The sequence below is a fragment of the Haliotis rufescens genome, unplaced genomic scaffold (assembly GCF_023055435.1).
Source record: "Haliotis rufescens isolate VD_foot unplaced genomic scaffold, xgHalRufe1.0.p SCAF_10, whole genome shotgun sequence".
Taxonomy (NCBI): Eukaryota; Metazoa; Mollusca; class Gastropoda; order Lepetellida; family Haliotidae; genus Haliotis; species Haliotis rufescens.
The window spans coordinates 20895244-20967332 of NW_025963780.1; the positions used below are offsets into that span (position 1 = coordinate 20895244).

The 72089-nt window shown below is 39.6% G+C and overlaps 1 protein-coding gene and 2 long non-coding RNA genes across 5 annotated transcripts in view; 1 reads left to right on the forward strand and 2 right to left on the reverse strand.

The window, feature by feature from the left end:
• Positions 1-301, reverse strand: part of LOC124143127 — a 24103-nt gene extending 23802 nt beyond the window's left edge. The window contains exon 1 of the mRNA XM_048385528.1: positions 280-301. Coding sequence (XP_048241485.1) covers positions 280-301 — 22 coding nt within the window. The remainder of the gene's footprint in view (positions 1-279) is intronic.
• A 26728-nt stretch (positions 302-27029) lies between these two features.
• Positions 27030-32067, reverse strand: LOC124122684. Of its 3 annotated transcripts, none has more exons than XR_006859191.2 (3): positions 31969-32067; positions 31224-31594; positions 27030-27223 (listed from the first exon to the last, which is right to left on the reverse strand). It is a non-coding gene; the product is annotated as an uncharacterized LOC124122684 (long non-coding RNA). The 3 variants fall into 3 exon arrangements; XR_006859189.2 differs by having other exon boundaries at positions 31224-31597; positions 31969-32064; XR_006859190.2 differs by having other exon boundaries at positions 31224-31597; positions 31984-32025.
• A 3270-nt stretch (positions 32068-35337) lies between these two features.
• LOC125376169 lies at positions 35338-56573 on the forward strand. The gene is made up of 9 exons (XR_007219080.1): positions 35338-35671; positions 36704-36895; positions 44983-45184; positions 45940-46818; positions 48386-48646; positions 50020-50204; positions 50938-51611; positions 52118-53051; positions 55810-56573. It is a non-coding gene; the product is annotated as an uncharacterized LOC125376169 (long non-coding RNA).
• The last annotated feature ends 15516 nt before the right edge of the window (positions 56574-72089 follow it).

The following is a 72089-nucleotide window of genomic DNA, read 5'->3' on the forward strand; positions in this document are numbered from 1 at the left end:
AGAAGTCCATCCAAGGACCCAGAATATGTAGAGGTAGTCATGGAAAATGATAAATACAAAATACTTTGAACTAAGCCAGTATACAGCCTCAGAATTATCTAGACTAACAAACCTGATCTTCTCCTTTTTCATAAATCCAATGAAATCCTTTATATCCTTGAATTCTCTTTCCTTTTCTACACTTATGTGATTGACAAGATTCAAGAAAAACATGGCAATATCACGCTTGCTTCCAAGTTGTCCGACTCCCCATTGTTCTCGGTGCCTTAGGTCTTGTACCTCCAGATCTGTTGACTGACATTTGGAGTGTACCCGGGTTTGATGCCAAGAATACAGCCCTTCTGACAATCTGGGTAATGCAGAAGGCTGCAGCGTTTGGGGGTGTTCACAGACTTTTGAAACGCGCCTATTATATAGTGATTATTCCTGGCGCTACACAATCACTGGGTTGTCAGGTCCAGACTCGATTACTTACAGACGACCGTCATGTAGCTGGAATATTACTGAGTGGGGCGTTAAACAACAAACAAAAAAAACAAAAAAATATACATGTCACATGGAACGAGAGGGATATGATATAGCTGCCGTGAGTTCTTGTGGGCCCTGAATACTAAACACTGTATACGTACCACTCACTACCTGAGTGGCATGTATAATACCAGTATTTCACTATAGATTATCTTTAACCACCAAGTGTCAGATGCTGAGGAAGTGTCAAGTGCCAATCGATGACAACCATGTTTGCGGCCCACTTAAAGCTCAACGGGTGGTTATTCCGATGATGTACAAGTTGCTGCTATAACGGTATCAGGATATGATTCAGATACGCTTTCACGAGATTCAGTATAACGTTCAGTGTTTGTAACAGAAAATATAATGTTGCGTATCTGACGGGTACAACCGGTGGTGCAGGGTCCACTCACCTTTTCGCGAACACCTGGTGTCATCACTATTTCAAAGTGATTCCTAAAAACATGCTCATGATATAATCGGAATCGTACAATGGACCCTATTTGGAAAGGGACGTCATATCATTATTGAAAAGGTTTTGTCTCTCTTATCAACAGCTAAAACTGTAAATCTGTATTTGTTGGACATTGAGTGTTTAATAAAATACGTGTGGACTTGATGGTTAGGTCATTGTTCTCAACAGCATGGACTGGGTGGTCAGGTCTTGTTCTCAACAGCGAGGACTGATACTCAGGTCATTGTTCTCAACAGCGTGGACTGGTATTCAGGTCATTGTTCTCAACAGTGTGGACTGGGTGGTCAGGTCATTGTTCTCAACAGAGTGGACTGATATTCAGGTCATTTTTCTCAACAGTGTGGACTGGTTTTCAGGTCATTGTTCTCAACAGTGTGGACTGGGTGGTCAGGTCATTGTTCTCAACAGAGTGGACTGATATTCAGGTCATTTTTCTCAACAGTGTGGACTGGTTTTCAGGTCATTGTTCTCAACAGCGTGGACTGGGTGGTCAGGTAATTGTTCTCAACAGTGTGGACTGGTATTCAGGTAATTGTTCTCAACAGTGTGGACTGGTATTCAGGTCATTGTACTCAACAGCGTGGACTGAGTGGTCAGGTCTTGTTCTCGACAGTGTGGACTTGGTAGTCAGGTCATTGTACCCAACAGAGTGGACCTGGTGGTCAGGTCATTGTTTCTGACAGTGTGGCCTGGTAGTCAGGTCATTGTATCAAAAAGTGTGGATCTGGTGATCAGGTCATTGCATCAAAAAGTGTGGATCTGGTGATCAGGTCATTGTCCTAAACAGTGTGCACCTGATGGTCAGGTCATTGTATCCAAGGGTGTGGACTGGTGATCAGGTCATTGTATCTGCCAGTTGGGGATCTGGTGGTCAGGTCATTCTTTAGAACAGCAGGGATCTGGTGGTCAGATCATTGTATCTGTCAGTGTGGATCTGGTGGTCAGGTTGGTTGGTTGGATTGGTTGGTTTGTTGTTTTACGCCGCACTCAGCAATAGTCCAGCTATATGACGGCGGTCCGTAAAATAATCTAGTCTGGACCAGACAATCCACTGATTGATATCATGAGCATCGATCCACGCAATTGGGATCGATGACATGCATCAACCAAGTCAGCGAGCCTGACCTTGTCAGTCGCCCCCCTACGACAAGCATAGTCGCCTTTTACGGCAAGCATAGTTGGCTTTTACGGCAAGCATGGGTTGCTGAAGATCTATTCTATCCCGGATCTTCACGGGTCTGGTGGTCAAGTAATTGTATCTAACAGTGTGATATGGTGGTGAAGTCATTTTAGTCAACAGAGCAGATTGTTGTCACAGGATTGTCTGGTCCAGGCTTGACTATTTACAGGTTTGTTACCTGTTTAACGTTGCACTCAGCAATACTCCAGCTACAGGGTGGTCTGTAAATAATCGAGTCTGGGCCAGACAATCCAGTGACTGCCATCATGCACATCGATCCACGCAATTGGGATCGATGACATGCATCAACTAAGTCAGCAAGCCTGACCTCCCAATCCCGTTAGTCGCCTCTATTAACAGGTCATGGTCATACAGCTGGATTATTGAAACACACCCCACCGAAACGCCCAGACAGGCCAAATAAATAAGAGATGAATATATTTGGTTAAAGGTCTAGGTGAGGCAGTATTTTTGGGTAGTTAAGCAAAGGTAGTTAAATGAGCAACATGAGTTGCCAGCAGCAACAGTGATAGGCGACCAATTTCGCCAGCAGCAAAAGCTGTAAGAAATAATACAATTGAATCAGCTAAATAGCTGGAATCCCAACCGCTGATGAGCAGAGGGATGGAAGGTTCCCACTGAAGAGTAGGAGCCTATAAATTTGGTGAGGTAAAAAAATTAATTGAGCTCACAAATACTGTGCTCGCCATAAACGTTTTATTCTGAAGTAAGAAACGTACATTATTATAATATAATCCACACATGTAAATGGGCAGTGACATTTGAGAATTGACAAGAGCCAAGTTAGGGGAGAGTGGGACGGAAATAAAGTTGAACTGTGATAACTGGAGATAGCGAAGCAACCAAGAGCAGCGAAAGGCAAGAAAAAAGTAAGTGACGACGTCACCAGTTACGGGGTTCGACGTTGTGACGTCACCTGAAAGGGGATGGCGGGACAACGAGGTAGTAGTGTAAACAAGGGAAAAGAATAAACAGGAAATGATAAAGGAGATGGTTCAGCGGATTTCAGTAAACGCTTTTAGTGTTTACCAACTTAATGGGAATATTGCTGAGAGTGGTGTTAAACCACAATAAAAAAACTGTATAATGTTGTTGGTTTGATGTGAGAGGACAATGTAATATTCAAAGGAACTTTATAGAACAATGATTAAAAGACCAATGTTAAGCATCACCACATATCCTGAGATGTAAAACATGGTTCGAAATTAACCATGAGACTCAAGGGGGTATTTGTCATAGCCCTCATGTGAAAAGTTGAAAATTTAGGTTGTTGGTTGGTTGGTTTGTTGTTTAACGCCGCACTTCTCAATATTCCAGCTTTATGACGGAGGACTGTAAATAATCGAGTCTGGACCAGACATTCCAGTGATTGATATCATGAGCATTGATCCATGCCATTGGGGAGCATCCTTAATTCAAATGCTATGGCAACAAACTGGAGGACTCCAGGACCACCTTATTTTCCAACATATAAAAACACGGTTCATAACATTAAGAATTTCTGTTAATTTTAAACACTGCCAAACAGTTTTGCCATTTCTTATGAGAAAAGTAATTTATAAATTTTACTGGCATGAAAAACTTATTTGATTTAAGGTATGATCTTCCCATGCTGGGCCCTATCTCAGAAAAAGTTGGGTTTCTTTATTTTTCAATATGCCAACAAGACATCTTCAGCAATCCAAGAAGCCACTAATGGGATCGGGTGGTCAGGCTCGCTGTATAGCTTTGAGCACCATAATTCTGCAGCTTCCTCAGCACTGTAGACCGCCTCCGTGGTCTAGTGGTACAGCTTCCGTCGGGAGAGCGAAAGGTCCGGGGTTCGATCCCCGACCGAGTCATATCAAAAGACGTTAAAAAATGGTACTTGATGTCACACTGTCTGGCGCTCGGCATTAAGAGGCTAAAACAAGGACTGGTCGGCTCGGAGTCAGTATACTGTGTCTGAGTGGGGTATTCATGTTAAACTGCGGCATGGTATCTCAGTGGGCTAGCACTATAAATCGGCATCAGTCCGGAGTAGTACAAGCAGCCACACACACACGCATGCACGTCGCTGTATAAGTGCAATAGTCTTGGACGCGACGTTAAACCCAATTTCACCTCACCTCACCTACTAAGCACTGTAGGTTCTTGGAGGGTTTGAAAGAGTTAACTGTAATTTAGGTTAAAAATCAATTCATAAAAATGAGTTATATTATAAGTCCCATTGTATATTACACATCATAGCAAAGTCTTTCGGTCTGTGGTCTCAGAATTCAAGTCTGAAAGATTTTGTCCCCTTTTTCATTCTCCAAGCAGGAGCAGCTCTGAGTCAAAATGTGTTTCTATGTAGCATATGAAGGTTACAGCTTGATGCACCCCATGGATTTTGAGAAAAAGTTGTTAAAGGTTACACATAATTTTACTGGGGCAAAGTTACGGTCAAAACATGCTATTTACATACCATAGTCAGTGGCCACTTCAAATATATTCAGATTATTTTAACAAATAACACACTGGTTATGCCTAACAATTGCGTGCTTGGCATTAGAACCAAACGATACTTTCGAAAGAGAGTTTTTTTAACAAACTTAAACTGACAATATTAGAGAGATATCATGCGAGTTGGTGCAGGCGAGTGCAAGTCTTGCTAGATCAGTGTCTACAACTTTATCAAAACATGCAGAATATTTTTAAAAAGTATTAATAGTGAAGATACTACCTTATGTATCCACGGGCAAAGTTTGCTTATAAACAGCCATCATCGTCGTTATCATTTCTAAAATTCACTTCCTGGCCGCCATTTTGTTCAAGAAAGTTCAAGGTCGTGTTGGAAGGTGCTAGACTAACGCTCAGTCTCTGAAAATATATAATTTTGAAAGAAACAACTCCATGTACATTGAAAAGGAGCCCCAGTGAGATGGGAGATCACTGAACCTGAGGAAAATCTAGATTTGCTGTATTTAGGGCTTTTGCAGTGCAGAAAGGGCTGGGCGGAAGGTATGAAATATGTTTCAGGGACTGTGAGACATTCTAGAATCGCACTGTTACCCACACATACAAATAAAGCTTTTGTCAATATCTCTATTTTCATCTTTTTTATTTACAATTTATAGGATAGATCGAGGTAGGGATGCAGTCTATTATTATTCCACCACTATGCATTTATGCAATTTTTTATTAAACAGTGTCAATAGATTTCTGTGTGTGTATAAGAAGAATGTGTGACACACAATGAAAATGCAGTCATTTAAAGTTTATTCTAATTACTTTCTGTACCTGTCAGGTTTCCACAGAATATAAGATTTGGAGTCAGTCTCAATGTAATTATGCCAGTTGCAACACACGCAGAAGGAGACCAGTCTCGTTAAAATCTCCCATATAGTAACTAAAGATAGATCTTTTACAGAGGGCCTGAAACTGGTGACGTCAGAGCTCAAACACATGACGTCATTACCTTTGTCCTTGCATCTTGTAGACTTTGCAGTGACTCAACTATCAGTGGTATCTAGTCAAATCTCAGCTTGGCGTGAAAATCAGGAAGTTTTAAGAAATGTTTGCAAATAAAAGGCGTGTGCTTCATGACTTGCATTGCCCGATTTGCACTAATACCGCAACTTTGTGGGAAGAATGGACTAGTGTTACCAAAACTTTTATGGAAAAGGGTTCTGCATTATGTCGAGAAATTAAAGACAACGTCACGTGATGTGATGGCGGCTGTGGTCAGAAATTGAACAGGCTACAGAATGTGAACTAAACCTTACTGACGCTAAACAGAAAAAGAAACTTTTAGTTTTCACAGCCGCTTAAAGTACTTTCATGAAATGATGCCATACAGTGTTAGACACGAATACATTAATGACTATGTACAATGTGTGTTTCTTTGTTTGTTTGTTTAACCCGCTGGATGCCGAGTTATTTTTCTCACGCACATTTTCCTGAGATCGGAAAAGTGAAGGTTGCGCGAGAATTGCGCTAACGCGGCACTGGATCTACCTCCGGCCATAAAATTACCAGAGATGTAAAATATAAAATTTTCTATCTGATGGTGTTAATTTAACTGCAAATATTAAACCGGTTTGTAAAAAACACTGCTAAGTGTTGTCCGAGAATTTATTCTGTTGAAATACAGGAAATTTCTCTGCTTTTTGTGGTACACCCATTAAAGTGATGTGGGACAATTTGTTTTACTTAGCAGCTCAAATGGGGTTATATACGTATGCATAACGACATACATTGGCGACAAAGAGGTTACACACGTTCAAAGAAAATGGGGCATAACTCCGCTATGCTTAGCACTAGTTTATTGTAACTCAGGTTACTTGGTGAGAATAAGCTCTGGGTAAGGACAAAATATTGTCATGGTGTTTTGTTCACCAGCAACCAAACTATTACAACACAAATATCGATATTGAAACTGTATACGTTTAGATATTAAGAAATGATGAAATCGTACTTCATAAAAAAGAAGTAAAAGCAAATGGATGTCCCTATGTAGTCCTCTGATTGCAACATTCTCCTGAATGTGCAAGTGTAATTTGTTGCACCATTAATAATGGAGCACTAGTCTTATCATCAAATGTAATGAATTACTCAAAAAGATGACACCATTCTATTTGACGTCATGGTTGGTTTTCTATCTTTGACAACTTTGGGGAAAGACAACACTGGTATTTCGATTGATATATATATCCCCTAATTTTCGTTCATGGTATGGAAAATATATCGATGTATAAAACGGAATTTGAGCTTTTTCGACACAATATTAAATATATTCAATTTATCATTTAAAGAATGTCTTGAATAGATAAACAATTAGATAGTTTACTGTGTATCTTCATTGGACAAGACACGCACCTGTTTGGCATCAACTTTATGTAATCAAATACACAAAAGAATATTTCAAAACAAACAAAATTATATTCATAAGTGGACATGTATTTGTTCATTATTATATGATTATTTCTCTGCATCTTGTCTCAGAATTATACAATAAAAGATGCGAAGAAAGCTCTATTGGTATACAATTATCAGGATAATCGTATAAGGTTCATAGGTACGGGGTATCGTTGCTGCTGTCTGTGATTCTGTGACGCTTGCTGATGTCATTTATCATTGAAGCATTATCAGTGAGGCAATATTATGAAGCAGTATCATTGAGGCAGTATTGTGTTTGTTTGTTTGTTCAACGCCGCACTCAACAATAGTCCAGCTATATGACGGCGGTCTGTAAATAATCGAATCGGGACCAGACAATCCAGTGACATCATGAGCATCCATCTACACAACTGGGTTTTAAAGTGTAGCATAAATCTTCTCTATATCGTTCGTGGTATTATTGTTGAAACAAAATTTATAAAAAATTGGCATGGAGATTCAGTACACATTGAGAAACATCTATACAATCTCCAGTGGACTATATAGATGTGTATGTGACAACTCTGTCGACCAACTGCTTTACGTTTATACATCATGTGTTTTCTTCTGGCACTCGGGTGCCTTATTGTGTTTATTCATGGGGAGTACAGGGCTGAAGAAAAAGGTCAGGGTGGGTCATGTGAAGCTGTGATTTTCCAGTCATCCCTTCCAAACATGTGCAAGGACATGCCAAACAATACTTTTGTCATTCAATACCTTACTGTTTAGAACATTTAGCTAGTCCAGTGTACGATCTTTCTTAAACTTGAAAGATCGTCTGTCTGTCTGTCGTATGCACGCACGCACGCACGCACGCACGCACGGATGCATGTACATGTGTATTCAGTGGATTTCATATGAAACAGTGTGAGAGTTATGTTACATGATACAACTATATCAACATTTCAAAAGGACGAGGATTTGTATATGATTCTGAAGCATTGTTTTTAATATGCCACCATTCATTATCATAACAGACTGGTGGCTGTTCCCTCCCCTCGGTGTAGACTTGTATGTGGTATTGTTGCACCGAAGGTGGTGAGGCATTGGAGGAGGTGGTACACTTATACAGAGGGTTCCAAACAATGAAAACTCATTTTTATGGACACAAATATTATCAGTGGAGCATTCGAGGTACATTCGAGTTCTGTTTCCAGTATGACAAACTGATGGTGAAAGGCCATTGAACGAACATGCACAATTCGTCAGTCAGAACACTGGTCCTATTCCTAGCAATTATCACCAAAGGTAATACTCACACTGACAACAGCACAATATTGTCTGACTTTTATTTTAATTGGAACTAAATACCGGGTCATCAAATGATATCTTGTTTGACTTAATGTGAGTCCTACTTGATGAACATAATTCCGAAGACATAGATTATTTACATTAGGGATCGGTTCGTTCAGCACTCTTAGGTGCACAATTCCTTCGAATAAATATAAACGCCCCCCTTACCAACCATGCCAGAATCTGCTGATAGTGGGTTTCAACTTCTAGATTCTCTCCACTGATTATAATCCTTAGACCACTATTGACTATCAAACGTGTATGAAATCAATGTTCCTGTGCAAACGTGTTTCCATTAACCCACCATACTCGATCACTTACAGACCGCCATCATAATAACTAGGGTGCTGCGTTAAACAACAATCAACCAACTATTTGTAGTTGACGTTCCAAACTGTGCCCAGTATTTGTACAAAGAGTGTTGTGTGCCCGTCGGAATGTTATATACACTGTGTATATGTAGGATAAAATCCGGACGTAAATCCTCATCCGAAGATGTTTGACTCATTTATAAACACTTTCCGTGAATCTTAGGAAACGCACGTAAAATATCTTTGGTTGGTGTATAATAAAGTACTTGAAAATGAGATTCTTAAAAGCATTGTGATTTATTTAGTGTTTCACTCCCGAGCCGAAAGCCACTAAAGTTTGATCCATTTAAATGTAAAATCAACAGTATTTTGTGTGTGAAATCGGGGGAGAGGGTAAACTTGTACTACATTTGTCTGCAACATTCATGAAAATGAGTTGGTAGCATTAATGCAAGAAACGTTGGAAAGAACTTATGAATATGTTTGTTTGTTTGTTTTTAAACGCTGCACACAGCAATATTCCAGCTGTATGACAGTGGTCTGTAAATAATCGAGTCTTGACCAGGAAAACCAGTGTTTTCTTTAGGATATGAATGATGTGCACCTTATATGACATCAGGAACACTTTGTTTGGGACAGATTTAAATTAATACATAAACATATATATTCAAAATTGTTATGTATCAAAAATATATACTACGAAGTTCGAGAACATGATTATATGTTTTGAACTGATGCATTTGCTACTACAAACCATGTATGATGGAACAATATTTGTAAATAATCAAATTGCAGTAAGAATCCACAGTAATCCGCAGTAAGAATTGCTATTTAGTTTTGAAAGTCGAGAAGAGACTTGATATTAGTAATTAAAATTGTATAAGGCACCTAAGCAATAGTAGTATCTTTTTTCTTTCTCCCACGAGAATAAGCGTAAATTATTTATTCTTACCTAAATGAATACACAGTGGCTTCTTAGGATATATTCCAAGCATGAATATTTTGTGTCTATTATTATGCGCCCTTTGTAGTTCACCAAACGAGACAATTCTAGGCCATTTTAAGGCAAGCCGTACAGAACACCGACGCAATAGTATGCTTGAAAGTGTCTTTCTCCCATGAGAATAAGTGTAACATATTCATTCTTACCTAAATGAATATACAATGGCTTTTTAGGATATATTCCAAGCATGAATATTTTGGGTCTATTATTACGCGCCCTTCGTAGTTCACCAAACGAGACAATTCTAGGCCATTTTAAGGCAAACCGTACCTAGCACCTACGCAATAGTAGTATTGCTTGAAAGTGTCTTTCTCCCACGAGAATAAGCGTAAATTATTCATTCTTACCTAAATGAATATACAATGGCTTCTTAGGATACATTCCAAGCATGAATATTTTGTGTCTATTATTACGCGGCCTTCGTAGTTCACCAAACGAAACATTTCCAGGCAATTTTAAGGCAAGCCATACAGAACACCGACGCAATAGTAGTGTCGCTTGAAAGGGTCTTTCTCCCACGAGAATAAGTGTAAATTATTTATTCTTACCTAAATGAATACAGAGTGGCTTCTTAGGATATATTCCAAGCATGAATATTTTGTGTCTATTATTACGTGCCCTTTGTAGTTCACCAAACGAGACAATTCTAGGCCATTTTAAGGCAAGCCGTACAGAACACCGACGCAATAGTATCGCTTGAAAGTGTCTTTCTCCCATGAGAATAAGTGTAACATTTCATTCTTACCTAAATGAATATACAATGGCTTCTTAGGATTTATTCCAAGCATGAATATTTTGTGTCTATTATTACGTGCCCTTCGTAGTTCACCAAACGAGACAATTCCAGGCCATTTGAAGGCAAGCCGTACAGAACACCGACGCAATAGTATGCTTGAAAGTGTCTTTCTCCCATGAGAATAAGTGTAACATATTCATTCTTACCTAAATGAATATACAATGGCTTTTTAGGATATATTCCAAGCATGAATATTGTGTGTCTATTATTACGCGCCCTTCGTAGTTCACCAAACGAGACAATTCTAGGCCATTTTAAGGCAAGCCGTACAGAACACCGACGCAATAGTATCGCTTGAAAGTGTCTTTCTCCCATGAGAATAAGTGTAACATTTCATTCTTACCTAAATGAATATACAATGGCTTCTTAGGATTTATTCCAAGCATGAATATTTTGTGTCTATTATTACGTGCCCTTCGTAGTTCACCAAACGAGACAATTCCAGGCCATTTTAAGGCAAGCCGTACAGAACACCGACGCAATAGTATGCTTGAAAGTGTCTTTCTCCCATGAGAATAAGTGTAACATATTCATTCTTACCTAAATGAATATACAATGGCTTTTTAGGATATATTCCAAGCATGAATATTGTGTGTCTATTATTACGCGCCCTTCGTAGTTCACCAAACGAGACAATTCTAGGCCATTTTAAGGCAAACCGTACCTAGCACCTACGCAATAGTAGTATTGCTTGAAAGTGTCTTTCTCCCACGAGAATAAGCGTAAATTATTTATTCTTACCTAAATGAATATTCAATGGCTTCTTAGGATATATTCCAAGCATGAATATTTTGTGTCTATTATTACGCGGCCTTCGTAGTTCACCAAACGAGACAATTCTAGGCCAATTTTAAGGCAAACCGTACATAGCACCTACGCAATAGTAGTATTGCTTGAAAGTGTCTTTCTCCCACGAGAATAAGTGTAAGATATTCATTCTTACCGAAATGAATATACAATGGCTTCTTAGGATACATTCCAAGCATGAATATTTTGTGTCTATTATTACGCGGCCTTCATAGTTCACCAAACGAAACATTTCCAGGCAATTTTAAGGCAAGCTGTACAGAACACTGACGCAATAGTAGTATCGCTTGAAAGTGTCTTTCTCCCATGAGAATAAGCGTAAATTATTTATTCTTACCTAAATGAATACACAGTGGCTTCTTAGGATATATTCCAAGCATGAATATTTTGTGTCTATTATTACGCGGCCTTCGTAGTTCACCAAACGAGACAATTCTAGGCCATTTTAAGGCAAACCGTACATAGCACCTACGCAATAGTAGTATTGCTTGAAAGTGTCTCTCTCCCACGAGAATAAGTGTAACATATTCATTCTTACCTAAATGAATATACAATGGCTTCTTAGGATACATTCCAAGCATGAATATTTTGTGTCTATTATTACGCGGCCTTCGTAGTTCACCAAACGAAACATTTCCAGGCAATTTTAAGGCAAGCCGTACAGAACACCGACGCAATAGTATTGCTTGAAAGGGTCTTTCTCCCACGAGAATAAGCGTAAATTATTTATTCTTACCTAAATGAATACACAGTGGCTTCTTAGGATATATTCCAAGCATGAATATTTTGTGTCTATTATTACGCGCCCTTCGTAGTTCACCAAACGAGACAATTCCAGGCCATTTTAAGGCAAGCCGTACAGAACACCTACGCAATAGTATTGCTTGAAAGTGTCTTTCTCCCACAAGAATAAGTGTAACATATTGATTCTTACCTAAATGAATATACAATGGCTTCTTAGGATTTATTCCAAGCATGAATATTTTGTGTCTATTATTACGCGCACTTCGTAGTTCACCAAACGAGACAATTCCAGGCCATTTTAAGGCAAGCCGTACAGAACACCGACGCAATAGTATTGCTTGAAAGTGTCTTTCTCCCATGAGAATAAGTGTAACATATTCATTCTTACCTAAATGAATATACAATGGCTTTTTAGGATATATTCCAAGCATGAATATTTTGTGTCTATTATTACGCGCCCTTCGTAGTTCACCAAACGAGACAATTCTAGGCCATTTTAAGGCAAACCGTACATAGCACCTACGCAATAGTAGTATTGCTTGAAAGTGTCTTTCTCCCACGAGAATAAGCGTAAATTATTTATTCTTACCTAAATGAATATTCAATGGCTTCTTAGGATATATTCCAAGCATGAATATTTTGTGTCTATTATTACGCGGCCTTCGTAGTTCACCAAACGAGACAATTCTAGGCCATTTTAAGGCAAACCGTACATAGCACCTACGCAATAGTAGTATTGCTTGAAAGTGTCTTTCTCCCACGAGAATAAGTGTAAGATATTCATTCTTACCGAAATGAATATACAATGGCTTCTTAGGATACATTCCAAGCATGAATATTTTGTGTCTATTATTACGCGGCCTTCGTAGTTCACCAAACGAAACATTTCCAGGCAATTTTAAGGCAAGCCGTACAGAAGACTGACGCAATAGTAGTATCGCTTGAAAGTGTCTTTCTCCCATGAGAATAAGCGTAAATTATTTATTCTTACCTAAATGAATACACAGTGGCTTCTTAGGATATATTCCAAGCATGAATATTTTGTGTCTATTATTACGCGGCCTTCGTAGTTCACCAAACGAGACAATTCTAGGCCATTTTAAGGCAAACCGTACATAGCACCTACGCAATAGTAGTATTGCTTGAAAGTGTCTTTCTCCCACGAGAATAAGTGTAACATATTCATTCTTACCTAAATGAATATACAATGGCTTCTTAGGATACATTCCAAGCATGAATATTTTGTGTCTATTATTACGCGGCCTTCGTAGTTCACCAAACGAAACATTTCCAGGCCATTTTAAGGCAAGCCGTACAGAACACTGACGCAATAGTATTGCTTGAAAGTGTCTTTCTCCCACGAGAATAAGCGTAAATTATTTATTCTTACCTAAATGAATACACAGTGGCTTCTTAGGATATATTCCAAGCATGAATATTTTGTGTCTATTATTACGCGCCCTTCGTAGTTCACCAAACGAGACAATTCCAGGCCATTTTAAGGCAAGCCGTACAGAACACCGACGCAATAGTATAGTTTGAAAGTGTCTTTCTCCCACAAGAATAAGTGTAACATATTGATTCTTACCAAAATGAATATACAATGGCTTCTTAGGATATATTCCAAGCATGAATATTTTGTGTCTTTTATTACGCGCCCTTCGTAGTTCACCAAACGAGACATTTCTAGGCCATTTTAAGGCAAGCCGTACAGAACACCTACGCAATAGTAGTATCGTTTGATAGGGTCTTTCTCCCACGAGAAATAAGATATATATATAAGATATATTCGAAATAATGTCTAAAAATCTTCAACAGAATATGAATTTATTTGTTTAATGTTTCAGCGGAAATGTAATCTAAACCCACTGCCTTGCCCCATTTAACATGATTAACAGCCACCTCGACCTCCTCAGGCGATGAACATACTTCGAAAACACCAGTGTCAACAGGGTAACGGTACTCCTCCATAAGCAATATCTATAATTTTCTAGAAATAGGCCTCATGAAATAAATCACGGTGTTCCACATTATATAAGGACTAAAATTCACGCTTCACCTATTGACAACAATACTCTTTTTTGTAATACTACCATACTCCTGGATTACCTCCCCTCGTATAGAGCTGCATTTTTATCAGTTGGGTCAATTTAGTGTTCTGGTTTGAAAAAAATATTTTTGTTTACATTAATCCAAAGGTTGCTGCTGTTCCTGTGACAGACATTCCCTCTAACATATATGGAGTCACTTTGTCAAATTATTTTTGCTCATAACAATACCTATGCTTGTAGACCTGTGAAGATCCTGGTTAGAATTGGTCTTCAGCAACCCGTGCTTGTCATAAGAGGCAAGAAACGGGATGGGGTGATGCGACTCCTTAACTTGGTTGATGCATGTCATCATGTCCCATTTCGTGGATCGATGCTGATGATATCAGTCACTCGATTGTCTGGTCCAGACTCGATTTGTTACATTTGGCTGTCATATAGCTGGGATATTGCTGAGTGCGGCGCTAAACAACAAACAAAACATAATTGACGGTTGCAGTAACACACAATACAGTATTTCAGTCATATCACTGGGTATCAGACTGATGTGGGAGGAAAGCCCGAATTGGTGCAGGCCTTATGCCGAAAAAGGTGAGCGTATCGTGCCACACCAATGACATCCATCAACACAAGGAAATACATGTCAATGGTTCTCAGAAACAAACCGTGGAAACATTTTCCTACAAATATAGCGGTGGCAGTCCTCACTCTTGCCAAGCATGAAAGACATTTTGTGCATCATTAACATGGGCGTGTATCAATACGTTCCAATTCCTACACTTAGTCAATGCCATACATTTGGGTAAAATGCATCGACTCATTGAGTAAGTGTTAATCAGCACCTTTTGACTCTCCATCGACATATATGTGAACTTCACTAACATAATACACGAACTATCCTTCAAATGCATCCCCAAAACCAAAATATACACTGCCCACAACCCAGTACCTTGGCGGAACAAAGAAATTATAAATGCATAAAAACAAGGAAAAAAAGGCTCAACAACCAATTAAAGAGAGACTGTTCAAAATCAAAATTGGCAAAACAAGCAAGAAGCATAAAAAACAAATCATTAAGGCAGCAACAAAATAACCACCAGCGAACTTTCTGTAGTACCCCAAAATGTGGTACAAAATACTTGAACCCTTTAGAAAAACAATAAAAGCCATAAAGGGAATCTCAAAATCAACTATTACACCCAATATTCTGTACTTATCCACAAACAAAGGTCATAGCTGATGATTAATAACCAACGGGTAACTCTAGCGGATGTCGTTCTTTTTATTTTTAGAAAGAGAGAAAAAAATGGAGTAAAACAAACCGCGAGCTACTCAGAGTATGCATGTACCTGTTGAATACCTAGCTTCAAGATATCTATTTGCATATTTCAAAGCTAATTAATTTTCTGACCTTTTATTGTATTTGAACATTTATTGTCCATGTGTGAGCTTTAAGTTGGTTTCCACTTTCAATCCTATTTAAAATTTATTTAGCAAAAATGGTCCTATTTATTCTCGCATATCCACATTCTTCTGTGTGGAGATTCAGTTAAACACTTCAAGGGCCGAAACGCAAGAAGAATACCGCGGGTGTGTGTGTGTGTGTGTGTGTGTGTGTGTGTGTGTGTGTGTGTGAAGAGGAAACAGGGAAGGTCGGGATCGTTGATCTTATTAGGTAAAATAGCCGTAGCTTTTCAAATTTTAAGAATAATTATTTAAACACATTTGAGAACCATTAAATTTACTTCAAGTTGTAGCTAGTATTTTATCAAATTGTATGTGACAGGCATGCAGGAGATTTGGGATCCCCCGAAAGGGCGAGAGGTCTTAGATGGCTGGAATGACATCTGTTTATACACAGTGGGAGCAGGTTCCTGCTGCCCGTCTCCCAATAGCGAGTTTCTCAACACCACCTGTAGTTAGCCTTGCTCCAAGGCTGTACAGAAGGATCGGTCCAAGGGTGTATAGTAGTTCTACCCTCATAATAGGCAAGTCTAGATACGAAATACAACAAGTCAGTGTTGTCCACTTTTCTGTTTAGTCCTGCATGAATTTGTTTTTTTTGTGTGTGTCTATTATTCGTCAACGCCTTGGCTCCCTGCTTTGTCTGGACATCCCTACCGTGCTGTAGTGAATCCCATATGCTACATGTATATGTACGTTTATTCTTTCTACGTTTATGTGTACATTACGGTTGTACATGTATGTATACATTCGTGTGAAAAAAAACAAATACAAGGGAACATCTTCGCGTTCACGCATGTTGGAAATTACTCACGTTTTTAAGGGGGAAGAAAATACAGCTTAAAACAATGTGTACCGAGATAGACCGATGATCAATATGGAAATTTACAATGTCATGGATATCCATTGTCATAGTATTCATTGTCAGTTTGTCAATATGCATTGTGGTATATCGGCGATTAGGGTTAGGATTGGTCCAGGCAACTTAAGTTTGTTGTGTGAGGCAACTCATGATTGAATGGATCACGTTGTCGGCGTGTCGGCGTGCCCCGACGGCCTGAATCGTTGCTCTTTGTATCAACCACTGGATCAATTGATCCGGACTCGATTATGTACAGACTGCCATCAATAAACTGGAATATTCCTGAGAGGGCGTAGAACAGCGCGCGCATACACGCACACACAAGCGCTTTAATCAAACTGGAGCGCTGTTGCCATTTAAGCCAAATAAAGGCCATGTGCATATGTCTGTTTTTAAATATTCAGCAGGAAATATATATTAACCAGTTGTGAGTTAAGTTTTTTTCAGAGTTTTGCAAGTAGTGACACAGAGGATAAGGGACCCCTCACTGATTAGGGCCTTGTTTACTATTAGAAATTCATTAGCCAAGTAAGATGACATAACCAAAAGCCAGCTGCAATAACAGGCGATAATGTTGCTGATTAAACCAGTTAAATTCAGTTACAGTTTGCAGATGTGTTGAAGTTTAACTTATCCATCAATTGAGGCCGTAACTCACTATTTAAAATATAGAACAGTTACAATAAATCTTATGAACATATTCTGACAGAACTAGCGACTTCTATCTATACACTGTTAAAACGCCATAGTCAGATTAATATTTGCGTACTATTCAGGGTGTGAGCTAGACTAACACCGAGTCTCCAAAAATATTAAATTTTGATATAAACAAACAACTGCTTGAAAATTGAAAAGGTGCCCCAGTGAGATGGGAGATTCAGACTTTGGGAAAATCCTGCTTCATTGATGACAAGTCATTACAGCAAGGGCTGGTCGGAAGTTGTGAGCATGTATCTTCAGAACTTCATGATTGACCCTTCCTTCTGGAAAACCAACAAATAGGGTTGTATATAAGTCGTTATCGCATCTGTCTCGACTTTACTGGTTTGCGGGCTAAACGTTCCGTACCAACATTGGTGAAACTAATATACGTGGTGATTATTAGCACTCATTATGATATTGCCATTCGGAAGAATAAAGACGAAAATATTTTCGGTGCTATTTTGCATGAGAAATGTTTTTATTTATTTTTTATTTTTTTATAAATACATAGTAGTTCTTTGTTATGCCATTAAAACAATTTACACATTATCGACTGGCATAGCAGCAAATACCTTGTTAAATGAGAGTTTGACTTTAGAACGGTAAAAGGCGTTAATATTAATCCAAGATGACATAAATAGATGTGTTTACATTCAGTAGTTAATATGTTAGAAAACATATTAAATAATGAAATAATACAATTCACCAGTTCTAATGTTTAAATGTTCTAGTCACCATCTACAAAGATAATTTACTTGTTCAGTTTCTGGGAGCTCCATTGTCCTCTTAGGAAAAGTGCATTTTTTCACATTTTGACCTGGTCAATAAGAGTAAACGCTTTATAAACATTTCATGGAGCAGAAATTCTGTGAAGAGTGGGAGATCGATTCTTTACATGGATTTTAATGTATCAAAGTTATTCCTTTATCAAACTTTTTCATAATGTATTTACACATAGGTTTGAAAAGGGTACCGGGTACTGTACGATTCGGGTCGACCCTTTACTCGAGTAGTAAGCTGGTGCTCGAGTACTGGCGCGTGTGAGTTTTCGCTTTTGAGGGACCACGTGACGTACGGACATATGTGAAAGACTGTCAGGACAAATTTAAAGGTGCATGTTCACTTTGTGGCATAAGGTCGTCGTTTAAAGGCGACACCATTACAACGATGAAAAACAATCAACTCTCCTCAACTTCAGGAAGACTGTAACTACAGGCCTGTTTCAAAATACACAGGCTTGACGAAAATAGAGGTACGTGATTTTTTATCCAACTAAACACCTTTAATGAGGACCTTATTTTACCAGACCTTATTAACTTCTATGGTTAAAATGTGTTTGAAATTACGGGAAATATGAAATTGATTTTAAAAAAAAGTAAATTCGATATATTATGTTTGTTTGTTTGTTTGTTGTTTAACACCGCACTCAGCAGTATTCCAGACGGCGGTCTGTAAATAATCGAGTCTGGACCAGACAATCCAGTGATTGACATCATGAGCATCGATCCACGCAATTGGGATCGATGACATGCATCAACCAAGTCAGCGAGCCTGACCACCCGATCCTGTTAGTCGCCTTTTACGACAAGCATAGTTTTACGTCAAGTATGGGTTGCTGAAGACCTATTCTACCCTGGAATCTTCACGGGTCTTTTAAACTATGGTCAATCTAAAACTGTCAGCCCTGTACCGTATTTCCTCTACTAGACGCCTCGAGTCTATTAGTTTCATGCAAGCAATTCACTACCTCACCAAATACCAAATTCCACACTCATACAACCCCTACATTTGTAGGAAACGGTCATTATAAAACACCAACATATTGCAGTATTAGAGACCAGGGCCCACTTCCACAGAACATTCTTAGTAACAACCGATCTTAGGCGCTACAATCAAGTTTACAAACACCCTACAACTGTCCTATCCCGCTTGCACAAACCGATCTTAGCGCGATTGTAAGATGGCTTGGATTTAAGGGCTCGCGATTTTAGCTAAGATTGAAATCTTCAATGGCGGTGGTACAAATATCTTAAACTCGACTCCTTTCTACAGTTGTCTGCAAACGCGCTGTTTCTGAAGAACATACACTGTATAGAGTATAGACACATCGTAATGTGATCACTTTTCAAAATGTCTTGTTTGATAGGCATTACTTAGAAGTTGGCGGATGACAAGATAGACACAATTTTATGGATAACAACTTCTTTAATACTGTAAAAAGCGACGTTTCGGTATAGATCCTTATACCGTTGTAAAGCAAGACTGAATGAGGGACATAGTGCAGAATATATATAGCAAGTGGAGGATTAACAGTAGAGGATTAACAATAGAGGATTGACAGTAACAACAAGGGCATACATGAGTGGGATAATGTCGCCATTAATATTTCAGGAAAGTAGATATTACTTCATATACTTTTACCAAGTTTTGAGGTGAAATTGTTTACAAGGTTTTGTCTCACATTGCGGAAAATTGCGTTTTTGGAAGTTCATCCATCTATTTCATTATTTCCACCGTCATGGCCAGTCAGTCTTCTTCCGATATTCAGTGGGCCACTGACTTCTAAGACATGCATTTATTTATACAGTTACCAGTCACATAGAGAAAGTAAAACCTTTATATGATACGTTTCCCCAAAGTGTTCTGGGTTTATATAAATATTCAATAATTAAATGATTCATGTTCGTGATTCAGTCATTCCTCCAATCAAATTCAGAGACTACAGTTTCTCTCAGTTATTAATAGTGACATTGTTTCACTGTTTAAAGTGAAAATGCATTTACCAAAGTAACAAACTTCCTGATTCAAAACAAAACTTAAACACGTGTCATATTAAGTGAAATAACAACTGTTTATCTCCGACTTCTGTCCTAATAGGGAGGACCCCAGTATAAGATATGCGACGTATAGAACTGCCAGACATTACTTTTAAACAGTGTTGCCTGGTCAACTCTACGGCTGCGTTTGGGGCTCTGCCTGTGTGTTTATGTGTTTGCGTTCCGATTTTGCCCCAACAAGCACAATGCACATGGTAACAATGCCATGTGCAGTAATGTGAGATTTATACACCAGTTGCATAATTAATTCCTGGTAGTTGATTAAACTGACAGAATTGTTCTCCATGCACAACCCTGTCTGACATACAGATCTTTATGTAATCTTTATTTCAGGTTTAAAAGTGCCCATGTCTTTACTCACAGCTTATGAAAAGGTCCGGCCGTCATATAGCTGGATTATAGCTGAGTGTGTCCTTAGACAACAAATAAACAAACTCCGATCTCCATATGGTGCATATGTTTTTTTAGTTTGGAGACTGTACGCCTACAACATTGTATATATCGGAAAGGAAAGATGCTGTTCGCAAACCATAAACACTGTCGCCCAAATACGCCTGTCGCTTTGGACGGACAGTTTTAACTCACAGCAAATTCATGATCCTGTGAAAAATGTAAATATTGTCAGCAGCTTGATAAGGCCTTAAGCAAAGCATTTTTATTTCTTGGGTCTGTCTTGTTTCCTTACTTTCATTCCGGACATTTTAATAAGAAATTTAAAAGATTGAGTCACTGGGTTATTGATTTATATAACAAAACAAATATTTATATCTAACTGCTATACAAGGGACCCACTATTTAATATTTAGTATGAGATGAATTCAGTATTCAAATAAATATAAATATTAGAGAATTATTTTAACTGCTCGGGGAAGTATATTTACACTTCTACAATAAAAAGATAAAATTAAAAAAGGTACAATTCATGTTGAATAAAAAACTAAAATTATATATAACAAAGGTTATATTTGGGATAACACTCTCTGTTTAAAGTACAGATTCTCGTACTCTTTTGGGTTGAGTCCCGCCCGGGATTTCGAACCCACACTGCGAGAGTGTTTTTAAAGTTGACTCGAAATTAGCAACATTCTGCAAATATACACAGACCTTCTTCATTAGAATAAACATTAAAAATGAAATCACGTGATTCACGTGAAATAAGGTTAAACAGTACAAAAACTATCTTTTTACAAGGATGAAAAATAAATATATAAAATACCAATGGCATCATCAGCATCACTGCTTGTATATTTAATTTTGGTTTGTTCCCTCCCTCCAATGAAACACACATAGCTGTGTGTTTAAGGTCACATAAAGAAAATAGTGTTTTTCCTAACTTCCTTGCCCCAGCCCTCAGGATAAATAAAGCAAGACCCTTTTTCTCCGGGTAAAAAAATATAATACTTGCTAGTGAACATTCAGGTTGTAAATATCCTCTTATAGCCTTCCTGCCATTAATAATGAATAATATACAATGCTAGTTATCTTAAGTGTACAGAAACTGTTATTATTAACTGTACCAAACGTTTTGCTGAACATCTACATACTTGACACATAATTTTGTACTGAAGAGCTTATTTTCGAATAATTCCCCAAAGAGGCTGATTAAAATAATAATATCCCAAAACAAGAGGCAAATTTAATCAATAATATTTTCCGGTAGACTAAAATAAATTCAGTGGTGGACTGGTTGTCTTCAAAGCGACTTTCCTTGTTAAACGTTGCCTGAGCAACGTGATTCGTAATTCTTTGAACTCTGGCAAACTGCCAGAACAGGACCCTCCCTATGACTTTCCGAGGTCTCTGAACCTTTCTGACCTCATAGCCCCGGTCAATTCTATTTGTCGATGACATGAGGAGCATTCCCTCCCATGGTATTTGTGACAGACAAAGAACACCAGATTCTGACAAACTCTGATGCCCCTGATGTTTATTTATCGAATCACCCTGCAATGCGTCATTTGTTACTATTCGATTATCGCTGAATGTTATACACTGTGGTCAGTTTGCAATGCACCTGGGGCGGTCGGGTAGCCAAGTTGTTAAAGCGTTCGCTCGTCACGCCGAAGACCCAGGTTCGATTCCCGACATGGGTACAATGTGTGAAGCCCATTTCTGGTGTCCCCCGCCGTGATATTGTTGGAAAATTGCTAAAAGCGGCATAAAATCAAACTCACTCACACACTCACTCACTCACTCACTCACTCGTAATGAATCTGTACTCTGGTACCGAAGCCTTTTCGAGGTATTTTTAAAAAATGTTCTCTTGATATTTCAAGATGCTAATTTGAAATTTCAAGATACAAACTTGAAATTTCAAGATACAAACTTGAAATTTCAAGATACTAAGTTGACATTTTAAGATACGTACTAAGTTGAAATTTCAATTTATTATCTTGAATTTTCAGCTTAGTATGTATCTTGAAATTTGAAGAAGAAAATTTAAAAAGGCTTTGGTACTCTGGCACAGCGCGTGTGAAATTGACGAGGCGGCAGTCGTGGTTTGTAAACAAATAGCAATACCCGTCACATACCAAACCCACCCATACCACACCCACCCAAACAACACCCACTCATACCACACACACCCAAACCACCCATTCCATACAACATCCATCCAAACCACACCCATTCTTACCACACCCACCCATACCACATCCACCCATACCTGGCTTCGTCATGATATTGTTACATATATATCTGTAAGTGTGTGTTTATTTATCTGCACTTACTCAGCATTCACCTGATGAAGGAGTTAGAAATAAACGTTGTGACAAAGACATTCTTAGCCATTAAAAGTGCCATGTATACCTTCCTGCGTGAATTATTAACTGGTTTTGTTGTTAATTTGAGCCAGAAATGTGCTGCAAGTTCAGTAACGAGGCGTTATAACGGGGTTGTGCCCTGTTCTCAATGTACCACAATGTCTTTTGAGTGATGGTCTCTCCGGCGATTTTTAGTTTCGTCACAAGGAGCTATCTGATTGACAGCTCACAGCACGTGGAAACTTTGAAATATACATACACTTGGCCATCTCCAGTGGGTTTCCCGTATATAACAGTCCGCTCATAAGGCTAAAAATATTAATTATTTGTTGATCGGACAGATATGTTTTGTTTGTTACTTATACCTTGGGTGTTTTTAACTAATTGCAACAAATTCTAACGCCTAATATAGAGATATCTGCCACACACCAAAATGTCTCATTATCAAACAATTTTGTCTGTAAATTTGATCTAAATGTTGCAAAATGTAGTTTAGGCAATATTTGGGACATTGTACATGACGCCTAAAATATTTACAATCAATGTGTTTCATAGTCATGGTGTATTTATTTACTCACATGTTGTCATTCACCTCAGGCACTGATCGTTTTGTTTTGTAAAAATCAATGTCACTTCTAATGTGCACCATAGTCAATTTCTCAACACTTCTACATGTCTATGTCAAATTCAGTAAGCAAGAAGGAGCATGATAAATACAAGCACATTTCTGTTCCCAAATGAAGAATTAAATCTTTTCGAAGGGTGAGTGAGTGAGTATGGTTTTACGCCGCTTTTAGCAGTATTCCAGCAATATCACGGCGTTGGACACCGGAAAATGGGCTTCACACATTGTACCCATGTGGGGAATCGAACCCGGGTCTTCGGCGTGACGAGCCAACGCTTCAACCACCAGGCTACCCCACCGCCCTTTTTTCGAAGGGGCACATACAATGTTATTGTAATGGACACAATGTTATTGTAATGGACACAATGTTATTGTAATGGACACAATGTCCGCATATTTCGGAGATGGAAGAGTTCGTGATATTATAAGAAGTAGCAACCAATATCCCAGCCGTATGACGTATATCTGTAAATAATCGAGTTTGGACCAGACAATTCAGTGATTGATATCATGAACATTGATCTACGCATTGGGATCCGATGACATGCATCAACCAAGCATTGGTCGTTACTCGTGATACTAATTACTGGATCGTCTGGTACAGATGCGAATATTTGATTATTTGGAATATTGCTGAGTGCTGCCTACAATTTTATGTATTTTGGCCAGGTGTCATTACATTAAGGCTATAAGTTTGCAGATATTGTGAAACTTTTTTATGGTGTGTTGGACCCAATTCAATAAAATCTACGAATCCTGTAATTTGTAGGTTTGACAAAATAAACATATTTGACCATATTTTAAATATTTCTTTAAGTTTAAAAAGCCTTCAGAGATTTGAGTGCCAGGGTATTATATATATGGCGATTATGTGGACATGCAAGAGTATTATTTTCCATTTCTCTTGCTGGCTGTTATATCTTCAGACTACATGTGTGTATTTTGCAAAGTTTCTGCTGTCCTGATCATCTGCCAGTGTGTCGTGTCAGTTTCAACCACGTGCGGCGCCTTCACTACAGTCGCTCCGACTTACGGCGGACGAGAAGCATATGGTGATACAGCCCTAGCCAGGTTATAAAACTTGGACAGACTGTAAACAGGTGCGTTAGCCTGTAGGATACACATGTGGATTGGAAAGTTTGACAATCAACACACGAATTTGAATGCCAGGGTTATAAAGTAGCACAGTAGCTTGGGAGTCCTGTGAAATTTTCAGAACTGAATGCACCCAGATACTGTTTCCTTCTCCCTACACCTACAAATGGCAGCCTCAGAATATAGCAACTTTGTTCAAGCATGTTCTTCAATGAAAACGGCGATTAATGATTCTTGAAAAAGCAAGTACACTGTTGTATTATGTAGCTAATACCGAAAACAGTCTTGGAATATTATGTATTATCATGTTCATTCGAGTCATCAGAAGGTGACAAATCCCCGAGGCCCCCACAAATTTGAAAGAACAAATCATCTGACTGTTACTTTAAGTCCAACTTGATGAGAGGATTTCCATCTAATCTGTCTGTCCTATACAAGATTCGGAACTTTGTATTTTTTCGTCAGGTACTCGCCAATATGAACAAGTCAAGATCAAATCTGTTGCCATGGAAACAGAAACAATATTAATTCTAAACACGCCTAAGTAGCAATAGGAAGCTTTTGAAAAACTGGTCTTTGTATGTAAAGTGTCATGGAAGTTTTATAAAGAGATATGGTCCGGACAAACACAGAGCTTTGAGTCAGTGAAGCTTGTTGCCATGGCAACAGGATTTGTTTTAAAAAATAGCAAAGGAACCACTTCAGCCTTTGGTTAATACATGAACCGGGTTTGGATGAGAAATGTTGGATTAGTTTTCTATCTCTGTTTCAGCTAAGTCTTACTTGTTAAATACGGAAACAGGGGAAAGTCAAATTTGGAAAAATTCCCAAATGGCAAAAATTCAAAAGAATTGACTCCAATATAATTTTATATTAATGGTGGTATATATGTAAAAATGGTGTGTGTATTTATATTGAAGTTCAATCTTAAGTTATTTCTGCATGAAAAATGTTCAGGCAATGATGATGATATATTGTCAACCTTTTCAGGGCAACTACCATGCTGTTATGAAACTTGATGGTATCGGTTTACTGCAACAATACAACACCAACACTAAACTATACAGTAAACAAGCACCTGTCAGGCTCCCAGTACAGTGTGCTTTTGAGAAGAAAGAGCAACTCTGCCCTGTTCGTATCTGGAAAGAAGAAGTGTTGAGAAGAAGAGTTCTGTGTTGAAGTCAGCAATGATATTCTGATTGGTGAAAAGTTCTGCAGATACATGTAGCAGCTTCAGTTCACAAATGTGCATAGGGACACTGTTTCTCCTTATACTCATGGACAGTACACCTAAACATATGATTTATTTTATATATTTATAATGATGTGAGGTGTTTTTCTTTCATTCAATTATCGTATATAGTGAATTTAGCATCCTGCTGATGCGCTGTGCATGGAATTTCTTCACTTTCACTGTTTTCAGCATTTTAGGGCAAAACTCTTTACATGTGTTACATTTATGTTAATTTATTCATATTTCCTCAAGAGTAAAGAACTATCAAAATGATGAATTTTGTTTGTAGTTGATTGTTTAAGCATGACAAAGGGTAAATGGTATTATATAGGCATGAATGTATTTATGCATGCATCACCCAGCGACATGTCAAATATTTGCCCAATGGCATGGGCATGCTTATCTTGTCGGCCACAGATTTGCCTTGTCCACACTATATTTACTAGCCACCATGATAGACAAATAACAATCCTGGCAATCAATGCTACAGATTATGAATTTACATCCAAACTGATGGTTATTTCGATAGTACCAAAATGCTGATGTCACCGTATCTCAACAGAAACATTAATCATGAGGTGGTAGCGTTAGGGTTCCTAGCCAATATAGGGGCGGTCGGTAGTCTAGTGGTTAAAGCGTTTGCTCGTCGCGTCAAATACCCGAGTTCGATTCCTGACATGGGTACAATGTGTGAAGCCCATTTCTGGTGTCCACAGCCGTGATATTGCTGGAATGTTGCTAAAAGCGGCGTAAAACCATACTCACTCACTCACTCTAGCCAATATATATCCGATTGCGATGTAAAACTGGGTTATTCCTGATACAGACACAGATGTAACAGTTTCTTAATAGGAAAATTAATCATCAGGTGCTAGGGTTGGTTACCCAATACGTGCTGAAAAGTGCCAAGAAACTGCTTTCTTTAGTCACACAGACCATACTTATTAATTTCTGTCCTTAGGGTACTGCAATTGTGGTGAAGTGGAGTGAGAGAAACTTGGGTGCACAGGTGTCCCAATTGTCATGGTTGATGGAACTTTATGTGCAGTTGGTGCCAAGATATACTGGTCATGGATCCTTCGTTTCTGCACCACAATACCTTCTGTGGTTGCACTAAGTTGTGCCTTCCCCTCAAATCACACTGCCACAGGTTCATCTGTTCAGCTTTAAGTCACTTTTCTCCAAACCAGTGATCAGAAAGGATCCTCACATAACCAATGGACACAACTCTGCAGTGTTGCAGCGTTTTAGACCATGAGGCCTACTTTCCTCTCAAACAGTATAAAACCTCCACACAAGGTGACAGAAGCACAACTTGTATCACATGTATTCCAATACTTTATTCTATTACAGAAATCCAATGTTTTTTCAAAACTATATATATATCAGTCGTGAAAACAAAAACATCTGTATACCATATTTGTGAAACTTATACTTAAAGATGGTGTCAGTTATCTTCAACTTGCTGAATATGAACTTTGACATTTGGTCATGACAATATTAGTGCTGGAATCAAGAGGGCATGTCCAGTTCATGACATCTTGAATGCAGATATCTGAAACCACAAAAAAAACTAACTGTACAAGTAAAATGTACAATTTCTTTAAAACATAAGGATTATTATTTTATTAGGTAATCGTCTTATCTGTAAGGCTACAATGTTTGCCAAAGAAAGGTGAATTATTTTTCTTATGATAGCCCATAGTTGGGTTAAAAATAGTGCCATGACATTGTAGCTCACCTGGACATAAAGTTAACACTTTATAATGACATCAAAGACAACCACCTAACAGAGAATATCATTGATACTCTGCATATATATATTTTTATATTTATTTATTTATTTTTCTAATACCGAGGAATAAAAAGACAAATCTAAATATCTGAACAAAACATGCTGTCATCATGAGGAGAAACACACATGACACAAGTTCACCTCCCTCAGTCTGGCAAATTAAGAGAAGTTTACATGGCCAAAAATGCAAAGTTTCAGCATCAGTGGTTGAGTAGTTTCCAGGGAGGTGTTCACAACAGATATCTCATGAATGTTCATATTTTCCAAAATGGTCGCTGTCAGCCATATTTGATTTCTGGTCAAGACAAATTGTACAAACTCTATACTACAAAAGGTGACCATCTCACCCACCAAGTTTCAGGACTCCTACCCTTTGAAAAAAGATGCTTGAATTTTACTTTCTTAAATCAAAGATGGCCAGGTGAGCAAACTCAATCTCCCTCAATCTTAAATTCCTTAATCTCCAAAGTCCCAAACGTCTACTCATCTAAGTATCATTAAAACAAAATGTATACATATCTCAAGCTTGTAGATTGACATCCACACGACATCTTAAAACTGGACATTAAAATACTGTTACTGTAAAATGAGCATTGTATCTCAAACCTCAAATGAAATATTTCAAATATTCAACATTCACACATTTCTCAGCTCACCATACACTTTACCAACAATTAGTGATCAGGTTTAACGATGATCACAAGATAATATGGTTACTCCTATGTCACAGGACCAGTAAAGATTTATCATCTGGCATTGTGCTCAGGGATGGTAGTCAAAAATTGCTACCCTTTCTATGATTTCAACCCGATAAGTACATGTGATGAAAGTTGAACGATCGAAAACATAAATACAGATATTTTAGGGCAAGTGTCTTAAGAATCACATAGTGTTTCAAATGAAAATGTGACTAAACTTAATCAAATAGATTGCAAACATATGTCCAAAGTCTGGATGTACACAATGAACACTTGTCATGACCATCTGTGCCCAATTATGCAGGTTAATCCTTACAACTTTCTTCTAGGGCGTTTCAACACCAGGATCGAAGAAAAAGTAGAAATGCAGAGTGTGAGATAGGATAAGTGTCAGTTTTCCACTTATAGTGGAAAATGTTACTTGCACTGGGTGCAACCTGGCAATAAAAGTTACCTGCACTAGCAATGTTTGACCTGCACTGGTGCTGTTTGGCTACAGCAAAATCCACCCCTGTATTTGAATGTGATTATGGATATTAATGTGTTGCTAAGGCAATAGTATAGACAAATACTACAATGACAGAATTTGCTGCTGATATTTCTCATTTATCAACAAGTCATTAAGCCTTTAAGATATTTAACATGACCCTAAGACAATGATAGTTCTCTTCCTGCCAATATTAACAGATTTCATATTCAACTGTTTATTCCTCTAAATTGTGTAACTTGTGTAAGTGAATAGACAAAATATCAGGAACCTGTTATCAGGAGGAGAACTGTTAAAAACGTTGGGCAGTGACCATCATAGGTAAGGAACTGAATTGGAACCCCTTTGATCACATGGGTCCAATGGTACCCTCTCTGATTGGGTGATAGCTGACTTCCTTCTTTCTTACATGCCAGTCACTAGATACAATAGATTGTGTTTGAAGATATTCATGAATTTCGAAACAATTGTCATACACACTGGTATACCATAATGACATCATAGATTGAAATAAATACCTTCTACAACAGGTTAATAGCATCTGACAGTTCTGGTATAACCCAATATGCAAACAAAAGAATCGACATGTTTTCACATTATAGACAACTTACTGTACAATAACTTACATGCTGATACATGACTAACTGTCTGAGTAGTGGAAGAAAACTAAATTTTAAATCTGCCATGGTGGTCATGCTCAAAATCAGATCATCAAGATCATCCATTTCTAGTGTATTATTCCTGGAACCACAAAAAATGACAGCTTCATAGCAATTATAGGTTATTAAAGAAATGTAAAAGTAAAGCATCACTAGATTTAAGGATTACATTAAGTTCAAGGTTCATACATGTGTAAATTATTGAAATACACAAAACAGAACCTTGTGTAACATTGTCACCAGATAGTGAATTACATGAGCAGTTTGTGCCAAAAACTGATGGGTCAACTAGCCCGAACAGGACTCTCAAAATCATTTTCATTAGATTTTAGTGTTGTCATATTGACCATTATTAATTGGGCTTACTACGTTGAACACAGTCTTACTTGACTTGTGCTTCAAACAAGAGGGTTTTTCGGTTATATCTTTACAGTAAGAATTAGTATATGCATTATAGTATACCCTAAAGTACCAGACAACAGGCTACGACTTGCTACTTGGATTCCGCAATGAAATAGGTTGATGTTTGCAAGACAGTTGAATATTTTGTTGTTGTTATAAATATTTGGTTAAAATGACCCCCTAAAAGACATATTACTTCCGCTTTGGAGTCATGATGACCCCTAGTTTTACCAGGTTTGAGCAAACCCTGTAGTGACCAGGCTTCCAATCGATGTGCGAAGAGCATTAATATTTATAATATTAATAAAAAACATATACTTTATGCTTACATCCCCAGCACCGATTAACGTGATGGTGATTCGCTCGTATTCCCTTTTTCCATTACTATTAGATGGGAGACACTTATTTCAGATTATGATGAGTAGAATTGACACTTGTCAGGTAATATTATTAATACACCAGTATGAAACTTGCACAAATATAACTTTAGAAAGACAGAGATGAGTTCAACAAAAAATACCACAACAAGGTAGTGCACATTTAGGTCTGTTGTGAGGAACATACTGATTTTACAACTAAAGCTGACACTTTCTAGCACTTTTTACAAACATACATAACCTGATGATACAATATTAATTGTGTTATGACAAAGCATGTGCAAATAGTTGTGGGAATCTTGGTTTGTGTCTCATACAAACTGATGCAAACATTCTGTATTCATTACAATCAATAAAATATCACATTATAATACTAGAGTATAAGAATATTAAAAAAACTTGTATAGCTTTGTTTGTTTGTTGTTTAATGCCACACTCGGCAATATTCCAGCTTTGACAGCTGCCTGTAAACAGTCAAATCTGAACCAGACAATCCAGTGACTGACATCATGAGCATCAACCCACACAACTGAGATATGATGACATGCATCAACCAAGTCAGCTAGCCTGACCCCTCGATCATGTTACTCGCCTCTTTTGACAAGCATAGTTGCTGAAGACCTATTCTAATCTCGATCTTCAGGGGTAAATTTGTAACTAAACATGCTGAAGAGGTGCCCATGATCAATGCCAAGAACTACAGTAACAATAATAGTAGAAGGACATGGGAAGATGCATCCTGGGAGGATCTTTTTCAAATTTAAAAGAGTGGGTTTCAATGTATAGGACATAAAGCAGCATCTGCTAGTCCTTGGTTCTTACAGGACATTTGTATAGCCATTGTTTTTATTCGCTCTATTTGGGTACAACACAAATTGACTATAACACTGATAAATGAGCACATTGGGCTCCTAGTCCTAATTAAGTGGCCCTGGTACTGTACCTGTAGGCAAATCTTATTTAGGAATGTATGAGAAATAACATGACAATGGCAAGACCTAATGCAGGCCAGTAGACAAAGTGAATAAGAAAATCTATAATATATAACCCTGTCAAATAGATCACTATTTGGAAACTACACTATGTCCTACAATGTGTGAACAATGACATTATATTTGCGGATTAAATTATACTTACTAAAGCATGATGTTGCCGCAGTGTTCACTGCTGTTTATGATAAGGGATTCAAGTTCTGTTCATTGGTCATAGACAGATGTAGTTTCTGACACTGTCAACAAAAACATTCAAACATTACACCCTACACACAACTGTATCTGTTAAGGTTGAGTTAAATGGAAATATATTCATTAATAAAATGGTATTTATACTTCAGACATTCAGTTACCAGATGATTCCAGTTAGTTAGATACTGTAGTTATAATCTTATGACAACACAGTGTAGTCAGGTATAAAAGGATAAATTTGGTTTCTGTTGACAGAAGGGATGCAGGTGTTCAGAGAATATATTTTCAGTTGTTTGGGACTTCAGAGCTTGCCTCCGATGCATACTGCTGAAATGTAAACAAAATACGATATATAATGGTATATACGTAAGCACTAATTACTGGTAATTACTACTAGGCTAACAGAAACGAGACCCAGTCGTCTTTGGACGCCATTGATTGATCTCAAAAGATAGGCGCTTGACACCAGGCAAGTACAATCCAATATACAATAGTTACAAGGCCATGCTGTAACCGTAAAACACTCTGTTTTAGAATAAACGGCATTTATGATGCGACCTTGCTTGTGCACATCGACGCCGCTTGGAGGGACAGAAAACAATGCAAGGCTGCCAGAAGAAAACACGCACGACCTTACGTTACCATTTGTGGCAATGGCAGGAATTTTGAAGAGTATTTATCATAATGAAAAGACTCACGTTTGTTGTGCTTACTTTAGAGAACAGACACAATAAACTAGCCTAAACAGGCCCAGGAGGAGTAGTAGAAATGACTTGACCTTACACAACATGGCGGCGGATGATGCGTGCATATGATGAGGTCATGTGACCAGTTGGTGATGTAATGATCAGTGGTTATAATTTTCTTCATAATAATGTAGATTCTATTTATAATTATTGACCAACAACAGTATATTTCAAGTGTTATTTCTACATCTAAGCAAAAGAGTGTTGACGGTCTTGCGAGCTGGTTACAGACTGAGTCTGCCCTGCGATAATCTTTTATTTTTTCTGTTGAGACAGAGCCCGACTTGCCTACCATCTACGTTGACTCGTTGACCAATGAAAATCAAAGACATGCTAGTAATTTGCTGTTCGCTAGACTAAATGTTAGTCTACAGAGACGTAGACCGTCTTTGTGCCTGCTAGTAGCAGCTCGCAGTTGCTGACAAATATGTGCTTGTAGTACATGTAAGTAACATTCTCTGGATCGGGTGACCAGACAATCAAGTGATGGATGACCCAGCAATCCAGAGACATGATAGTGCATTTACTGATTTCAATGAAACTAATAAAACTAAGCAATGAACACATAAGGCAGATTTCTCCTTAAAAGTTTAATGAAGTTGACCCAGGTTTCCGCTAGACTTTGATGCTGGAAAGTGGACAATGTCGTCGCAGGAAGATTGGGTATCTCAGTGGGCTTGCGTGAAAAATATTCCTAAACATTAAAAAACACACGAGTTGATGCCTGCAACACTGCTATCTCAAGCTGCCTATAAACAGCTGAGTCTGGGCCAGGCACACTGGCAGTTCATCTAGCGTGTTCGTCTCCAATACAGACCCTAAAACAAATATATCCAATACAGCCCATGCAAGTCTATAAGATTTGGCAAGTCTAGATTACTGTATCTCAAAATGATATGTCCCTCCTCTTCAAACCTCACTTTAAAGTCGAATGAAATTCAATGCACATCAGGCACACAATTACACTTCACAGGTTTGAATTCTGTGTGAATTTCCCTGTTTTGTGATAACATCCACTGTCATCCTAAGCAAAGTATAATAACTGAAAATGACCTCTGTAAATTAGCTACATGGTAAATCACGCCATTTTTTACACATTAGTAAATCACCATTTACGGCGTTATTTACAGCATGTTTTGAAATTTAAATTTCGGATAATTACTGGGAGAAATGAATTTCAAAAAGAGCTAATTAGTGATCACAGATCATTCCAAAACGTCGCCGATAACCCTAGAATCGTTTAGAATGTTTTGGAAAATACACACACACGAACGCCGAAGTAAACTTTACACCATCCGTATATTGGATAGTGTTTACAAAATCACGTTTCACCTATGTTCAATTATGAGACGCCTATTACATCACGTATACTTCAAAACTCGGCTGCCATACATACATCCTTGAATGCTTTGGTCCTTGGTCGTTAATTGTCACCAATACAGAGTATCTAGAAAAAATCAAGCATTGTGAATTAGGTTTGGAAACGAACGCTGTACTCGGGGGAAGACTTCACTTGTTAGAAATGTAAACAAAGCAAAATTCAGATTTTACACAGTGTAACATTTTCTCCTATTTTGACAGAAATTTCAAAGTTTCCGGCTTGCGTGACGTCATGACTGACGCAAAATCACGCACAACCACAATATTATTTCATGAAAAATATACAAACAAATCACAGAACGCAGATTCTCAATGTTTCTGCTTACCTACATGTGACAATTCTCGCACAACCTTCACTTTTCATATCTTATGAAAATGTGCGTGAGAAAAATAGCTCGGCATCCTGCAGGTAATCAGGGTAGATAATTAAGAACCAGATATTTGGTCTACAGGGCTGTCACACACACATCCATATATGATCTAGTGGAAATTGTATGCATATTTCTCAATTTGTACTGTTTATTTTTTTGTCTGTTGTTTAACTCGACATTCCAGCTATATGAGGGCAGTCTCTAAATAATCGAGTCTGGACCAGACAATCCAGTGATTGACATCATGAGCATTGTTCCACGCAATTGGTAACGATGGCATGCATCAACCAAGTCATCGAGCCTGACCACCCGATCCCGTTAGTCGCCTTTTACAGCAAGCATGGGTTTCTGAAGATCTATTCTACTCCAGCCGGATCTTCACGGGTTTCAATTTGTACTGAATCTCCATGCTTCAAACTTTTGATGCAACATTAAAACCATGATCATTTATTTAGAAAATCTATGCCACACTGAGAAAAACATTAAGCTTAGTGGCTCAGTAGATTTATAGCAAACCAAAATATTTTTGGCACTTAATTCATATCAAGATTGCCATTAGTATTTAAACTAAAAGTTTCTTTTTCTGCATAGGGTCAATATTTTTTTCTGTTTACTTCTGTTGTCTGTTCAATTTCTGTCCACACCCGCCACCATTAGTCAGGTTATGTCACATCCTATAATTTCTCCACATAATGCAGAACCCTTTTCCATCACACAATGAAAGCTAAAATTTGTGGTAACATAAATCCATTGTTCCTTTCAAGTAAGTGAAACAGGGGCCTTTTGATTGAAAATATTTCTTTAAAGTTTACTGGTTTTCAAGCCAAGCTGAGATTTGATTTGATGCCACTGTGTTCTGAGTGTTCTAACATGCAAGGACAAAGGCAATGACGTCATGTTTTTAGCTCTGACGTCAGCATCTTCAGGCCGTCTCACTCTCCTACCCAGAGTTCCATGCGGCCGGCAGCCAGCTAGCATAGTACCTCTGCCACAGGCCAGCGCCATGTGACGATTCGTCACATCTTTCACATTCCATTCAAGATATTGTATATGCTTTTCATCCGTTTCATGTTTGACAAGTCTACACATTTTCATAAACAAATGTCAAAGAATGGTTAACTTTCATTGAGAAAGTATGCAAATACGTAAAAATCTACTTGTTTTTGCGTAGTTATCCTATGTTTACATTGGTTGTACGGCTCCACGTGCTGTCATCGAAGCCCAACGGAGAGCTAGCGACACGGTCACTTTGATGCATAAATATATATTGTCATGCAACTCACTGTCGCAGTTGTAGTAGCACATCTATATAATTATGCAAAACAATATGTAAAGCGCCCCCAAATACTTGCATTAGTCCGTTCTATACTGATTTCTGAAAAAGCGCGTTTGTTTACAAACAAGAGAAAAGTCCGGACACGTGATATGCAAATTAGCCTGTGGCAGTGGTGTTATGCTGAGTCACCACTGCGACGGAGTGTGCAGGCCGTCTGTGAAAGATTTAGAGTAAGATTTGCTCTTGGAGGTTTCAACCGGACTGGTTTCCTTCTGTGTGTGGTGCAACGAGTTCTTGGTACCAGTTTTAATAAGCTCCTCGCATCGATGTATCTTTACCTACACATTTATACAGTATCCATACCGCGAGTAGCATGCAAAGTAATGGAGCTTTTTGTGAACCGCATGGAAAACTAGTTCCACGCTATTGTTGCGTCCCAAACGGGGCCAAGCTTTCGCCCCGTGTCAAGCGGCCAGCGCAGTTGCCATCCAACGCGACCTTGAACTTTCTTGAACCATAAAATGGCGGCCAGGAAGTGATTTTTAGAAATGTTATTGATGATATTTGCTGTCTTATAAGCGAAATATGATGTGGCATGGGATACGTTATTAGCCCGTGGATACATAAGGTAGTATCTTCACTATTAATACTTTTAAAAGATATTTTGAATGTATAAATTAACTTGTAGACACGGATCTAGCAAGAATTGCATTCGAGTGCACCAACAGGCACCATGCTTATTGTTGTCAATCCTCTCTCCTCTCAGGAAATAATGGAGCAATGGTTGTTGATGTATTATGACCGCTGATTGTGAATGAACTGCATTATTTTATCCGTAGAGTCACCGTAAGTGTATCCAGCGTGAATTTGGATTGTTTTGACTTTTTCTCAGAAAATACACAGGGAAGCTGAAACTCGGATGATCGCTCTAATATTGCCAGCCAAAAGTCACGCATGCTATTTTTAGCCATTACCCGTGTGTTATTTGTTCAGATAATTTGAATATATAGAAGTGGCCATTGACTATAGTTTGGAAAAAAACAGGCTTTAACAGTAACCATGGTAACTTTGCATATAACATATATATGATCTATTTTCATGTCTCTGCTTTGCCTCAGTGATATCTTATGATCTTTAAAAATGTTCTTTTAAAAATAACTGAACACAGCAAGCAGTTACATTGATATAATATGTAAAAAGACATTGTGATTGAGAGCTGTTCCTGCTTGTAGAATAGTCAAGACATAAAAAATGGTAAACAATACCCTTGAGTACACTTTGATCTAGCTAGTACCATTCCTTTTCTTTTCAGTCAAGCACCAGTCCAGCAGAGCTTATTCTGGAATGACACGCTGATGATGAATCTCTTATTAGTTATGTTTTCGCTGGCAATGTCGATTGCTTGTGAGGCATTCTGCCCAGGCTTCTTCCTACTTGTTATTGCTGTTGAGTTGTATGGGCCATCCATAGCAATATTTATCTCCCATTCGTTGCTCATATGATTAACTTCCTTCACTAATTCTACTTTTTCAGCCATATCCTGTGTAAAGTTCAGTTAGTGGACTTCGAAGAATGCAGTCACAGAGCTGTGTTACATGCTTCAGCCATCTTTTCATTGTTGCATACCCTCCAAGTCATCTTTGCTTGACTCTCGTTTCAGGTCTTGCTTGTGCTGGCTGCAGTAGGACACAACAGCCACAGAGAGGTAGAGATGCTGTCACAGCCTGTTGTCGACAGCCCAGTGCCATCCAACCTCGACTTGGTAACCAGTGAGAAGTCTTCAGCACTCATCCTAGTGACAGTCATGTGTATCTGGGGTGGAGAGGCACTTTCTGACTTTTCAGATTGAAAGGTGAGACCTTTGTTCCAGGCAGTGTGGCCCTTGCGGAATTGTGACTTGATTCTCTTGCGACTGACTTTCATCACGATTGTTTTATTAGAAACTCTCAAGATCTACACATCTTGTGCCAGCAGTCCAAATTGCAGTTGAGCTGTTCACACAGTCTGACACTTTTGGGTGTATTGCTGAGAGTGGTCACAGCTGGTGGCTTCGCTGCACTTGATTGGCTGTACACAGCAGGGGCGGTCGGGTCGCCCGGTAGTTAAAGCGTTGCTCGTCGCGCCGAAGACCAGGATTCGATTCCCGACATGGGTACAATGTGTGAAGCCCATTTCTGGTGTCCCCCTCCTTGACATTGCTGGAATATTGCTCAAAGCGTCGTAAAACCATACTCACTCACTTACTCACTAACTGTGCATAGCTACCTGCCCAACTCATCAGTTTAATGAGTAAACTCAAGGCTTTTATAGGAATGAACATTTAATACCTTCAATTTTCATTTTTCTTGAAAAATGTGGACTTTAATTCAATTATTTTGATAAAAACATGCATGTATGTATTTAAAATAGGCAAATGAAATACAGAAGTGGTTTACTGGACTAACATTGGTTCTTTGCTAGATGGTGGATCCAGGCTGATAATTTTGCGGTTTTAGTGGCAAGTGGCGGGTCGGTCAACAGAACAGCCTATGACCGATATTAAGTATGGTGGGCTGTCATGTCACTGTAGATAACAAAGAAGGAAAGTAATTGTGGTTTGAGGCTTATGATCTCTCTCTCTCTCTAACACACACACACACACACACACACACACACACACACACACACACACACACACACCATCTCACCTCTCCTCACCCCACCCCCCCATGTGTCCATACCACCACCCCACCCATCCCACCCCACCCCACTATGTGGCCATACCAGCACCCCACCCCACCATGTGGCCATACCACCACCCCACCCCACTATGTAGCCATACCACCACCCCACCCCACTATGTAGCCATACCAGCATTCCACCCCACCATGTGTCCATACCACCACCCCACCCCACGATGTGGTCATAACCCCTCCTACTCCATCCCACCATGTGGCCTTACCAGCACCCCACCCCACCACGTGGCCTTACCAGCACCCCACCCCACCACGTGGCCATACCAGCACCCCACCCCACCCTGAAGCCATACCCCCTCCCACCAAACCCCACCACATGGTCATACCAGCACACCCCACCCCACCATGTAGCTATACCAGCACCCCACCCCACCATGTAGCAATACCAGCACCCCACCCCACCATGTGGCCATACACCCTCCCACCCCATCCCACCCAACCATGTGGCAATACCATCTGCCCATCCCACTTTGTGGCCATACCACCACCCCAGCCATCCAACCCTACCATGTGGCAATACCAGCACCCTTCCCCACCATGCAGCCATACCCCCCACCCCATCCCACCATGTGGCCATACCAGCACCGCACCCGACCATGTAGCCATACCCCCCACCCCATCCCACAATGTGGCAATACCATCTGCCAACCCCACTATGTGGCCATACCCCCTCCAACCCCATCCCACCCCACCCCACCCACACCACCCTGTGGCTATACCCTCCACCCCACATGAACATGTAGCCATTCCCCCTCCCACCAAACCCCACTAAGTGGCCATACCAGCACCCCACCCCACCATGTGGCCATACCAGCACCTTGTAGTCATATCACCCCACCCCACTGCACCTTGTAGTCATATCACCCCACCCCACTGCACCATGTAGTCATATCACCCCACCCCACTGCACCATGTAGTCATATCACCCCACCCCACTGCACCATGTAGTCATATCACCCCACCCCACTGCACCATGTAGTCATATCACCCCACCCCACTGCACCATGTAGTCATATCACCCCAACCCTCACCACCATGTAGCCATATCACACCACCCCACTGCACCTTGTAGTCATATCACCCCACCCCACTGCACCATGTAGTCATATCACCCCACCCCACTGCACCTTGTAGTCATATCACCCCACCCCACTGCACCTTGTAGTCATATCACCCCACCCCACTGCACCTTGTAGTCATATCACCCCACCCCACTGCACCTTACTTACTTACTTACTTTGGAGATTTAACGTGCGCTTTCTGACTGATGCGTATTTCGCACCTTGAAGTCATATCCATCTGGGTTACGGGTAAGAATATAGGTCCCCAGCAACCGATTCTTGTCGTAAGAGGCAACGAAATGGATCTGGTGGTCAGGCTTAGTGACTTGGTTGATTGCATGTCCTTGAATCTCCTTTAAGTTTATCGATGCTCATGGTGTTGACCACTTGATTGCCTGATCCAGACTCAATTATTTACAGACACCGTCATAATTATAGCTGGAACAGTGCTGTGACAACACCCATACTAACCTGAAATAGCCATAAAAAGATAACTTTAGGTATATGTCTACAAGAACATACACCCTCAAATGTATTAAATATTTACTTTTCTTTATAGATAAATTTGTATATCATTTGTGAGTCTTATGTCACTATAGATCTGATAGATTGTACTATCTTTGTGTCTTAATCTAGTCATCAAGTATGTTGAAAGTTCTTGTATTCAGGACATGTTGTATTATATCCTGACACCCTGAAGGGATTTGGGGTTACAACTGACCAACTCAGTGGCCAGGTTGATAGACTGTCGTAACCACAAAGCGTGGGCCGTTACTCGTAATATCAATCACTAGATTGTCTGGTCCAGATGTGATTATTTACAGACTATTGGAATATTGCTGAGTGTGTCGTTGTACCCACAAAGCGTGGGCCGTTACTCGTAATATCAATCACTAGATTGTCTGGTCCAGATGCGATTTATTTACAGACTATTAGAATATTGCTGAGTGTGGCCTGTCGTCGTTACTCGTAATATCAATCACTGGATTGTCTGGTCCAGATGGGATTATTTACAGACTGTTGGAATATTGCTGAGTGTGGCCTGTCGTTGTTTCTCATAATATCAATCACTAGATTGTCTGGTCCAGATGCAATTATTTACAGACTATTGGAATATTGCTGAGTTAGGCCTGTCGTTGTTTCTCATAATATCAATCACTAGATTGTCTGGTCCAGATGCGATTATTTACAGACTTTTGGAATATTGCTGAGTGTGGCCTCTTGTCGTTACTCGTAATATCAATCACTAGATTATCTGGTCCAGATGCGATTTATTTACAGACTATTGGAATATTGCTGAGTGTGGCCTGTCGTCGTTACTCGTAATATCAATCACTGGATTGTCTGGTCCAGATGGGATTATTTACAGACTGTTGGAATATTGCTGAGTGTGGCCTGTCGTTGTTTCTCATAATATCAATCACTAGATTGTCTGGTCCAGATGCGATTTATTTACAGACTATTGGAATATTGCTGAGTGTGGCCTGTCGTCGTTATTGGTAATATCAATCACTGGATTGTCTGGTCCAGATGCGATTTATTTACAGACTATTGGAATATTGCTGAGTGTGGCCTCTTGTCGTTACTCGTAATATCAATCACTAGATTGTCTGGTCCAGATGCGATTTATTTACAGACTATTGGAATATTGCTGAGTGTGGCCTGTCGTTGTTTCTCATAATATCAATCACTAGATTGTCTGGTCCAGATGCGATTATTTACAGACTTTTGGAATATTGCTGAGTGTGGCCTGTCGTCGTTACTCATAATATCAATCACGAGATTGTCTGTTCCAGATGCGATTATTTACAGACTATTGGAATATTGCTGAGTGTGGCTTGTCGTCGTTATTTGTAATATCAATCACTAGATTGTCTGGTCCAGATGCGATTATTTACAGACTATTGGAATAACGCTGAGTGTGTCCTGTTGTCGTTACTCATAATATCAATCACTAGATTGTCTGGTCCAGATGCGATTAATATAGACTATGTATATTGACCTGATACATCATAGGATGGGTAGATTCAGATTACAGGGTGTCTTAAGGGTGTTTTGTGTTGTTTCTGGTTAAAGTCCTCCTCTTGAGATGGGTCAATAGGTCAAATAGACTGTGTATACTGACCAGATACATCATAGCATGGGTAGATTTAGATTTCAGGGTGTCTTCAGGGTGTTTTGTGTTGTTTCTGGTTAAAGTCCTCCTCTTGAGATGGGTCAAGTTGTCAAATAGACTGTGTATACTGACCAGATACATCATAGCATGGGTAGATTTAGATTACAGGGTGTCTCCAGGGTGTCTTAAGGGTGTTCTGTGTTGTTTCTGGTTAAAGTCCTCCTCTTGAGATGGGTCAAGTGGTCAAATAGACTATGTATACTGACCAGATACATCATAGCATGGGTAGATTTAGATTTCAGGGTGTCTTCAGGGTGTTTTGTGTTGTTTCTGGTTAAAGTCCTCCTCTTGAGATGGGTCAAGTTGTCAAATAGACTGTGTATACTGACCAGATACATCATAGCATGGGTAGATTTAGATTACAGGGTGTCTCCAGGGTGTCTTAAGGGTGTTCTGTGTTGTTTCTGGTTAAAGTCCTCCTCTTGAGATGGGTCAAGTGGTCAAATAGACTATGTATACTGACCAGATACATCATAGCATGGGTAGATTTAGATTTCAGGGTGTCTTAAGGGTGTTTTGTGTTGTTTCTGGTTAAAGTCCTCCTATTGAGATGGGTCAAGTTGTCAAATAGACTATGTATACTGACCAGATACATCATAGCATGGGTAGATTCAGATTACTGGGTGTCTTAAGGGTGTTTTGTGTTGTTTCTGGTTAAAGTCCTCCTCTTGAGATGGGTCAAGTGGTCAAATAGACTATGTATACTGACCAGATACATCATAGCATGGGTAGATTCAGATTACTGGGTGTCTTAAGGGTGTTTTGTGTTGTTTCTGGTTAAAGTCCTCCTCTTGAGATGGGTCAAGTGGTCAAATAGACTGTGTATACTGACCAGATACATCATGGCATGGGTAGATTTAGATAACAGGGTGTCTTAAGGGTGTTTTGTGTTGTTTCTGGTTAAAATCCTCCTCTTGAGATGGGTCAAGTGGTCAAATATACTGTGTATACTGACCAGATACATCATGGCATGGGTAGATATAGATTACAGGGTGTCTCCAGGGTGTTTTGTGTTGTTTCTGGTTAAAGTCCTCCTCTTGAGATGGGTCAAGTGGTCAAATAGACTATGTATACTGACCAGATACATCATAGCATGGGTAGATTTAGATTACAGGGTGTCTCCAGGGTGTCTTAAGGGTGTTTTGTGTTGTTTCTGGTTAAAGTCCTCCTCTTGAGATGGGTCAAGTGGTCAAATAGACTGTGTATACTGACCAGATACATCATAGCATGGGTAGATTTAGATTTCAGGGTGTCTTAAGGGTGTTTTGTGTTGTTTCTGGTTAAAGTCCTCCTCTTGAGATGGGTCAAGTTGTCAAATATACTGTGTATACTGACCAGATACATCATAGCATGGGTCGATTTAAATTACAGGGTGTCTGAAGGGTGTCTTAAGGGTGTTTTGTGTTGTTTCTGGTTAAAGTCCTCCTCTTGAGATGGGTCAAGTGGTCAAATAGACTATGTATACTGACCAGATACATCATGGCATGGGTAGATTTAGATTACAGGGTGTCTTAAGGGTGGTTTGTGTTGTTTCTGGTTAAAGTTCTCCTCTTGAGATGGGTCAAGTGGTCAAATAGAAATTGTATACTGACCAGATACATCATAGCATGGGTAGATGTAGATTACAGGGTGTCTCCAGGGTGTTTTGTGTTGTTTCTGGTTAAAGTCCTCCTCTTGAGATGGGTCAAGTTGTCAAATAGACTATGTGTACTGACCAGATACATCATGGCATGGGTAGATTTAGATTACAGGGTGTCTTAAGGGTGTTTTGTGTTGTTTCTGGTTAAAGTCCTCCTCTTGAGATGGGTCAAGTGGTCAAATAGACTGTGTATTTTGACCAGATATATCATAACATGGGTAGATTTAGATTACAGGGTGTCTTAAGGGTGTTTTGTGTTGTTTCTGGTTAAAGTCCTCCTCTTGAGATGGGTCAAGTGGTCAAATAGACTGTGTATACTGACCAGCATGACCAGATATATCATAGCATGGGTAGATTTAGATTACAGGGTGTCTTAAGGGTGTTTTGTGTTGTTTCTGGTTAAAGTCCTCCTCTTGAGATGGGTCAAGTGGTCAAATAGACTGTGTATTTTGACCAGATATATCATAACATGGGTAGATTTAGATTACAGGGTGTCTTAAGGGTGTTTTGTGTTGTTTCTGGTTAAAGTCCTCCTCTTGAGATGGGTCAAGTGGTCTAATAGACTGTGTATACTGACCAGATACATCATAGCATGGGTAGATTTAGATTACAGGGTGTCTTGGGGTGTTTTGTGTTGTTTCTGGTTAAAGTCCTCCTCTTGAGATGGGTCAAGTGGTCAAATAGACTGTGTATTTTGACCAGATACATCATAGCATGGGTAGATTTAGATTACAGGGTGTTTGATGTAGCTTCAGGTTAAAACATTGTCTGGACATGGGTCAACTGGTCATATAGACTGTGTATACTGACCAGATACATCATAGCATGGGTAGATTCAGATTACAGGGTGTCTTACAGGGTGTTGATGTAGCTTCAGGTTAAAACATTGTCTGGACATGGGTCAAGTGGTCATATAGACTTGTACAGTGACAGGTAATTGTGGTTTGTGTATGAGCTCTGTGAATTAGGTAACGAAAGTTTTGTTCCCTGGCTGATTTATGAAATCTATCCTTGATGACTTGATTGGTGCTCATACCATCAATCACAGGTTGGCCAGGCCCAGAGTTGGTTACTGACTGGCTGTTGAGGTGGAATATAAATGACATGCACTTAGATTTTGTCAGATGCTGATAATTGATTATTTTTGAAACCGCGCTAGGTTGAATTTGGAACAGAACGCGCAGCGCCTGGTTTCAAATGTTAAATTTAGCGCGGTTAAATCTACAGGTAACCTAGCTCTACATTGAAAACACAGTATATTTATCTCCATTCTACCATGACTAAATAAAACGCAAACTCTTTGGCATGAGCAAATATACTGAGTGAAGCAGCATGGGTTGAGTCCAGTGTTTTGAGTGGGTTATCGATCTGAAATAAAAAGTCACCGAACAAAATATGGTGCTGTATATACTCAAGCAGTTTGTTTACACTGTAAAACTTCACTCGAACATATGACAGGCATTGAAAGCATATAAGCATGGCAACTTGGTAGGCTAACATGAGGTGGGCATCCCTAAAGAAAACAAATCATATATAGAAAAGTGCCAAAATTCCAAGCTCTCTATTGTCTCCAAAACATAAATACATTTCCTTTGTAGATTTCTAACATGTTTTCTGCACGAAATGTATTGCCGCACATCCTTTGAATATTGTAGTAACCGCATCTGTGCATTTTGTAACCTGTAATTGTAGATATAATAATTTAAATATGCCTTCCGACAATGACTGAAAATAATACTATTCTATAAATATTAGCTTCCGAGGTGATGCGGCCGTCAAACCAGCTGTTTCAATCAGGGGGGTGTATTGTAATTTAATAGCCTCTGATTGACCAATCAGAATCAAGTAAATTCCAAATTCATGGTAGAATTCTTATTTATGACAGGTGATAACAGTTAAATGATAACATTAGTTAGCCCAGATGACAAATCTACTCAGATGACAAATCCGCCCAGATGACAAATCCACACAGATGACAAAACTACTCAGAGGACAGATTCACCCAAGGGTCCAGTACCACCTGACATCCACCAGTTTCTACCAGGTTTATGAGTGGCGTTGCTCCAGACAACTGGTTGATATGTCTGTGAGTACGAAGTATGCTGCCTCAAAGTCATCGCAGGTCTGAGGGTTTGTTCCAATAACTCATAAAGATGGAGATGTCATGTAGCTGGAATATCTGCGACTGTGACAAACAAACAACAGTATCTGAACTGTAATTCGCAACATTGGTAGAAGAGTAAGCTCCCTTTGGTCTGTTGTGATGAGGAGGATATTTGAAATTATTGTCTTGACCCTGACCATTATTTTGTATTTGTTGGATCACAGATTGTCAAAGTCAGACGTCTGAGTTGGGAACAGCCTGGATCAGCTGCACATTGGAAGCCCGCCCCATCGCCCAGACATTAAACCTTTCGGTGGACTGTTTATACCGGAAGAAAAAGATTGTGTCTTCGGAGTGGTCCCTACATCCCCAAGTCTCCTAGTGGATAATGATGAGTTTGGACACATGGCAGTAACTATTTCCATGGTAACATTGTTTTTTGCTACATCTCTGCCAGGAGAATAACTTCAGACTTGATACGATTGAGGGATGCCAATCCGTTTTAGCATCATTCCTCCAACATGATGGACTCTCCATCGGCACCCATCCAGTCAAAAATGGCCTCATGAAGTAATTTCAACTGAAGTATATAAAAATGCCCCTCACATTTTCCAAAGTGGAATCTGCTTAAGGTCCTGTGTGCTTGTATAGAGGCACCCTATGAGCCTACAGGCGTCTGCAGGCGTCGAAGAAGACTCCCTAGTTTGCTTGCCATGGCAACAGTGACTTGAGTGTCTGAGCTTCATAACTCACTCACTCACTCACTCACTCACTCACTCACTCACTCACTCACTCACTCACTCACTCACTCACTGTTGTTTAGTGATGTGAGGGGAATGGGAGGTTTAACATTACATTCAAGATTATTTCACTTATATAGCAATGTGCATGGATGTGTGTGTGTGTGAGTATGTGTGTGGCTACTTGTACTAATCTGGTGTCCCACTGAGATACCATTTCGCGCTGTTACATGAACTCGCAACTCACACACAGTATACTGACTCTAAGAGGACCAGCTCTTGGTTTAGCCCCTTATTGCCTTGCGCCAGGCAGGGTAACAACAAGTATCATTCTTCAATGTCCTTGGTATGACACAGCTTCATATCAAACCTCCGGCCTTTTGCCCTTCGGGCAGACGCTCTATCCTAGTCCCATTATGATAGATATTCTTTTCGTTTCAGTTGTTTTATTCAGATGATGACTTTCAACAAATGGTGACATCAATAAATGACAATGCTAACATCAAACAGCCCCAAGATCCTGACCACAACAAAGGTGACTGGCACGATGTTACTGTGGAAGAAATGAAAGCTTTTGATGGTGTCTTGATGTACATGGATGTTGCCAGGCTTGACCAGCTGTAGCTGGTAACAGTGTCCAGGAACTGAAGTATTTTCTAGATCCAGATTTGTGCAGATAAGTAGGTCCTCACCTGTCAGTGATGACACACCTGTGCCAGGTGACAAATTGTAATAAATCAGATACATTCTTGACAGTATGAGAGCAGCATTTAGAGTCATTACAACCTCCACAAGCAAGTGTCAGTGGACAAGGCGATGGTTCCTTGGGCCTTGCTGGGCAGGTAGTTGTCAAATTGTGTGAAAACATAAGGAACAAGGGTCATTTCATCTACACAGACAACGTTATACCAGTGCTACCTTTGGTGACTTTCTGTTGCATTTAGAGTCATTACAACCTCCACAAGCAAGTGTCAGTGGACAAGGCGATGGTTCCTTGGGCCTTGCTGGGCAGGTAGTTGTCAAATTGTGTGAAAACATAAGGAACAAGGGTCATGTCATCTACACAGACAACGTTTATACCAGTGCTACCTTTGGTGACTTTCTGTTGCAGAAGGACACGAATGGCGGGCTACCCCGCTGTTGATCTCCCTTCAGGTTGAGACACAAATCACCTGCAGAGAGGGACCATCGACTGGCGAGCTTGTGGGGACTTTGTTGCTGCCATGTGGAAGGATAACAAGGTTGTCTTCGACCTTAGCACAGCGCACTCTCCTGAGGAAGACAGTTTGACGGCCAAGAGGAGGAAGAAGGACGGCAGACGTAAGATCCTTCCCAGCATTCCATGTGTACAGGATTATGGCAAGTCTATGGGAGGGAGAGATAGACTCAACCAAACTAAACACCAAAATAAGACAAAAAACACTATGAAGTGGTATTGACATATTGAGGGAACTTGCCATATATAATGCTTATCTCATTGTTAGTTTTTTGTTTAACACTTCACTCAGCCATATTCCAGCCATATGGCGGCAGTCTGTAAATAATCGAGTCTGGACCAGACAATCCAGTGATTAACATCATGGATGGTTGCGGTCACTGGCCTGTGCCTGCAGGGAGCTATGACACCCGGTGTCTGGTTTGTGAAAAGATACACAAGGTATTTTCAGTCCAGCATCCAGGTACAGAATATGCTGACAATCCATTTAAGGGAGCCAGATCATCAACGATATGCTGGAAGTGCAGTGTCCCTCTGTGTGTGAATCCCTACAAATGATGCCTCGTCAACTACCACACCAGTGTGCAGTCTTGGCGCCGATATCTGTGATTAACCTCCTTCCAGTCTGGTCCTGTAGCGTAGCATCCAAGTAATACATTTAGTTGTTATTTGAGTCCCGGTGACAGCAGGCTCAGTTTTGAATGTGATACATCTTCTGTCCATGAAAATTTGCTATTTTATATACCATTGTTTATATATATATATATATATATATATATATGTGTGCGTGTATGTATGTGTGTGTGTGTGTGTGTGTGTGTGTGTGTGTGTGTATGTATGTGTGTGTGTGTATGTATGTATGTGTGTGTGTGTGTGTGTGTGTGTGTGTGTGTGTGTGTGTATGTATGTATGTATGTATGTATGTATGTATGTATGTGTGTGTGTGTGTGTGTGTGTGTGTGTGTGTGTGTGTGTGTGTGTGTGTGTGTGTGTATGTGTGTGTGTATGTGTGTGTGTATATGTATGTATATATTTATATGTATGCATGTGTGTTTGTTGATGCATGTCATCATATTCAATTGCATGGATCGATGCTCGTGATGTCAGTCACTGGATTATCTGGTTCAGACTCGATTATTTTCAGATCACTGTCATATAGCTTGAATATTGCTGATTGTGGCATTAAACAAACAAACAATCCAAACAGTCTCCCTTTCTTTCAAGGATGGCATGATTTTTTATATATATATCAGAGTAACCTGATCTCAAATACAAAATCGTAGAACCAAACAAGTCATCAAAGTGTTTTTGTTTTTTTTAAAACATTCATGTTAAGTGAAGAATAATCAAAGGGAGATAATCCACACATTAAACACCTGTCAATCCACTTCCAACAGTCACCTAGTATTTGAAAACATATTAATTTGCATTGCCTGTGTATGATATTGGATAGTACACTGATTTATTTCAGCCTTTTGTCTTTTTTCCTCTCTTTTTTTTCTCTTGTCTCACTAACCAAGGTTAACGAGATGATATTTTTGGTGTGTTACAGCTGCAAAATATGAGCATTTATTATTCTAGGTTCAAATATAGCATTCATATTACTCAAAAGCATTCATATTTCAACTATTCAACAAGAAAAACTGTAAAAATCCTTTTTTATATATTCAGGTGAAGAATACTGCCACATCCAAGGGAGATAATCCACTGTCACTGCACGTGCCGATCAAGCTTCTTCAGTAACCAATGCCTGGTGATCAATCCAAGGTGGATAATCCACTTTCAGGGCACCTGCTAATCAAGATTCATCAGTCACCTATGCCTCTAGGTTCTACTACCCCAAATCAGAACCAGTTGGGACAGTGCGGTTTTCGTAGGGAGCCTTCAGTGCAGATCACGAAATGTCTGCAGGCTGTGATTGGAGGATATTGTGTAAGATTTTTATGTCTTTTAAATGTACAACCCGTGAAGATCCGGGCTAGAATAGGTCTTCAGCAACCCATGCTTGCCGTAAAAGGCGACTATGCTTGTCGTAAAAGGTGACAAACGGGATCAGGTGGTCAGGCTCACTGACTTGGTTGATACATGTCATCGATCCCAATTGCGTGGATCAATGCTCATGATGTCGATCACTGGATTGTCTGGTCCAGACTCGATTATTTTACAGACCGCCGGCATATAGCTGGACTATTGCTTAGTGCGGTGTAAAACAACAAACAAACAAACAAAATTAAAAAATTTAAATGTACATCCATACAGTTATCAAAAGTGACCATGTTTTTTCTATATTTAGTACTGTCTTTCTTAACATGATGACTTACGCTGAATGTGACCACAGCTATTTTCAAGTAGGTGACATTTGGTGCGAAAACTTGGGGTAGTGTGTTTAGCTTCCGATACTCGGAAAAGGAACTGGGTAAGCTAGTCATTTGTTTGTTTTTATTACTGCTCTAAGGCCAATCTGTGCACACACATACAGGTAATAGCTGTTGAATACTTATTTAATTTTTTTTTAAATATAACGTTACTGTAGAAGTCTGTGGGACAACATTTGGTTGTGTGTAACCTGTAGGGTGAGTGCACGTTTCAGTTATTCATACTTTGTAGGCTTTCCTGTTTATAAGTCACCATGGATACACATTGGCATGAATGAGGAGGCAAATTTAAAATAATGACAGTGAAGTTGGGGACATTTTGGGTTGATTTTGGATGGCCTGGAAATGAATGTTGCTTCGTATTGTGGTCGAACTCATCACGAGCATACCAATATTTCTTTCTGTTAGGTGCTTTTGTGTGAATAAATGATGCTATTTTTTATTAAGTTTCTTAAAACAGACTTATTTTTCACTAATGTGAGACCCCCTCCGTGGTCTAGTGGTAGAGCGTCCGCCCGGAGAGCGGAAGGTCCAGGGTTCGATCCCGGGCCGCGTCATACAAAAAGACGTTAAAAGATTGTACTTGTTACCCTGTCTGGCGCTCGGCATTAAGGGGCTAAAACAAGGACTAGTCGGCTGGGAGTCAGTATATTGTGTCTGAGTGGGGTATACATGTTAAACTGCGGCATGGTATCTCAGTGAGCTAGCACTATAAATCGGCATCAGTCCGGACTAGTACAAGCAGCCACACACACACATACACGTGCATGCACGTCGCTATATAAGTGCAATAATCTTGGACCTCACCTCACCTCACCTCACATCACTAATGTGACTTTCAAATAATTATTTTTTCCCCTCAAGAACTGTCTCCTGGCTGTTATATCCAAAATGGTTTGACAGTTGATATTGTCTCAACACTGTTTTCAGCTTTTAGCATGCCTGATGTTGACTGGGGAGGTAGATGTGCACTCATGCAGAAGAAATAGAAGTTTTCACATCCAATTTGGCTTTTGGAGAAGCTGATCTTAGTCTGGTCTTGGCAGTGTGTGATCGACAACCCTTGTTTTGCCTCGCTGCGCTCTATTACCTTGAAGAAGTTGTGGAACTTGCAGGTACATTAAGTACATTTAAGAACCCCAGTCCACTTGAGGCCCCTCTGTTGCTCACTATAAAGTGCCATAATAAGATCACCCTCATGCACTAGAAATTTCTGACAGTGCTCCCTTAATGCCTCACTGTGCAGTTTATCAGTTTGCAAACATGAAGTAAGGGCTATACACCAGCCCCAGCTATTTTCAAGTAGGTGACATTTGGTGCGAAACTTGGGGTAGTGTGTTTAGCTTCCGATACTCGGAAAAGGAGCTGGCTAAGCTAGTCATTTTTTTGTTTATATTGCTGCTCTAAGGCCAGTCTGTGCACACACGTGCAGGTAATAGCTGTTGAATACTTATTTATTTAAAAAAAAAATGTAACGTAAATATAGAAGTCTATGTAAAAACATTTGGTTGTATGTAACCACTCGTGACCAATCCAAGGGAGATAATCCACTTTCATCGCAAATGCCAATCAAGCTCCTTCAGTAACCTATGTCATCTTGTGATGATAAAACATTTAAATCCTATTGTATGCTATACGATAATCTTCTAATTTATTACAACCTTTTGTGTTATTTCTCATATTTACTTACCTTGGCTAACGAGTTTACCTGGCCCAGCAAGTATACTTCTACCATTACACCCCTGTTCCGTGGTTCCATTGAAAATATAACACAAAAAGGTAAAACAGCAGTCATATTACAGATATCAAACATGTATTACTTGACAAATATTTTATTTTTTGTTTGAGGTGAAGCAATTCCACACCTCCATATCAGTTCTCACCTGTGCAGCGCCTTGATCATCTTCCGGAGGCAAGGGAATTAACTGACTATAAAAGTCCAGTTTCCACCCTTGCCGAACTATGTTGGAATTTCGTGGCTGGATCATAGCCCCACCAGTGGCTATTACAAGTTATGTTCCTTCTGTGTCCCTCCAGCTGACCAATCAGTTTCCTCCTCCCTCTCATAGCACTTGCATTTGCTTCAAACAATATGGCTGCACATAGTCAAGATGATCTGATCGATAATCAAGATCTATATTGTAATAAAATGGGTCTTGCCTCGCGAAGCGCATCAGATAATTGGAGTACCATGATTAGAAACATGAAAAGATTTGGAAAATATCTGTCAACATCCAGTTGACAGTACACATGCTTTGGAAATCCTGCAGTCGAACAAATTCTGCACTTTGAATCAATGTTGTTTACGAACCTAGTTTCTTATGCGATTTTGATTGGACTATGCAAAGACTTGTTAGTCTAGCCATAATGGAACTCCAGAATTCCAGCCTAGTTATACAAGTGTTGAAACTGGGCTTTTATAGTCAATTAACTCCCTTGTTTCGGGAAGATGACTTTCCTCCTGCTGTTCCCCGAAGATCAGAAGACACTATTTATTTCCTGTTATCACATTTTCTGTTACAGTAAATATCCTTATAGCTTCCTATTCTGAAATGTTGTCTGTTTTTAACGGATCGTTTACCTGTAATTACCTTTAATTAAAGAATGGTAGAAATTAAGATATCTATTCATTAATTTTCAAATACTCCACAATCTTGGCATTGCAGTGATAAGTAGCTTGTTGGTATTGCCACAAACATAAATATACCAGAACTGTTTAAAGAAAGGAATAGTTTTCTTTAACAAGTCCCTGGGAACTTGGTGTACTGGCATTCAATGGCTGTGGGAACTTGATGTACCAAGGGAAATAACTCTGGTTGGCTTGTGTTGAAAGAGTTAGAGGTGTTTGCGCTGTTTCTGGTTAAAGGTTCTATTACACTATATCAGAATCAGCTGTGCCAGAGCCTTTCGTAGATGTAAATGTTGACCATTTGACATGTCATTACTTACTGGGATTTCTTGTATGTTTTAGCTGTAAGTACTTTATTATGGCTTTTGCTAATCTCATCATCTATTTTTCCTTTTGTAGTGACAGTGCACCCAAGCCCTAGTCGAAGTTGACTTTGCTGGACTCCCGCAGTTGATGAGATGAACAGCACTGTGGGCTCTTCCATGGAAGTTTCGAGCAAAGGTTGTATCACGAGGTAATGACCGAGCATTGCCTTGTTTGTTGCTTCACACTGTTGACTGTTGAGGTTGGTTTGGGTCTTCTCCATCAGGTTTAGGGCCGAGAAGAAAGTTGGTGTATTGTCTCAAATTTTGAAAGTTTTCTGACTTTGTCACCAATTTTGAAGTTTTTATCCAAATATTTACTGTACAATAACAAATTTTGCTTCTCCCCTTTGCAAACCATTGACTGCTTTCTGTTTTTTGTGTGATTCCCCATATAACATTTTACAATAGTATCAGAAGTCTAGGAGAGAGATTTCTTCAACCTTGGCAGGTCACCTGCATGACCTGAGTAAGCAGCTGAAAACTCACCTGCACATCTGGATGCACAGTCTACAGAAAATGTATTTGCCAAGTTTTGTTTATCTTGTTTGGTTCTAGGTATCCACAACAAATTTAGAATTTTTAATAAACTTTCTGTTGCTGGCCCGTTTTATGCCCTGTATGGGGAAAAGTTTGTCGGCAAACATCCATTTCACCTGCTTCATTAATTTCAGAGTGAGCTGCATTTTCAGCAACTGTTGTCAAATTCCTCCTCAATTTGGTCTTTCCTTAAGTCCCTGAAACACTGCAGTCAGCTGTTTTCATTTCCAATTCATTCTGACATGTGCACATCAGATGTGCAGTCTGGGTTGTTTACACAAGAAATATTGTCAACTAAACTGTGCTTTAAACAAAGTTTTGGTTTTGTGTTTAAAGCCAAAATTTGGTGGTCACCTGTCTCGATCTCAGTGGCCACATTGGTTACTTGAGTGGCTGGCTGAAACACAGTGGATTGTTGTACATGGCATCAGGTGACAAGCTTACATTATTTAAATTTATTCCCCTGTATTTATTTATTTCCCTTATTTCCACCCTCCATCTGCTTGTACAGTCTACAACCAACCAACCGACCAACCTTTGTGTTCTGAAATTTAGCTCTCTACATGCCTGGACCCGTGAAAATCTGGGGTAGAATAGGTCTTCAGCAACCCATACTTGCCATAAAAGGCGACTATGCTTGTCGTAAGAGGCGACTAACGGGATTGGGTGGTCAGGCCCGCTTACTTGGTTGATGCATGTCATCGATCCCAATTGCGTGGATCGATGCTCATGATATCAATCACTGGATTGTCTGGTCCAGACACGATTATTTACAGACCGCCGTCATATAGCTGGAATATTGCTGAGTGCGGCGTTAAACAACCAACCAACCAACCGACCAACCAACCAACCAACCTTTAAGGCCAGACTGTGCATACCTGGCTGTTGAATGCCCAGTTATTTTTTAGAAAGATTTAAATCTACAATAGAAGTCTATAGGAAAACATATGGTTGTGTGTAACCGAAAGTCATTCCCTTGAGATGGGTCTAGAGGTCAAATTGACTGGGTATAGTGACCAGAAACACCATAGCATGGGTACACTTCGAATACAGTATGTCTTAAGGGTGTTTTGTGCTTTTTCTGTTTCAAGTTATTTTCTGGAAATGGTCAAGTGTTCAAATAGACTGTGGTCTTAGACCAGACTTACACGGATCCAGAGGGGGGTCCCCTCCCTTTTCAGAATGCTGCATCCGCGCTTGCCAGCTACATCATAATTATCAAGTGTAGATTGGGATTACAGGGTGTCTTAAGGGTGGTTTGTATTGTTTCTGGTTAAAGTCATTCTCTGGAGATGGGTCAAGTGGTCAAATAAACTGTAAAGTGACCAGATACATCACAGCATGGGTGGATTTAGATTACAGGGTGTCTTAAGGGTGGTTTGTATTGTTTCTGGTTAAAGTCATTCTCTGGAGATGGGTCAAGTGGTCAAATAAACTGTAAAGTGACCAGATACATCACAGCATGGGTGGATTTAGATTACAGGGTGTCTTAAGGGTGGTTTGTATTGTTTCTGGTTAAAGTCATTCCCTGGAGATGGGACTAGTGGTCAAATAGACTGTAAAGTGACCAGATACATCACAGCATTGGTGGATTTAGATTACAGGGTGTCTTAAGGGTGGTTTGTATTGTTTCTGGTTAAAGTCATTCTCTGGAGATGGGTCAAGTGGTCAAATAGACTGTAAAGTGACCAGATACATCACAGCATTGGTGGATTTAGATTACAGGGTGTCTTAAGGGTGGTTTGTATTGTTTCTGGTTAAAGTCATTCTCTGGAGATGGGTCAAGTGGTCAAATAGACTGTAAAGTGACCAGATACATCACAGCATTGGTGGATTTAGATTACAGGGTGTCTTAAGCATGTAAGTGGTGCAATAGACTTGTACAGTGAACAGATCCGTCATCAAAGCATGTGTAGATTTAGATTACAGGGTGTCAAAACGGTGGTTTATGCGTTTTCTGGTAAAAGTCACCTTCTGGAGATGAGTCAAACGGTCCAAAGAGACTGTATATTGGCCAAATGCATCATTGCATGTGTAGATTTCGATTACGAAGTGTTGTTTACATAGCTTCAGGTTAAACACATTTTTCTCGAAACACACACACACACACACACACACACACACACACACACACACACACACACTTGGTTGCTGATTCAGTCTGTGCCCAACACTTGAGTCAAGTAGCACTAACTTGGCTCAAGTGTCATGTTTGATACATTTTAGTGTTATCTTCTGGACTTTTATTGGCTGAGCCTACTAGACTGAACAGCACATTACTAGACTCGGGCTTGGGGCCAGTGGCTAAAGTTGCAGACTGTGCTCATCTTGCTCTTGATCTTCCTTCATGGTAACCAATAGTTCCAGGGTACTCTCTTTGTTACAAAGTTTTAGAATTTAATATTCTTTACTTGTGTAAATATTTAATTTTCTCGATTTCCATGGAAACAATTTTGACGTAGTCTCAAAAAGTCGGTGTCGTTCCTGGAGCATAACTTCAAAACTGTGAAAGACTTTTCATCCAAACCTGGAACATGCATTAACCAAGGGCTGAAGTGGTGCCTATTGCTATTTAGGAATTTTTCAAAATTTGATTTTCCCCTGTTTCCATGGAAACAATTTAAACGTATCTGAAAAGGAGATTGGTGTCATTTCCGGGTACAACTAAAAACCTGTTCCACATTTTTCATCCAAACTTCGTACGTATATTAATCATGGGCAAGAGTGGTGCCTTTTGCAAAAATATTAATTTTTCCTCTTTCCATGGCAACAAGTTTAACTTTGACTCTGTTCATAGTGGTGTGTTTGTCTGGACCATAATTCTAAAACCTATGGGTACTCTTTCTTGAAACTGTGCCAAATGGTGCCATTTGCTATTTAGGGGCATTTAGAATTTTGTATTTTTTCCGTTTCCATAGCACCAAGTTTAACTTTGACTCTGTTCATAGTGGTGTGTTTGTCTGGACCATAATTCTAAAACCTATGGGTACTCTTTCTTGAAACTGTGCCAAATGGTGCCATTTGCTATTTAGGGCCATTTAGAATTTTGTATTTTTTCCGTTTCCGTAGCACCAAGTTTGACTTTGACTCTGTTCATAGTGGTGTGTACCTGACATAGAAATTCAAAGTTCCCAATCCAATTCCATGGTATTGTTTTGAGACAGATTAGATTTAATTTCTCTTTTCAAGTAGGATTTAACAATGATTAGTTCATTGCTGGGACATTGCTAGAACATCGCTAGGGCATTGCTGAGACATTGCTGGGACATTGCTGGGACATCACTGGAACATCGCTGGGATATTAATGGGATATTAATGGGACATTGCTGGGACATAGCTGGGACATTGCTGGGACATAGCTCGGACATTGCTGGGACATAGATGGGACATTGCTGGCACATCGCTGCGACATTGCTGGGACATTGCTGGGACATCGCTGGAACATCGCTGGGATATTAATGGGACATAGCTGGGTCATTGCTGGACATCGCTGGGACATTGCTGGAACATCGCTGGGATATTTAATGGGACATCGCTGGGACATTGCTGGAACATCGCTGGGACATTGCTGGAACATCGCTGGGATATTTAATGGGACATCGCTGGGACATTGCTGGGACATTGTTGGGACATCGCTGGGACATTGCTGGGACATTGCTGGGACATACTTAGCATGGAGGGGATCATCTGGGGCTTTTAAATATGGCGTTGAAATCAACCCATAAATGGTCAAATTCATGGATTAATAAGAATAAATTTGTCCATTTAAAATTCAAATTCTGCCCTGTTTGTTTTTCTTGTTGACCTCAATACACAAAACACAAATGGCTCCATCATTAAGCAACCACCATTTGGTTTTTATACCACCGGCATATAATGCGGGGGGATATAGCGATCAGCCAGTCTGTCTGTCTCTCTGTCTGTCCGTCCGTAACCATTTCCTTTCTGGGGCAGAACTAAAAAACAATTCAGTGTATTTGATCGAACCTTGGCAAATCTATCAGTCACATACTGAAGTCATGCCTTTTGCTATTTAGGAACTTTAGAAAATTTTATTTTTTACGTTTACATGGCAACAAGTTGGACTTAGGTTCTGTAAGGGTGGTGTTCGTTTCCGGAGCGTAACTCAAAAACTATTAAATACTTTCTTACAAAATTTTGCATGTCTACCAGGCACAAACTGAAGTGGTGCCTTTTGCTATTTAGGAATTTTATAAAATTTATATTTTTTACGTTTCCATGGCAACAAGTTGGATTTAAGTTTTAATATAGGGTGGGCTCACTTATGGAGTATAACAAATATACTGTTGAATATTTCCTTGCCAAACATTGCATGTCTATATATAAAGCACATACTGAACTGGTGCCATTTGATATTAAGGAGTTTTAGAAATGTTTATTTTTAGAATTTCCATTGCAGCTATTTTGACATGGGCTAAGAGAAATGTTTGGTCAGTTACCTGGTTTGGGACCATAGCATGTTAAAATGGGAGGGGGATATAGATGACTTCGGTGACTATACACTTGTTTAGTTATTGTTTCTTGTAATTTGTAATTTGGTTGCATAAAAAAACCCACAGAAACACACTTGTTTTACTTTCCATTTCATATGGATGCGACCATGGTGGATCTTTTGTGTGTAAACAATGTATGCTTCTTCAAGGGGGGGGGGGGGGGGGGGGGGAATATGCCATCTTTCTGATGACTCTTGTTACACATTTCAACCACTCCATATAATCAAGTAGATATCTCTTATTACATGTCAAGTCAACAGAGGTCGATATGCCCCAATGGGTGGGATTGTTTCTCATGCTATCTGTCACTGGTTTGCCTGCTCCTGATTATATTATTTACAGAGAGTCATGGAATAGCTGGGATATTGAGCCCTCACAAACCACTTCACCCCCTCACTCACCCACCCACCCAGTCACTCCTTTACCCACCCACCCACCCACCCACCCACCCAGTCACTCCTTCATCCACCCACCTATCCCTCACTCACCCACCCAGTCACTCCTTTACCCACCCACCCACCCACCCACCCACCCAGTCACTCCTTCAACCTGCCCATCCATCCATCCCTCACTCACCCACCCCTTCACCCAACCACCTATCCACCCATCCACCCATCCACCCCTCACCCACCCACCCAGTCACTCCTTCACTCACCCACCCACCCACCAACCCACCCATCCACCCACCTACCCACCAATCCACCCTCACTCACCCACCCAGTCACTTTCACTCACCCACCCATCCAGCCACCTACCCCTCACTCACCCATCCAGTCACTCCTTCACCCACCCACCTATCCACCCATCCATCCACCCACCTACCCCTCACTCACCCTCACTCACCCACCCACCTATCCACCCACCTACCCCTCACTCGCCCACCCAGTCACTCCTTCACCCATCTATCCAGCCACCTACACCTCACTCACCCACCCAGTCACTCCTTCACTCACCCACCCACCCACCCACCCACCTATCCACCCACCTACCCACCAATCCACCCTCACTCACCCACCCAGTCACTTTCTCACCCACCCATCCAGCCACCTACCTCTCACTCACCCATCCAGTCACTCCTTCACCCACCCACCTATCCACCCATCCATCCACCCACCTACCCCTCACTCACCCTCACTCACCCACCCACCTATCCACCCACCTACCCCTCACTCGCCCACCCAGTCACTCCTTCACCCATCTATCCACCCACCTACCCCTAACTCAGTCACCCACCCATCCTGGTGGGTGGATGGGTAATTGTTTACCTGGGTGAGCCCTCACAAACCACTTCAACCCCTCACTCACCCATACAACCCAGTCACTCCTTTACCAACCCACCCACCCACCCACCAATCCACCCCTCACCCACCCACCCAGTCACTCCTTCATCCACCCACCTATCCACCCATCCACCCACCTACCAATCTATCCACCCACCTACCCCTCACTCACCCACCCAGTCACTCCTTCACTCACCCACCCATCCACCCACCTACCCCTCACTCACCCACCCACCCATCCACCCACCTACCCATCTATCCAGCCACCTACCCCTCACTCACCCACCCAGTCACTCCTTCACTCACCCACCCACCCACCCATCCACCCACCTATCCACCCACCTACCCACCCATCCACCCTCACTCACCCACCCAGTCACTTTCACTCACCCACCCATCCAGCCACCTACCCCTCACTCACCCATCCAGTCACTCCTTCACCCATCCACCTATCCACCCATCCACCCACCTACCCCTCACTCACCCACCCACCTATCCACCCACCTACCCCTCACTCGCCCACCCAGTCACTCCTTCACCCACCCACCTATCCACCCACCCATCCACCCACCTACTCCTCTCTCCATCCACCCATCCACCCACCTACCCCTAACTCAGTCACCCACCCATCCTGGTGGGTGGATGGGTAATTGTTTACCTGGGTGGACGGGTGATTGTTCACCCTGGTGTGTGGATGGGTAATTGTTTACCTGGGTGGATGGGTAATTGTTCACCCTAGTATATTGTTTGTCCTAGTTATGAAAGCCTGCTTATAGACATAGATATACATAGATATATAATTATATATATACATATAGACAAAGACATATAGACATAGACATATAGACAGACATATAGACATAGTCATTTAGACATAGGCATAGACATAGGCATAGACATATAGACAGACATAAAGACATAGACATATAGACAGACATATAGACATAGTCATTTAGACATAGGCATAGACATATAGACATAGTCATTTAGACATAGGCATAGACATATAGACATAGTCATTTAGACATAGGCATAGACATATAGACAGACATATAGACATAGTCATTTAGACATAGGCATAGACATATAGACATAGTCATTTAGACATAGGCATAGACATATAGACAGACACATAGACATAGGCATAGACATAGGCATAGACATATAGACAGACATAAAGACATAGACAGACATATAGACATAGTCATTTAGACATAGGCATAGACATATAGACAGACATATAGACATAGTCATTTAGACATAGCCATAGACATATAGATAGACATATAGACAGACATAAAGACAAAGACATATAGACAGACAAATAGACATAGTCATTTAGACATAGGCATAGACATATAGACAGACATATAGACATAGTCATTTAGACATAGGCATAGACATATAGATAGACATATAGACTAGTCATTTAGACATAGGCATAGACATATAGATAGACATATAGACATACATAAAGACATAGCCATATAGACATAGTCATTTAAACATAGGCATAGACATATAGACATAGGCATAGACATATAGACAGACATATAGACATAGGCATAGACATATAGACAGACATATAGACATAGTCATTTAGACATAGGCATAGACATATAGACATAGACATATAGACAGACATATAGACATAGGCATAGACATATAGACAGACATATAGACATAGTCATTTAGACATAGGCATAGACATATAGACATAGGCATAGACATATAGATAGACATATAGATAGACATATAGACATAGGCATAGACATATAGACAGACATATAGACATAGTCATTTAGACATAGCCATAGACATATAGATAGACATATAGACAGACATAAAGACATAGACATATAGACAGACAAATAGACATAGTCGTTTAGACATAGGCATAGACATATAGACAGACATATAGACATAGTCATTTAGACATAGGCATAGACATATAGATAGACATATAGACATAGGCATAGACATATAGACAGACATATAGACATAGTCATTTAGACATAGCCATAGACATATAGATAGACATATAGACAGACATAAAGACATAGACATATAGACAGACAAATAGACATAGTCATTTAGACATAGGCATAGACATATAGACAGACATATAGACATAGTCATTTAGACATAGGCATAGACATATAGATAGACATATAGACATAGTCATTTAGACATAGGCATAGACATATAGATAGACATATAGACATACATAAAGACATAGACATATAGACAGACAAATAGACATAGTCATTTAGACATAGGCATAGACATATAGACAGACATATAGACATAGTCATTTAGACATATAGATAGACATATAGATAGACATATAGACATATAGACAGACATATAGACATAGTCATTTAGACATAGCCATAGACATATAGATAGACATATAGACAGACATAAAGACATAGACATACAGACAGAGCCATAGACATAGTCATTTAGACATAGGCATAGACATATAGACATAGTCATTTAGACATAGGCATGGACATATAGATAGACATATAGACATAGTCATTTAGACATAGGCATAGACATATAGATAGACATATAGACAGACATATAGACATAGACATATAGACAGACATATAGACATAGTCATTTAGACATAGGCATAGACATATAGACAGACATAAAGACATAGACATATAGACATACATATAGACATAGTCATTTAGACATAGGCATAGACATATAGACATAGGCATTTAGACATAGGCATAGACATATAGATAGACATAGGCATTTAGACATAGGCATAGACATAGGCATAGACATATAGACAGACATATAGACAGACATATAGACATAGTCATTTAGACATAGGCATAGACATATAGACATAGTCATTTAGACATAGGCATAGACATATAGACAGACACATAGACATAGGCATAGACATATGCATAGACATATAGACAGACATAAAGACATAGACAGACATATAGACATAGTCATTTAGACAGGCATAGACATATAGACAGACATATAGACATAGTCATTTAGACATAGGCATAGACATATAGATAGACATATAGACAGACAAAGACATAGACATATAGACAGACAAATAGACAGTCATTTAGACGTAGGCATAGACATATAGACAGACATATAGACATAGTCATTTAGACATAGGCATACACATAAAGACATAGTCATATAGACAGACATATAGACATGGTCATTTAGTCATAGGCATAGACATATAGACATAGTCATATGGACATATAGAAATAGACATATAGACATAGACAGACATATAAACATAGTCATATAGACAGACATATAAACATAGTCATATAGACATAGACAGACATATATACATATAGTCATATAGACAGACATATAGACATAGGCATAGACATATAGACATAGTCATATAGACAGATATATAGACATAGTCATATAGACAGACATATAAACATAGTCATATGGACATATAGAAATAGACATATAGACAAAGTGACATATAGACATAGGCATAGACATATAGACATAGTCATATAGACAGACATATAGACAGTCATATAGATAGACATAGTCATATAGACAGACATATAGACATAGTCATATAGACATAGACAGACATATAGTCATATAGACAGACATATAGACATAGACATATAGACATAGTCATATGGACATATAGAACTAGACATTTAGACAAAGTCACATAGATATAGACAGACATATAGACATAGTCATATCGACAGACATATAGACATAGTCATATAGACATAGGCATAGACATATAGACAGTCATATGGACATATAGAAAAAGTCACATAGACAGTCATATAGACATAATCATATGGACATATAGAAATAGACATATAGACATAGACATATACACATAGACAGACAGATATAGACATAAAAATAAAGATAACGACAGACATATACACATAGACATAAAGACATAAAAATATAGATAAAGACATAGACATAGACATATAGACATAGACATACACAAATAGACATATACATATAGACAGACAGACATACACACATAGACATATACATATAGACATAGACATACACACATAGACATATACATATAGACATATACATATAGACAGACATACACACATAGACATATACATATAGACATAGACATACACACATAGACATATACATATAGACAGACATACACACATAGACATATACATATAGACATAGACATACACAAATAGACATATACATATAGACATAGACATACACACATAGACATATACATATAGACATAGACATACACACATAGACATATACATATAGACATAGACATACACAAATAGACATATACATATAGATAAAGACAGACATATAGACAGACATAGACATGGACATATAGACATAGACATACACACATAGACATATACATATAGACATGGACATACACAAATAGACATATACATATAGACATAGACATACACACATAGACATATACATATAGACAGACATACACACATAGACATATACATATAGACATAGACATACACACATAGACATATACATATAGACAGACATACACACATAGACATATACATATAGACATAGACATACACAAATAGACATATACATATAGACATAGACATACACACATAGACATATACATATAGACATAGACATACACACATAGACATATACATATAGACATAGACATACACAAATAGACATATACATATAGATAAAGACAGACATATAGACAGACATAGACATGGACATATAGACATAGACATACACACATAGACATATACATATAGACATAGACATACACACATAGACATATACATATAGACATAGACATACACAAATAGACATATACATATAGACATAGACATACACACATAGACATATACATATAGACATAGACATACACAAATAGACATATACATATAGACATACACACATAGACATATACATATAGACATAGACATACACAAATAGACATATACATATAGACATAGACATACACACATAGACATATACATATAGACATAGACATACACACATAGACATATACATATAGACATAGACATACACACATAGACATATACATATAGACATAGACATACACAAATAGACATATACATATAGATAAAGACAGACATATAGACAGACATAGACATGGACATATAGACATAGACATACACACATAGACATATACACATAGACATAAAAATATAGATAAAGACACAGACATATAGACATAGACAAAGACATATACACATAGACATATACATATAGACATACACACATAGACATATACATACAGACATAGACAGACATGTAGACATAGACATACACACATAGACATATATTTCTTCCTCTTTAAATGGTCTGTTTAGATTATTTACATAGTTAAAATGTTCTGTCAGATGGAGACAAATTAATGTCAGTCAGAGTTGAATAATCAAATACAGTGTCACTGACATACAGAAGATTTTTGAAATGGTTACACCACTATTCAACTGAAATGTTCATGGGGATTGTACGACTGCTTCTCCCTCTTTTAAGGATTTTCCAAAAACACCTGGGATCCTTTCTTGAATTTATTAACACAGTTCTTTGTGGCTAAAATAGTATCAACGCTAGTACCGGTAGCTCTATAAGCCCTCGGGGCTGCATATTTCTACTGTTTTAGACACTCTAGTCTAGAGCACAGTCCCACCAGGGGTTTGCATTAAGGCATTTTGATTTATCTGTGATTGGCCGAGATTGTGTTTCTTCTTCATGTCACTAGCAGCAGACTGCGACAAACAAGCTATAATATTCATACACTGCAACACATTTTCTTAAACATTGGCCAATATTTGGTCATGTGTCACAAGAAATATACCCTGGAATTTTGTTAAAAACTCGCGCATATATATTCTCTAGCTGTTCCATATTTGCTTTGGGCACTGATTGAGTTGAACTAAAGGTGACATAATGTTTCCACCTTAATGCACAAACCAGTGGAAATGGCTAGAGTCATCCCTTTTTCAGAATTTTAAAATGACTGATATGTTGGCATAGATCTGTAAAAGGCGACTAATGGGATCGGGTGGTCAGGCTCGCTGATATGGTTGATGCATGTCATCGATCCCAATTGCGTGGATCAATGCTCATGATGTCAATCACTGGATTATCTGGTCCAGACTCTATTATTTACAGACCGCCATCATATAGCTGGAATATATTGCTGAGTGCGGCGTAAAACAACAAACCAACCAAACCAACCAATGGAATAGATCAGTAGAGGCAAGCATGTAGTCAACCACACTGGATCCGTTATGTGTTACACATGTGAAGTTGCTCATAACATCATGGAACAGTCTTCCATTTAGAGTAGGGCGGTGGCGTAGCCCAGTCGTCACGCCGAAGACACAGGTTCGATTTCCCACATGGGTACAATGTGTGAAGGCCATTTCTGCTGTCCCCCTCCGTGATATTACTGGAATATTGCTAAAAGCGGGGTAAAGTCATACTCACTCAAGTGTAGTGCATGTTATCTCAGTTGTACCTGGGTTGACTAAAGTTATCACAAACACAATATGTAAACCATTATTTATTTAACTTTAATGACCATCATGTTATAATAAATTTAGTTTCTGGTGAGGGGTATGGCCACTCCAGACGCAGACCCCCCCCCCCCCCCCCCCCCACACACACACACACACATACTGTACACACACACACACATACTGTACATAGAAATACTTCCTCCCTGAACGCCATCCTTATTCAGGCCACAGCAAATTTCTTGTTTGGTAGACTTAATTTTAATCTTTTTCAGTTATATTTATAAGTTCCATCTTACCGAGTTTTTTTAACAAAGAAAACACTGATGTGTGAAGTGTAACATAACAACATTGCATCGACAAAATGAAACAAATCAGATGTATGCACTCAACCGTAAAAGGAACATTATGTTTGTACTGAAGTAACTGAGTGATGTATAGGCCTATAGGTTAGTGTTGTTTTTCGTAAGTGTACCGTAATGTTCACGCTGGTGAATCAGGAAGTATCGGGGGTGTCCGACCTAATATGGTAACAGCTAAGGAATAAAAATATTGTTCATTACTTCAGATTACATTATCTGCTCATTGCTTGTGCTTGAAATAAAAGACAAGGCAAGGACAATGTACTTTGTACCCCATGCCAATCTTCTAAATTTGAAAAGAAGCGTAAACGGTGCCGACTACCATACTGACTGATAGGCCCTATAGGAGATTTAACGTGCGCTTTCCGGCTGTAGCGTATTTCGCACACGGGCCTGGCCGCCCCATTTAGTGTATTACCATACATCCTATGTTTTCGTACTTCTGTCACTGTCGCCTCGCCTCTGGGTCCAGCTTCAGACCAGTATGGCGGTGGTCACGTGACGTTATAGATAATCTATCAACGTAATAAAAGTCTTTTTCTTTCTGTATCTCCTTGCAAAAAGCAATCCCTTGCCTTATTAATGCATATCAATTAGGAGTGAAATTATGACATTTCTTCAATTCCCATTCTGGCCCCATACACTGGCGCGTTGGACAGTATACGTCATCTTTAAGTTGACCCATTTCTCGCCAAATTCAACAGACATTAGACCACATCAAGCGTCATTGTCAGCTGTCTCAGGACCAAGGTCACAGAGTTCCAAGTACAGGGATTGTGACGTCATCATCGCCAGTTCTGACGTCACCGTTTTCTAGTCGGCTGACAGTAGTCCAACCACTGCCGAGAAGACCTTAGCGTTAGCTTGGTTCCGTCTCTAACGTCTCGAATATCGCGCTGGGAGAGGAAAACAAGTTCAAGCAGACTGGTTTTGATGAAAATATTCTGTGCGTTCTTCTATAGACGTATCGATGTTCAGTGACTTGGGCCGGAAAGACGAAATCGTTATTTGATTTTGGTTCGCATTATAGACCAGCTACATTTGGAATGACATGCATGGGCGGATACAAGGGTGTGGGTGTGTGTGTGTGTGAGTGTGTGTGTGTGTGTGTGGTGGGGGGGAAGGAGGATTCATCAGTTAACCTATCCAAAAGTTTCACTTTTTGCTCTAAATAAGTGAATCCTTAAAATCCTGAACAATTAACTAATGTCTTAATTGCATCACCGAGTTTAGATTCAATCTAAATGTATATACTAGAGCTACATGCTTAGTTCTGTCCACTGACGTGTCTATCGTGAATATTCTGAATCGGTGCCACACACTGATGCATGGGCATGCTTACGACCCCTCCGATGTGTTTCGGCCACTCCAACTCTGAGAAACGCTCCTGTAATACGGGTCTGTGTTCCACCACACAATCACCCCCAGCTTTCTACTATTACATTGTCTTTTGTATATTACATATTCATATTAAATCTGGCATGTTCAATCCCTTTAGGAACCTCTCAAAATGTTTAGGTATGACTAAGAAAATTACATGTTAATTTCATGTGTATTCGTGGCACAGTTGGTCGCGAGTGAACGTTTTGAAAACAGATCGTGATTTCGAATCTTTGCTTGAAACAATCTTTTAATTATATTTTGAAGACATTATACATGTATCGCTGAATGAACCTTTGAATGTGGCGTTAGATTGTATACATCGATCGTTAGAGCACGCGGTAAACTGAAGCATTTGTTTGCTACACTTCGGATAGCCCTAAGCCACTGTATCAAAACTTGGTTTCTGTGAACGACTATATATTTCAGATATTTGTCAGCCGCCTCCGTCAGTCAGTCAGTCAGACAGTCAGACAGTGACAACTCCTGTCAATGGATCAATAGCTTCGTCCCAACGGTAACCCAAACCAACCCATCCCGAGCCCCAATTTGTATATTACCGTACATATTCATATTAAATCTAGTATGTCCAATTCTTGTCGCGAACCTCTCAACATGTTTAGGTATGACTACGAAAATGACATCGTCAAATGTAAGTGTGTTCGTGGCACAGTGGGAAGGCTCTCAGTTTTTTAAAACAGATCGTGAGTTCTGCTTAAAACAAGATTTTAAATGATCTTTTGTAGATATATACGTGCAAAGCTGAATGAACCTTTTACAGGGACCTTAAAATTTTAAAAGACGTCATTAGAGCACGTTTAAAACAGAAGCAATGTCAATTATTTGTTTGCTACACCATACTTCGGACCAGGCTTGAAGCCAGAGTTACAAACTTGGCTTCTGTGTGGTTTCAAATATTTTTCTGCCGCTTCAGTCAGTTCTATCACAATGAACACCACGTTCAGCCTCTCTTACCACAAGCACAGGCTGCTGGGTCCCAAGCGGCTAATTTTCAGTTTGCCAGCCCCTTCAGTCAGTCAGTCAATATTTGTTTGTTTGTTTGTTTAACGCCACACTCAGCGATAGTTCAGCTATATGACGGCAGTCTGTAAATAATCAAGCCTGGGCCAGTGAATCCAGTGATTGATATCATGAGCATCGATTGTGATGTGATGACATGCATCAACCAAGTCAGCGGGCCTGACCACCCGAACCTGTCAATGGACTCTTACGACAAGCTTAGTCGCCTTTTACGGCAAACATCAGTTGCTGAAGACGTATTCTACCCTGGATCTTCAAGGGTCAGTGAGACAATGAATACACCTGTCATGGAGCAATAGCTTCGGCCCAACGGCAACCCAACCCAACCCAACGCAAAGCATCACAAGCAAACCTACAAGCAAACAAGAAAGCAAGCAAGCAAGCAAACAAACAAACAAGAAAACAAACAAACAAATCAACCATATGCCGGCTACATGTACATAATGCGTGCAGTCAAGGATGACAAACCAGTGATCGAAAGCATGAGCACAAATCCAGAACACCAGGATGCACAGCACAGCACAGCACAGCACAGCACAGCACAGCACACAATCACCGAGGTCACATATCTTAACCCGATTGTAAGTAACCCGAGTTCACGTATAAGCAACTTCACAGACGGTGGTCCCCCATACTTAGTACTGCCTGCGTTGGTTGAGTAAATGACTGTGACAAAATTAGTGCAAAACACGCACAGACAGACAGAAGCACGCACGCACCATGGGCAGTGAAATTCCACTCTCCACGCCACGCTACGCCACACAACACTACACAGCCCCTCTCACAAGCACCGGTTCCTGGATACCATATACACGGCTGTTTTTCGGATATTTGTCAGCCGCGACAGCCGGTCGGTCGGTCATAATTGTATGTTCCCGTACATATTTATATTGAACCTGACATGTCCAGTTCTTTCTCGAACCTCTCAAAATGTTTAGGTGTGAATAGGAAAATTATTATTTGTGTGTTTGTGACGCAGTTGGCAGCGTGTTATGGTGTTGAATACAGAGCTTATGAGTTCGAATCCTTGCTTTGGGCAATCTTTTGTGATATATACATACATAGCTTAATGAATCTTTTACCGCGGCGTTAAACTTTTAAATGTAAATTATTTGTTTGCTACACCTCATATTTAGGATCAGGCTTGACGCCACTGTATCAAGCTTGGTTTCTGTGGGCGGCTGTTTTCAAATAAGTCTCTGCCGCTTCAGTCAGTCCTATCGTATTGAACACCACATTCACTTTCCACAAACACAGGCTGCAGGTGACATAGACGGCTATTTTTTCTGAAGTTTGTTTGTTTGTTTGTTTAACGCGCACTCAGAAATATTCCAGGTATATGACGGTGGTCTGTAAATAGTTAAGCCTGCCCTAGACAATCCAGTGATTGATACCATGAGCATCGACAATTATGAGCTATAACAACAACCGATTCTACATTTTTTATGTTTTTACACAATGTATGAGAATTTAAATATATCACTCACTTATATATACAGTACAAAACAGCCTATCTGTCAAATACATTACCGTAGTCATTTAAATACACTTAGGGTCTTCTTTCATATATTCCGCGGCAATGTACTAACGCGCATCTTTGAAGTATGCATACAGTTAAATACGGTACAAAATAGACTTTACGTCACAAACATTACGGTAGTCAAATAAATACATATACAGTCTTCTTTTATATTTCGCGACCAAGTACATTGAAACGCGCATCGTTGAAGTATACAATTACCGTCTATTACCGTTCTGTTATCGTCTAGCTAACGATGTTATAACGATGTCTAGCTGTAGGAAATGCACGTCGTCAGTATAACGTCGCGTGCGTAATACATTAATTACCGTAGTCACCAAAATAATCACAACTGAAACTTACTATTCTCTGATTTAAAACCCAGCTCTATCTCCCACCATGTACCTTCGTATCTTTACTCGGAACAGTCACCCAACTTTTTTACTTACCGTATTTGCCGAAATTATTATATCATAACAATTATAACTAAAACTACACACATGAATGTTTACCGCCTTTACCGAAGTAAATGTAATATTCCTGATTTGAGCACTCTGCGCAGTTTACCGTATATGGACTAGTATGTATTTTTCATTCAATCAAATCAGTGTTAACGATAGTCGTAAATTCTTACCGTAGTTACCCAAGTAGGCATGATATCCCACGCATAGAATTGTCATGTAGGTTGTACCTGCTCTATTAAAATGTAACAATTACTCAATGTAAACTAATGTTATTGGTCATTGCTGTTCTTACTCAAGTAAATGTGTACCCCTTTGCATAATAAATCTATGCGTATTTACCGTACACACTAATATAACATACGTTGCATTTATTCCCAGACTTGAAGATTGAAACTGTAATAGGGATATTATTAACATTATTATTAGCAGTGTATGTCATTATTGTTAACTTATGTTAATTGTCATTACCGTTATTTCTCTAGTAAATATACACTTTGTATAGTGACATTTACCGTACGTACTCCAGTAGGACAAACATTGCATTTATTCCAAGACCTGTAATGAAACAGCATTAGGATATTATCATCATTATTATACCATTGTATGTCTTTATCATGTATGAATGAATGATACGCCAACACTTGCTTGAATAAACCTTGGTCCTCACAGCTCTCTTGTTTTTCAAGTTTAGCTTCCAATAGGTAATTCCCCATTTCGAGGCCTGGCAGTTACCGTGCTTGATCAAGGTCAAAGCTGCCTTACGGATGTCAGAGGCAAGGGCTGCAGTCTGCAACACATCTCTCAGACATAGGATAAGCGCCGCACGTATTCATGTTGCATACCGACGTGATGCAGAGTCTCTAGACTCTACCCGTATGTGTCGTCAGAATTGACCTGATTGGCAGAGGGTCCGTGGCGCATGGAAGTCGTTGATGACCAAAATTAGGGCAGATTCTCACGCATCACGTAGCTCTCTGTTTACGTACAACGACGGCAGAGTATCAGAGGGAAAGCCCAGCGTCTCATGGTCAGCTTTCCTGTCATAACTAACAAGTGCGGATGTCGTAAGGTTTACCTACCCCGGCCACGAATGGAGCACGGATTTGATAACAAAATTAACGGCTTTTGATCAGTGCATATTAGTTGCCGCATCTATTTATTCGTTAAGAAATGAGTGAGGTAATACAGTCTTATCCCTGCCAAGCACTACGACATTTCCCAGTTGACCACAGTTCAATCAGTCATGAGATGTGATGTGATGTGAGTGTGGTGTGATGTGATTTCATGTGTGATGTGATTTAATGTGTGATGCGATGTGATGTGTGATGTAGTGATTTCATGTGAGTGTGATGTGATGTGATGTAATGTGATCTGTTGTGATGTGATATGGATGTGATGTGAAATGATGTGATGTGATGTAATGTGAAATGATGTGATGTGATATGGATGTGATGTGAAATGATGTGACGTGATGTGATGTGAAATGATGTGACGTGATGTGAAGTGATGTGTGATGTGATATGATATCATGTGTGATGTGAGTGTGATGTGATGTGATATCATGTGTGATGTGAGTGTGATGTGATGTGATGTGTGATTTCTTGTGAGTGTGAGTGTGATGTGATGTGATGTGTGATGTGTGATGTGATGTGATGTGATGTGATGTGATGTGATCTATTGTGATGTGATCTATTGTGATGTGATATTGATGTGATGTGAAATGATGTGACGTGACTGATGTGATGTGATGTTATTTGGTCGTAATGTGATGTGATGTGCGTGTGAATCGGTAGATTAGTAAGTTCATGTATAAGCCGGTGATTTACTTTACAGGCGGTGGTCCCCCATCCTAGTGCTGTGTTGTGGAGTGAATGACTGCTAAAACATTAGTACAACAGACAGACAGACGCACGCACCATGGGCAGTGAAATGCCACACACAATGTTTACAGAGAAGATAGTACCAACATGAATTTACGATATGTAAACATACAGTGTGCACTCCATGGAGACTTATTTGAATAAAATGATACCAGATGATATTAAGGCAAGGCAAGGCAAGGCCAGGCAAGGCAAGGCAATGTATTCAGTACAGAGGCCAGTGGCCCCAAAATACTACATTTATTAGCGCTACTACTACTACTACTACTACTACTACACACACACACGCACGCGCACTCACACAAGTTCTCTCTGTCTATCTGCCGAGCCGGGTAGAGAGGCAAATGCACCGAGCAAGGTGATAGGTCATTCTGTCTCCTCTTGCAAACATAGTTTGTTTGTTTGACAGTTTGTTTGTTGTTTACCGCCGCATCCAGCTACATGACGGGGGTCTGTAAATAATCAATTCTGACCAAACAATTCAGTGATTGACATC